At 57.6% G+C, this 69,848-nt stretch overlaps 1 protein-coding gene across 1 annotated transcript; it reads right to left on the minus strand.

The window, feature by feature from the left end:
- Positions 1-6,960: 6,960 nt before the first annotated feature.
- Positions 6,961-48,665, minus strand: LOC135877875 (kinesin-like protein KIF21B). The gene is made up of 35 exons (XM_065403402.1): positions 48,607-48,665; positions 46,407-46,629; positions 45,861-46,043; positions 40,496-40,645; positions 38,438-38,572; positions 38,059-38,214; positions 37,523-37,638; positions 36,585-36,780; positions 34,756-34,945; positions 34,528-34,591; positions 33,107-33,328; positions 32,584-32,659; positions 31,780-31,879; positions 31,115-31,306; positions 29,916-30,115; positions 29,666-29,773; positions 28,598-28,666; positions 27,647-27,876; positions 27,211-27,358; positions 26,886-27,080; positions 24,453-24,554; positions 23,921-24,086; positions 23,402-23,462; positions 22,852-22,909; positions 21,949-22,154; positions 21,326-21,400; positions 20,446-20,559; positions 18,557-18,595; positions 16,330-16,466; positions 15,651-15,831; positions 14,397-14,561; positions 13,472-13,589; positions 12,233-12,403; positions 8,384-8,583; positions 6,961-7,015 (listed from the first exon to the last, which is right to left on the minus strand). The coding sequence occupies exons 1-35, from the start codon at positions 48,663-48,665 to the stop codon at positions 6,961-6,963; spliced, it is 4,860 nt and encodes a 1,619-aa protein (XP_065259474.1).
- Positions 48,666-69,848: the final 21,183 nt, after the last annotated feature.

The raw sequence follows: 69,848 nt of genomic DNA on the forward strand, positions 1-69,848 counted from the left end.
CAGTGACCAGTGTTAGGTCTGCTCCATCTCTACTGTCTGAGGTTCCATACACAGCTGTTCACCCTCAAAATGCAGGGTGGGGGTAAGGTTGCTATCCCATCACCAAAAGAAAGAACCTCAATGTAAAGCAGTGCTCCTTTCTGTGCTTGGGGTGGGGGAGAAATCACGCAGATGACTACACCAAAGGCCAGGCATCATCCCAGGGTAAAGCAGGGCTGTAGTGGAAGGTGGAGGAGCCCCTGGACGAACAGGGTGAGGCCTGGGACAATGCAGCTAAGAGTTGCAGGGCTGGGCACCAGAAGAATCTCCTGGTGGAACTTTGGGGCATGGCAGGGAGGGGTGGAAGGATCCCTGCTCTGGGTCAGTCCCAGTGCCAATGGCCCACTGCCTTTGCAGAGGCACGAGGCCACCGATGAAGGCCGTTTGTCCTACTCCCCTGGGTCTCGCAACCCAGCTCCCCCAGGAGAGAAGCTTTGCCCAGGAATGTTAAAGGAAGCAACTTTGTTGTTAAGGGTGAGAAGGGAAGGGGAGACACTGACCATGTGATGGCACCAGTCAGCTCAGAGAGAAACCTGACCCTTGTGCTCTTTGGGGGAATCGTACCTGAAACGGGGGTCAGCGGGCGGCATGATGGGAATGCGGTCGGCAGTGCGAGGGGGTGGAAGGGCTGATTGTAAAGGACCAGGAAGGAAGCAGGGTCCTGGGAGAGGGTCAGTGCCAGGCCATCCCGTTGCTCATGAGACTCCACCTTCCAAATAGTATGGCCCCAGGTCTGTAACCCTTTCGCTGGGGAGCACTGACAAGTGAAGGCCCCTGCCCCAGGCACCCGTCCCTGCCCAACATAAGGGCTGCAGAATGGAGCCCCCAGCAGGGGGGTTACTACTGTGTCCTGAGGAGCATGAGGGATGGGACCTGTCGGAACCACAGGTTCCCCCCAGGCTTTGGGGGCTAAAGGAGTCGGCTTCTGAACTGGACACTGTGCCCTGTCACCAGTGATTAGTGGGAACGGGGCTAGCACTCTGGCTCTACGGTGCTAACAGCTAATTGGGGGCCTGAAAGGGGTGAGCCGTGGGGTGCTAGACCTTAGTCAGCCCTGCCCCTGCAGCGCACATGGTAGCAGATGGGACAGAGTGAGTCCCAGCTCCAGGAGGGTACCGCAGCCAGCGCTGTGAACGGAGCTGCATGGCCCGTACGGCTGGGAGAGGACAAGGGTGGAGCATTTTGGGGGGGGGGGGGGAGGTGGGGAGAGTCTGGCAGGAGTCTAGAGAGAAAGCAGAGGAAATAACTCGCGGTTGCTGCACTCAATTGTCTCCACTGTCAGTTAGGGCCTGGGCCTGGCCCCCCTGGAGAGCTCTGCATGAGCAGGGGCTGCACCGACAGCAAGTAAGGGAACAGGGCCCCTGGGTGCCACGCTAGGGGTACATGCAGTGCCCTGCAGTGTAAACAAAAAGGAAAGTCATTCCAGGCAGCTCAGACTTTAACTTGCATCATCTCCCCACTGGTCAATTTCACCAGCCGTCTGCAGGAGGCGCCATTGCTGCAGTGGCCTTGAGGGCTACCTGCGCTGACCTGTCCCTCCCATTGAAGGCCAGTGGAGCCACTCCCTGAATTCAAACCCCCTTCACGTGCAGTGCATAGGGGAAGGCAGCCAATGGCCTGTCAAGTCTTGGATGGTTTCAGGGCCAGACAGGGGGATGGAGAGAGAGGAGGTGGGAGCAGGGTGGGGAGAGGTTGGTGGTCAGATGCAGATGCCATTTGTAAGGGTGTAGGTTACGCATCCATAAATGAGTGTGTGTCTATGGGCCTGACTCTCGCGGCCCCACAGACACTGCAGTGACAGGTCAGGATCAGAATCAGGCATCCACGTTGGGCTCCTTTCAGCCTCTGAGTTACTGGGCTACAGCCCCCCTCCCTCCCCACCCCCGGGTGCTGGTGCCAACACCAAGGAGACTCGTGGGGGTGAATTTATCTCCTGAGCCCTGGCTGTCCTGCCCTGTTATCTGCTTCCCAGAATAGACACATCCAATTAAACTCTCCCAGCTCACACACGGTCACCGTTACTGTCACCCACTGCCCCTGCATGGAGGCATTTGTTCCCCATCTCCCCACCTTACATGGTAACATCAGGATGACTGTACCCAAAGGGACCTCTTGATTTGTACTGTCTTTTGCCTGTGCTGCTGCCTGAAAGCACAATCACGAGCAGGCAGATTTTGAAGACAAGGAACAAAATATGACTCTTTAGTTCTTCCAAGAGGCTAACACGCCCAGCTACCAAGGACAGCAGGGGTACATCAGGGGGTGTGCTTTGAGTTACTGGCCCCCAGAAGGGGTGCAGCATATATAGTTTAGGGGAATGTGCTTCCTCTTTGATTGTACATTACAAAGCTGCCCCTTATTCCCATGATTAAGTGGCATTGTGCTTTCAGCTGGGGCTGTTCCAGGATTTGCTCCCTGGTTAAGAGGAAGGATAGTTTTGTGGCTAAAAATCCAGGGAGCAGATCCTCAGCTGGTGTAAACCATCCTCGCTCCATCCATGAAGCTGTGACCATTTTCACCAGCTGAGAATCTGACCCGAGGGCCTTTGGATTCAGAAAGAAATGGACATTAATCCGGCGGCTGGGAAAGAGTCCCTGTTAGGGGCCATTTCAGCCAAACACAAGCTGTATACAACATGAGCTTAGGGGAAACGCCATACCCCTGCTCTCACATGGGTCCTGAATATGATGCCACAGGAGGCTCTTGTTAAATTAGGGTTAAGTGCAGCCAGATCATGGTAAAATCGGTCACTGCATGGTTCCAGACAAGGAGCCATTCCCAGGTGGCCACAGCCAGCGTCAGGACCAGGAGGGTCATGGGGGCGCATATCGATTTCACTTTAAATCTCAGAGGGCCCCACTTCCCAGGTCCTCAGCTTCAGCCGAATCAGCGTCAGGCTACGTCAGTGCTTTCAAGAACAGGCAGCCGGGGGGTTGGCCCGGGCCCTTCTGGGCTCGCGGCAGGGTTATTGTGGGTTCGAGAGGCATTCCGATGTCCGCCCAGCCCACGCTGGCTCAGGGTGGCATTCAGACTCCTCTTGACAACCTGCAGACAGGGTCCCCATGTAAGAGTCAGGGTCATGATTTTCAAGAGTGGCTAGTTGTTTCAGGGGCCCAGCCCATGACCCCTTAAAGAGAAAGCCCTGAGCACCCCCTGGCTGGAGGTCAGGCCCCTGTCAAGTGTCAAGTTGGGCCCTCCAACAATCAGAGGCCCTTTTTCAAAGGCTAAGGGGGGCATTTTTCAAGCAGAGCAAGGTGCGGTATGTCACACTGCAATGCTAAGGCAGGACAAGCCCCCAGGGCCCGAGCGGCTCAGCAACGCAGGTGTCAGCAGACTGTGCGTTTCCAGGACAAATTCAAGTTTCAAAATCATTAAAAAAAAAAAAAAAAAAGGCTCAGACCGTGAGGTAGCTTAACCAAAAGAACCCCCCATATGACACCCCCTCCAATGAAAAAAGACCGCACGTGCACACACAACTACAGTACAACACGGCCCCCGCCTGCTCTCCCTGCCACACAGGGAGAGGAGCCGGCAGGGGCACCTCAGGGGAAGGGCTTTGCCCAGCACATGGGAGCTGACAGTGGACACACGCCAGGTGCTCTGAACTGGATCATCTGATGCCGGCTGGCTGGGCGCCAGCCATGGCCTCGGGACAACTTAGGAGGAAATTTCCATCTTTCAACCTGCTTGTTCCTATTGACCTCCTGTAGGGTTTCGCTGGCCGGGAACGCCACGAGATGCAATCGCTTGGTGCGAGACAGAGGCCCAGCCCCCATGAGCGCTCGGTCTTGCGATGTGCTGCGGGTCACTGGAGTGGCGTTGCCTGGGATTAGCCCCGAGGGAAAGAACCGGGGAATCCCAAGAGGTGGCCACTGGGCTACATGCAGGTGAAATCTTCCCTTCTCATGCAGCGACCCCCACTGAGCGCGTGATCCAAACTCCATGGAGGTCAATGGAAGACTTTCGGCTGGCTTCGGATCAGGCTCTTAAAGAGCAGATGAAGCCCCATTAAAGCAGAGACACCCCTGCCCTGGCTGCCTCCTGCCCCCAGAGCCAGTCACACCTGCCAGGGCAGAGCGGATGTCAAGTGTTACCCCATGAGAGCAGTTGCATTCAACAGCCGCTGTGCCAAGCAGAGACTCAGACATCCTCCTCCAGGGTACAGGCCACCCACCCACACCCCAGTGATATGAGTGGCAACTCAGAGCCCCTAGCTCCCATCCTCTTCATTTCAGACAATTCACGTTTGCTTGTCCCTCTTGTTGCCAAATGGGGAAAAAGTCCATCTTTTCTCTCCCAGCCAGTTTAATCCTGTTCCATGGGCTGGGATCTTGGATATAACCCACTCTCTCGGTAGCTGGAACGCATCACTTTAACCTGCATTCCCCTCCCCCATGGCATCGGCAGAGCCTGGGGACGCTTCTCCTTTCGTTGGGGGCAGGAGTGGGAGAATGACGGGTGGTTGTCATGCGTAGCTGAGCAAACCAAGTCACTGTGTTTGGATCCCCCAGAGCCAGCACCCTGGCAGGACTTCCAAGCTCCCCATACTGGTCAGTAGCCCGATGCTCAGAGGCATGATGCAAATGAACACATTTTCCCACCTCAGAAACACTGCTTTGTTTCCACAGAGCAGCAGCGATTGGAGGCAATTTTTACTTTGTCCAGCAGGGGGCGATCAATCACAGTTTTTGTAGGGTTTGCTACTGCAAGACAGGGCAGCTGGATTATCAAAAGGCAAAACAAATAAATAAAGAGGCTGCTGATGTTTAGAAAGTGGAAACATTTCCCATTCCGTTTATAAGTTTGAAAGGAGGTCAAATCTGGGGTAAGAACCCCTTGGTGTTGTCCTTCGAGCTGCCGTGTAGAAGGACACCAGGGAAAATCACCTGTTAACCAAGGATACTGACGCTCTTGGATCCCAGAGAACACACAATCCACTGCTGATGGGGTTAGCTGAAAAGCCAACACTTCACCGCCCCCAGCACATCAACGGGAATCAATCCGTATAACCAGACTCCAACCGCCGCTTCCTACATGACGTGCAGAGCGACACAAGAAACGCACCCGGGGAAAACGGCCAGGCTGCTGCGGTTCCCTCAGGTCCGATTCGCGGCAAGTTCTGCACCCCCAGGGCGTTAAGCAGCAGCGAGAAGCTGGCTGACGAAGGGTGCGACTGCACTGGGCGTTGGCTGCGTGGGACTGGGACACCTTAGCCAGTCCTTAGGGGAGGGAGTGAAGGTAGCGAAAGACCCCAGTGAAAGTGAGTCCATGTGCTCTGGGGAATGCAGCGCTGTGGGGTGCCCACGTGGCTCTGGCAGCTGCAGGCACTTGGCTGCGGATGCCCCGGAGGAAGGGGGGCACCCAAGCATGGCAGGAGATGGTGGCGAGAGACCTTACGGAATTTTGACCTTTATAAAACCCAAATCTGGGGTGACCTTGGTGATTTAGTGTCTCGTGCCAGACTGGCAGTGCAGGTGGGTGGCAAGCAGAGCATGGGCAGGCCATGGGCAACCCCTCATTGCCCCCCCCAGCTCTGCTAATGCACCTCAAGTCTCATGTGGGCCCCTCCCGCTACCCCCGTCCTCCCCTTCATCCAGCTCCATTCTAGCCCTGCCCCGCTCCCTGCTGCAGATCCCATCCAGAGCGCCCCATGCCCTCTGCCTTTGCCAACGCACCTCTCTCCTGCCCATATAACCACCCCCTGCCCGCCCTTCCACTACTCTAATCCCAGACCTCTCCCGAGCCAGGCCCCACAGGCCGGCAGGCAGGGAACTGCCCCAAGCAAACCTAAACCCCTCCTGTGAGATGGTGTGGAGAGCTTAGCCCTTTTCCCAGAATTAAAGCCTTTCCCGGCTATTAAAAATCCCCAGGTCCCAATCCGTTCTCAAGGGTGCTTAAAACATTCTTTAAAACCCCACTATAAAAGCTTCGATCCCTTCCCGCAGCAGCTGGGAATGAGCTAGTCCCACGCACAGCAGAGATGGCACCAAGCCGGGTGTCCAAATGGGCAGTGAGGGGACCACAGGGAACAGCGAACAGACCAGTGCGGAATTAAGGCTCAGTCAGGTCAAGGGGTACCCAGAGTGAACAGATCCAGAAATTCCGCTTTTCCTTGGAGACACCCACAGGGATTATCCCCATGTGCCAGCTTCCTTCTCTCCACCCCCGGGGCAGAAGGGGGGGCATCCTGGCTCAGAACGAGGTGGGTCAGATGCAGAGGTCGACAATTGCCAGGCAGCATGGGGATTTGGTCAGGAGACCCAGCAATGGAGCTGCTGCCGGAGCCCCTTGCAAGGAGCCCCAGTGCAGTGCCGGGACTCGGAAGCCGTCTTTGGGAGCGGGTCATTCCCCAGCGGTGCTCCATGCACCCTGCTGGTGCTAGGCTGGGGTCGGCAGCACACAAGCCCTCTCCGTATTTCGGTACCGGCCGGCAGATCCCAGCTCTGCTGAACGACGAAGTGTGGAGAGGGGCCTGCAGCCGCTTGCAGAAGGAATGAGACCACAGGCACCCAGGAGGTGCAGAGGCCAGCAGCAGGATGCAGGTGGCAGGATCCCTCTCGCACATCCAGGCTCTGGGGCTGCTGAACGGGCTGCGGGACAGACTGGAATGATCCCGTTGAGTCTCTCAGCTTGGGGTCCTCCCTGTGTCTGGCAAGGCCATGTCCCAAAGCACTGCCCTGGTCAGCAGAAAGCCCTATGCATCATGGAAACCCAGCGTGGGGCTGGATGGGAACGACGCCCCCTAGCCGTGGGAGCTGGCAGTTCACAAAGCCCCAGCTGAGACACCGTCACCCCAGAGTCCTGGAAACTGGAGCACACACAGGCCAGGCCGCTCCCAGCTCTTCACAGCCAGGGAGAGGGGCTGGGGCCTGGGCCCGCCAGGGAGCCTGACAGTCGCCCTGGCTCCGGCCTTTCCAGTGCCTAGGTTGGGCCGTTCAGCAATCTTCTCCTGCTCCAGAGCTTCACTGTCAGGTCGCTGGGGAAGGAAGAGAGAGAGGAAGTGAGGCCGGGGGCTGCCCCCGCCCCAGCTGGGAGAGGCAGCACAGCGAGTACAATCAGCTACGGGCCACGCCCTGCCCCCAACTCCCCCACCCCCAAATGCATCACGCTGCAGCCCAGGAGAGCAAGGCCGCTGTGCCCCAGGCGGGCGGGCACCGGCGCAAGGAGGGAGCAGATGCGCCCAGCTGCCCGCCAGCGGGATAATCCCCCAGAGCGCCAGTAACGGGGCACTCTGCCAGAGCGCAGGCTCAGCCAGTGGCACCTCACTGGCAGTGGCCAGTGACGCAGTGGGGGGTGGGGATGGGGCAGGGATCCCCCCAGCAGTGGCCCAGGAGGAGCAGTAGTCAGATGGGCAAACCCCATGCAGCACCGAGCTGGCCGCTGGATCCAATCACCTGGGGGGGGGGGGGGGCAAGAGGCAGTCTCCTCTTGCAAAGAGCTCTACATGGGGGGAAAATCCAAAAGAATCTCATACCGTTAAGAAGCAGCTGAGACCAGAGCGGAGAGAGAAGAGACAGAGAGAGAAAAAAGGAGAGAGAGCCAGAGAGGGGGTGAGAGCCAGAGAGAGCAGGAGGAGGGTCAAGGCAGGCTAGTGGCACGCCCCTTTATGGCAAGGACGCGGCGAGGAAGGCAGGGGGTGAGCCCAGGCACGTAAGTCCATAGCTTTACCCGGCAGTCACTGCGGCACAGAGAGAAACAGAGGGGGGAAGAGAGGAAGAGAAAGGAAAGGAGAAAAGGGACATGGTCGGAAAAGAGGAGATCAGAGACCGTGCCAGAGACATTGTGAGCCCGGGGACCCTCTCTGGGGGCCAGGGCTGTGCACAGGAGCCGGGGAGCGGAAGGAGGGGGCGGTGGTGCTCTCATTGGAGATGCACAAGGTGCCCTCGAGGAGGAGCTGGTGCCCGGCTGGCAGGAAGCCCGTTCTCTGCACTGAGGGTGGCAGGGCCAGCAGCACCATGTCTGGCTAGTCCCGGCACATCGAAGGAGCTGGCAAGAGCATCCCAAAAGCATGGCGGGGCAGGACCAGCGCTTGGCATAACTGGATGGGGCAGAAGAGCCTCACTGTGGGGCGACCTAACAACGGCTGAGAGATGGAGGAGACGAGAGGCTAGATGGGGAGGGGTTGGGGGCCCTGCAGCCGACTGCTGCCCCACACCAAACCGCCTGCAGCCCGGCTCCGGCGCTGTTCCCATCCATCGCTCCCAGTGCCATTCCAGGCCCTGCCACATGGGGGGAGCAACAGTGGATTTGGAGAGCTCCTGAGGCTCTGCTGCACCGGGGTGAGTTGGGGGTCAGACCTCCCTGCCCCCCGCCGCAGGGGCCTAGCCCTGCCCACCGCCCTCACCTGGAAGCAGTGAATATGTGCTTGGAATTGGTGCAGATGGCATTGATGGGGCTGTCGTGGCCCTTGATCTCCCCAACAGGTGTGAAGTTCTCCACGTTCCAGACCTTCACCACGCCCCCGCGGCAGGCGCTCAGCAGCATGGGGCGGCCGGGGACGAAGGCCAGGGCGCAGACCCAGTCCTTGTGCGCGTTGGGGATTTGCTGGCAGGCACAGAGACGGGGCAGAGCCAGTGAGGGCCCTGGGGCCAACAGAACACGATCCACACTGCCAGCCGGGGCCATCAAGACTCAAACCGCCCCCTGAGCTCCAGGGCAGGGTCAGGCCAGCAGCCAGAGCCAGATGCTGGGTTTGCAGCTGGCTGCTGGCTCTGTAATGGGCTGATGCAAACCCCCCACATCTGTACCGTGGCTGAGAGCTGGAATTTTTAAGCTCCGCTCGATTTCTCATCAAGCAGCAGCCGAGGATTTGAATTCAAGACAACCGGACTCTGGTGAGCTACAGAAGCAGCTCAGCAGGAGAGAAGAGGGCTCCGCCCCAGGACATAAGAACATAAGAAAGGCCGTCCTGGGTCAGACCAAAGGTCCATCTAGCCCAGTATCTGTCTACCGACAGTGGCCAATGCCAGGTGCCCCAGAGGGAGTGAACCTAACAGGCAATGATCAAGTGATCTCTCTTCTGCCATCCATCTCCATCCTCTGACGAACAGAGGCTAGGGACACCATTCTTACCCATCCTGGCTAATAGCCATTTATGGACTTAGCCACCATGAATTTATCCAGTCCCCTTTTAAACATTGTTATAGTCCTAGCCTTCACAACCTCCTCAGGTAAGGAGTTCCACAAGTTGTCTGTGCGCTGCGTGAAGAAGAACTTCCTTTTATTTGTTTTAAACCTGCTGCCTATTAATTTCATTTGGTGACCCCTAGTTCTTGTATTATGGGAATAAGTAAATAACTTTTCCTTATCCACTTTCTCAACATCACTCATGATTTTATATACCTCTATCATGTCCCCCCTTAGTCTTCTCTTTTCCAAACTGAAAAGTCCTAGCCTCTTTAATCTTTCCTCATATGGGACCCTCTCTAAACCCTTAATCATTTTAGTTGCTCTTTTCTGAACCTTTTCTAGTGCTAGAATATCTTTTTTGAGGTGAGGAGACCACATCTGTACACAGTATTCGAGATGTGGGCGTACCATGGATTTATATAAGGGCAATAATATATTCTCAGTCTTATTCTCTATCCCCTTTTTAATGATTCCTAACATCCTGTTTGCTTTTTTGACCGCCTCTGCACACTGCGTGGACATCTTTAGAGAACTATCCACGATGACGCCAAGATCTTTTTCCTGACTCGTTGTAGCTAAATTAGCCCCCATCATGTTGTATGTATAGTTGGGGTTATTTTTTCCAATGTGCATTACTTTACATTTATCCACATTAAATTTCATTTGCCATTTTGCTGCCCAATCACTTAGTTTTGTGAGATCTTTTTGAAGTTCTTCACAATCTGCTTTGGTCTTAACTATCTTGAGTAGTTTAGTATCATCTGCAAACTTTGCCACCTCACTGTTTACCCCTTTCTCCAGATCATTTATGAATAAATTGAATAGGATTGGTCCTAGGACTGACCCTTGGGGAACACCACTAGTTACCCCTCTCCATTCTGAGAATTTACCATTAATTCCTACCCTTTGTTCCCTGTCCTTTAACCAGTTCTCAATCCATGAAAGGACCTTCCCTTTTATCCCATGACAGCTTAATTTACGTAAGAGCCTTTGGTGAGGGACCTTGTCAAAGGCTTTCTGGAAATCTAAGTACACTATGTCCACCGGATCCCCCTTGTCCACATGTTTGTTGACCCCTTCAAAGAACTCTAATAGATTAGTAAGACACGATTTCCTTTTACAGAAACCATGTTGACTATTGCTCAAGAGTTTATGTTTTTCTATGTGTCTGACAATTTTGTTCTTTACTATTGTTTCAACTAATTTGCCCGGTACCGACGTTAGACTTACCGGTCTGTAATTGCCGGGATCACCCCTAGAGCCCTTTTTAAATATTGGCGTTACATTAGCTAACTTCCAGTCATTGGGTACCGAAGCCGATTTAAAGGACAGGTTACAAACCTTAGTTAATAGTTCCGCAACTTCACATTTGAGTTCTTTCAGAACTCTTGGGTGAATGCCATCTGGTCCCGGTGACTTGTTAATGTTGAGTTTATCAATTCATTCCAAAACCTCCTCTAGTGATACTTCAATCTGTGACAGTTCCTCAGATTTGTCACCTACAAAAGCCAGCTCAGGTTTGGGAATCTCCCTAACATCCTCAGCCGTGAAGACTGAAGCAAAGAATCCATTTAGTTTCTCCGCAATGACTTTATCATCTTTAAGCGCTCCTTTTGTATTTTCATCGTCAAGGGGCCCCACTGGTTGTTTAGCAGGCTTCCTGCTTCTGATGTACTTAAAAAACATTTTGTTATTACCTTTGGAGTTTTTGGCTAGCCGTTCTTCAAACTCCTCTTTGGCTTTTCTTATTACACTCTTGCACTTAAGTTGGCAGTGTTTGTGCTCCTTTCTATTTGCCTCACTAGGATTTGACTTCCACTTTTTAAAGGAAGTCTTTTTATCTCTCACTGCTTCTTTTATGAGACAATGGCTCATTGGGATTGGCCAGGGGATCTCCAAGCTCCGATCAATCCAAGCTGTGCTGGCAACCCGGATACGAGACACACAAGATGGGGGAGAGAATCTCTTTGATTGGACCAATTTCTGTGTGTGTGTGTGGGGGGGGGAGGGACAAGTCTGCAAACTCAGCTCTTCTTCCAGGGTGGGGCTTGAAAGCTTGTCCCTTCCACGCACAGGAGCTGGTCCAATAAAAGAGATTCCCCCCCACCCCCATCTCTCTAATTATTTGTCTGCCATCAATCCTCAGCGCTCCAGTGGGAAGAAAAATGAGCATTAGCCTCATTTCATAGGGGAGAGACTGTGGGGGAGGGTCACACAGCCACAAATGGTGACTAGCTCTGGGCAGCTCCATTTTGGGGGACACCCCGACCACCCCATTTTCAGAGGGGTGGAGCCCCCACTGCTCCCCTCGACTCCCACAGTGCCCAGCTCCTCTGAACAACCCGGCCCTGGGCGGGCACACAGTAGGTTCTCCAAAACAGAGCCTCCCCGCCCCCCCACCAAAAAATAAAAATAAAAAAAAATCAATGGAGGTCTCTGAAATGTTAGCCAAGTCTCATGGCAGAGCCAGACCTCCTGCCTCCCAGCACCGGCCTGCACGCCCCCTTCAGCTGCTGCTCTATCCCAGACCCACCGGAGGCCGTCCCCGCACTGCTGCGCGCCACCACTGACCTGGAGAGCCAGGCACTGCGGCCTATGGGGCCCGGAGACCAGACAGCCACACTCACCGGGGTCAGAAATAGGGACAACGCCGAGCGCTATCTACCCCCAGACCAACCTGTCCCCCTTCCCCATAGGCCACTGAGCCCTTTAACCGCAGCAGGTGGGGCCCAGCCCTATAGAACTGGCTACCGTGCATTGCCCACGGCTGTAAACTGCCTTCGGGACCCACCCTGCCAGCCACTGTCGTTTGCAACCCCCGGGGCTCTTCCATTGCCTGGAGGCCCCATGTGCAACGTAGGGATGGGGTCCCTGTGTCTGCCCTCTGATCCTCTGCCCCCAGGACGGCGGGAGCACGCTCCAGACTGGACAGTGACTCTCCAGCAGGTTCTAAGTCCTCGCTCCAGACCCTGGCACTGGCCCTTGAAACGGCACGCTGCGGGTCTAGCCCATCTCTCTGCCCCCCGCCCAGCAGCAGGGCCTTCCTGCTCGTCCCCCTCCGTACCTGGAGGAGCTCCTGCTGCTCCAGGTCCCACTTCTTGATCCCGTTGTCCCTGGAGCCGCTGAAGAGCACGTCGCCCTGGATGGCCAGACACTCGATGCCATCGTAGTGTGGGGGCTCGAAGTTATGGGTGGGGCCGACGTTCCCCACCACGCTGTCCGCAATCTCAAACATCTGCAAGGCAACAGCCCGGAGGGCAGCTGCTGTGAACCCCGGTGGCAAAGGAGACCAGTCGCTCTCAGGTCATTAGGCCAGCAACAGCCCTTTCAGCAAGGCGGGGATGGCGAGAGCGTCCGACCACACAGCTACCACTGGGATGCTGAGCCACGGCCCAGTGAAATGAGACAGGGATGGATTGGCAGCGGCAGGGTTCTGCCTGCTTACGCCACGCTGGGATCCTTGGGCAGAGGCCATGTGGGGACACAATGGCTCAGCACTAGGGCTGAGATACAGGTCGCGGGTTCGAACCTCGCCCGGCTCAGCTGGGACTGGAAATCTCCGCCTCCTCCAATGGTTTGGTGGCCAACGTGCGGGCACAGCTCAGCGTCCGGCTGGCAGGGGGCCACGTTGCAAAGACAAAATAGCCTCCTTGGCAGCAGGTTCAGCAGAGGCCACGGAGGGCAGGAGGAGGTGGGTTCCACCTTCCACGCAGGAGGCGTCAGGAGGAAGCAGGGGGTGCGGAGGGGAGGCCTGGGCCGGGCACCTGGAATTCTGGTCTCCACGGCTGCCGAGCTGCCCAGCACTTTGAGACATGGCAGCTCCTCCATCATTTCCCGGATCTGGGTTCCAGGACGCTCTTAGGGGCAGTGCACAGACCCTGCTCCCCGTGACCCACAGACACACCTGGCAGGTGTGGGGACAGGAACGCTGGCCAGCTGCAAAGCCACCAGGTCCTTCAGGCCACGAGCGCTGGGGGGCTCATGGCATTTCTCAGACCCTGGTGGCATTTGCAAATGTGCTCAGTACTGGCCTCCCTCTGCGCCCGCTGCGATCAACAGAACGGCTCCTTCCCGCCCCCCATGGGAGCAGAGTTAGGCCGACGCTGGGCGCTCTGGACAACCCCACCCAGCGCGTCCCCTCCTCGCCAGGCCTTTGGTGGACAGCGAGCCCCTGTAGCTGGCACCTACAGGAGAGCGGCTATGCATGGGGGTGGGGAGGGCTGGCACAAGCAGCAGTTCCTGGGCTCAAAGGCCCCTTGTGCTGCCTGTGAGCGGGAGGGAGGGAGGGAGGGTCCCAGGGTACCTTGACGTAGTGATCCTTGGAGCCGGTGACGACCAGGTCAGGGTTGCTCACGGTCTGGTTCACAGTGAGACACATCACAGGCCCGATGTGGCCGGTCAGCTTCCCGATAGGCTGCAACCTACAAGCAGGAGCCCGGGGCCTCAGGGTGTGGGGTGCGCTCAGCAGGAGGCGCTCTTCGCTGGCCCAGTCTCCAAGGCTCCCAGCAGGGACCCTCCCAGCCCCAGGCCCCTCTCCACCATCCCAAGCAGAAGCGGGGACCTCGGGCTCCGGGGCGCAGAGCACGGAGCAATCTCGGGGATACCACATCCCTCAGCACCATGGGCCGTGATTGTGGCCTTGGGCTAGGGGCAGGGAGCTGGGCTCAGATGCGGTGTCAGGGGGTGACCGTCTTGTCCACCGATCTCCTAAGGCAGGGGCGGGGAAAGCTACGGCCCGCAGGCTGGATCCAGCCCGTTGGTTAATTTCATCTGACCCGTGGCGCCCTCTCCCACCACCCGCTGCAGGGGAAGCCCCAAGCCTCCGCGCCCCCCTGGCAGGCAAGTGGCCCGTGATTGATTTTTTCTGTGGGTCAATGGCCAGTGACAGAGAAAAGGTTCCCCACCCCTGCCCTAAGGGCTGCAGCTGGGAGAGGAGCACTGGGTCCTGCTTTCAGCCACCCTTGGGCGTGATCAGCAGCTGCTGGGGCTGATGTAGTGCAAAGCCCAGGAGCAAACAGGCTAAGCTGCTCCACGCTGGGGTTTGTGCCAGTGCAGCTTCCCCCGGTGCCAGTCCAAATCCGCCCCTGCCTCAATAACACAGCTTCCAGCCGGGAGGGAGCGGGCCCCCGCCCAGCCCAGAACGACTGCTCCCTCTGCCTACGCAGCACCCGTCTGCCTCCCCACAAGAGCTGCCCTTGCCTGGGGGCCCAAGTTAGCCCCGCCCGGACCTGTTGAGCTCCCAGATGCGGACAGAGTTCCCGGCGGCAGCGTAGAGCATGGTGCCGGCGGGGTTGAGTGCGATCTGGTTGATCTGGTGCTCGCCCTGCACGCTAGCGATGGTGCGGGTGGTGGTCCCGGCACAGGCGTCCCCAGAGATCACCTGACCTGAAGAGCTAAGCCAAAGAGACAGAAACAGGTGAGCCTCAAGGCAGAGACCCTCGCGGGAGGGAGGGGGCAATTTACACAGTGTGGAATGGAAGATCTAGCCTGTTGTGGACTGATTAGAAGGCTGGAGAGCGTCTGTCCCCAGCCATCTATAGGGTGAAGCAACGCCACTTCCTGGCCACATGCAGTGCCAGTGGTGCCAGGATGAGACCCCCCCGCTCAGCCCCACGTCCCCTCAAGCCAGGAGCAATGGCACAGCAAGGGTGACCCAGGCAGCAGCTTTCGGCACCCAAGGGAGGTGCCTTGCCGCGCAGCCAGCCAGACCCGTACCAGCAGGCGTGCCAGCTCCACGCCCAGGGCGGAGCGACACAAACCCCACCCCTGGCCTGGAGTTGATGTTGACAGGCAGCCCAGGCATATTCCCGCCCAGGGCCGGCGCTTCCTTTTAGGCGACCTAGGCGGTCGCCTAGGGCACCAGGATTTTGGGGGGGGGGGGCGGCAATTCGGCGGCGGGGGGTCCTTCCGCGCTCCGGGTGTTCAGCGGCAATTCTGCAGCGGGTCCTTCACTTGCTCCAGGACCCGCCGCCGAAGTGCCCCGAAGACCGGGAGCATGGAAGGACCCCCCCGCCGCTGAATTGCCGACGACGACCGGGAGCACGGAAGGACCCCCGCCTAGGGCGCCAAAAACCCTGGCGCCGCTCCTGTTCCCGCCAGTCAGATTGGGGAGGCCTAGAAGAGAAGTCTCAGTCTGTGGCTGGGCACCAGAGAGAGGGGCTGATACGCTGGGGTCTGGAAACGGTGCTGGCAGCTGCAGATGGGTCATTACCCATCCCTGATCAAAGCAACTGTAGGGTGCACGGTGCCCCCCGAAACAGACGAGAGGAGCAACTGCCCTGAGAGCAGAGCACCAAGCCACGGAGCCTCCACGAGCCAGGCCAGGCTAGAGCGACCAGCATTGCAGCATTCCTAGACTCAGCCCTGCAGACCAGCCCGGCTGCCTGGCCTTTGCAATGCTGCCCTGGGTGCAGAACGCTGGCAGGGTAGCGCGTCGAGCTTGGCCAGGCCCACAGGGCAGCCTCGGTGCGTCAGGTACTTACGTGAGGGTGCGGACGCACTTGGCCGAGTCCCGGATATCCCACACCTTGATGTAGGAGGTGGAGACAGTGAAGACCAACCCTGAGTGGCTGCAGTACTTGATGGACACCACATTATTGGGGTGGCCCTTTAGCGAGGCGATTTCCTGGCCCGTCACCAGGTTCCACATTTTGCAGCTCCGGTCTGCGGGAGGCGGCAGGAGCACATGACATTGCGGGACCCTTCCTGTCCTCAGCAAAGGATCCCCATGGCTTCCTCCCTCCCTCCCCCCCGGCCACCCCCTGCTCCCACGAGTGCCCCAGGGGAGCTCAGTCCCTGTGGCCCATCCAGCCCCTGGCACCTCCGCCAGACCTGCCAACGGGGGGAGGGTCTATTAGTGCCAGGTGCGAGGTGAACATCCAGCCACTAGGAACCGTGTAGAGGCCCCAACAACTCGCTTCAGGGATGTCACCACACAGCTGTTCAGCCTAAGGACTCGTGCAGCATTGCTGCCCTCTGCTGGGGGGACCCAGAACTGCACCGGCCCGTTGTGGCTTTCAGGCAGGCCGGTGCCATCCGAGCAAGAGGCTCCTGTCCTGCCCCCGCACTTTGGGGTGGCTCAGCCCCTCCCCTGGGTAACAGGCTCACTCCCCAGTGATCACACCCAGAGCTCAGCAGCCGGCCCACCCCCGAGGCGCGCACCTTTGGATCCGGAAAAGAGCAGCTCGTCGGTGGCGTCCACACAGAGAACGGGCTTGGAGTGTCCTTCCGCCACGGAGATGCACTGCAGCGGGGCCGTCCGGGTGCTCCTGGCACCGCCCACGGGGTTAATGAGGCCCCTTCCGTGGGAGAGAGAGAGAGCAAGGGCGTCAGCAGGGGGGCGCTGGCTGGGTGACCCAGGACGAAGCCAGATCCCGCCCCACGAGGCTGCCAGGGCCTGCTAGTGGGGCTCCGGAGCAAAGCAAACCACAGACAGAAGCTGCTGGGCAGCCTGCTCCCCAGACAGGCCCCCCGGGGGCAGGTCACACCCCGTTGGTGCTAAGGGCTCAGGGACTCGTGCAGACCCTGCCTTGGCTTGGGGCAGGGGCTTGGAAAGGAAACGGGCTTCACCCCCTGGCCATCTCACTGCTGGCACAGATGAGCTACCCCCTCCCCCCGTGAGAGCTGTGGGTGGCCCCTGTGCCCCATCCAGGCAAGATCCCAAAGCCAACAGAGTCCAGGCTGCTGCATGGCACACGCTGCCCCATCCCCTGTGGAGTCAGAGACTAGCAGGGACAGGCTGGCTCCGGACCCAACCCCCAGAACCTCTGGGCTTGAACAAACTGGGGCCCTGCTCCAGCCGTGCTATGTGGGGCATAAGGGCACCACCCCGTGGCCAGCGGGGGGGGGGGGGGGGGGAAGCGCCCTCTCTTCATCTGACCCACTCCGGTTTTGCAATGAGCTTCACCCTGCTTTGGCAGATGGGGAAGGGATTTTTAACAGGTCACGTGGCGGATCAATGGCAGAGCTGGGAACGGAGCCCAGGAGTTCTCAATCCCCCGAGAACAGGGAGAGAACCCAGGAATCCTGGCTCCCTGGCCAGGAGACAATCCTGTCTCAAACCAGTTCTAGGCTTTGCCCCAGCAACAGCCAATGGGGCTGTGAGCAGAGTTCAGAGGGAGGTTCTAGAGCGCTGAGCACATGAGAATCGACACCCCTGAGGAAAGAGCCCAGGGGGAAGAACCCATCATGGAGAGGGTTGATAGCCCCAAAGCAGCATCCCAGCCAGGATCTCTAAGCACCTCCCCTCCTCCCAGCAGGGTTGGATTACAGGTGGGGACACTGAGGCAACGGGAGGGGAAAGGGCTAGCCCAGGGTCACACGGCACATTTGTGGCATGGTTGGAATGGATTTTTTGAGGGGCGCTGAGCACCCACTACTCCAGCTGATGGTGCTCAGGGTGTCAGAGTCAGGCCCACGGTGTCTCAAATAGGCACCCAAAGGCCAGTGGGGAGATGCTCCTCTGCCAGCCTGGCCCTTTTGATGTGCAGGGAATGGGGGAAGGAGAGTTGTCCTGGCACAGACACTGCCTTGGGCTAGCGTAATTGGTTCTATGTGGCTTGTGTTGCAAACCCAGGCATGCTGGGGGCAGAGCCAGGGCCTTAGCACACCCCATTAGGGGAACTCTGGGTTGTGGCATAGCTGGCAAGCAGCCCTTTGGGAGGTTGCAGTGAGTTAGAGCAACCCCAAGGCTGCTCTAATATATCTGGGAGGCTGCACAGGCCTCAGCAGCAGCCACAGGATCCTCGGTGCCAAGAGGCTGCACCCCAGGTGTTTACTCTTTGCAGATGGGGAAACCAAGACACAAGACAGGGATAACAATCCTGACCAGCCTCGCCATGGGTGCTGGGAGGCTGAAGCCACATTTGTCAAGTGCATTGAGATGTCTGAACTGAAGGTGCGAGAGAAGACAAAAAAAAAAAAAAAAAGCATCATAGCCTGGACCCTCCAAGCATCCACCGGCTCCAACAGCTGGCCTGCCCTGCCTCTTGCAGCTAGGCCAGACACAGCGCAAGATATCATCACTACCCGCCCTGCCCTCGAGGCAGAATAGAGCATGCAGCTGCCCCCATTCAGTGAAAGCACCGTACGCTATCCGCTTAAACACCCAGCACTGCATTTCAAGACGATGGCTCAGACCTTAAGGCACTGGAGACCAGAGGCAGAAAGGGACTTCCACAGCCGGATACGGCATGCCAGGGCCATGCGGGGAAGCAGAGAGAAGGAAAGAGGGACACACAGCGAGCAAGAGCAGCACCAGGACAGAGTCCCAATAGATTTAGCAAAGAAGCAAGGCCCAGAGTTTGGCCAGCACGGATTCAGCATGCAGGGCAGGGGGAGGGAAATGCGAGAAGCAGGAGAGTTCTAATCAATAGAAAGTTGTATGTACCTCAGCACCTCCGAGACAGAGGAATCGCTGTCATCAGACCTAGGGACAGAAAATTAGCAGGATTACGGGAGAAAAAATCCCGGATGAGAGAGGCAGCAGCGGAGTCAGAGAGTGGAGTGTTGTTATTGCATCCAAGCTAGCGGGGTAGAGAGGGAGGAGCGGACACAGAAAACCAGAGAGGAAAGGGGCAGAGGAGCAGGAAGGGACATGTGGCTCGGACACAAGATCTTTCAGGCTGGACTGGAGTCATTCAGCCAGAAGGGACTGTTACAATCACCCAGTCTGACCAGTACAGTGCAGGCCTGAGGCCTCGCCCGGGGATTCCTGCATCCAGTCTTCATTTAATCTTCCCATGGTCCCCCCGTCTCATCACTGCCACCAGCCATCCAACCTAGCCCCTCAGGTTCCGCACTCCTGGTTTTGGGGTACGGCTGGGGCGTTCTGACACGGTCCGGCTCTGCGCTATCGTGCGGTCTGCTAGCAGGTGGGATGGGGACCAGGGGCTGTTCCCGAGTTGCAGGCAGCGCCATGGGCTCCCGCCGGTTAGAACATCGCTGCCAAACTGGGATTCTGCAGGGAGGCAGATGGGAGGTGGTTGCTACCAGCTCCCATAGGGCCAGGTCCTCAGGGGCTGTAATTCAAAGCCGCTCTGCTGCCCCCATGGCAGCTAGGCCAATTTGCACCCGTGCAGGGGCTGGCCCGTGACGGTCAAAGGCAGTCCTAAGGTGGGCTCGTTCCTCCGTAGAAACCACAGGCTGCCACTGGAGAGCACCCCCACCCCACCTCCGAAGGGTCACAGCCCCTGGCACCAGGAGCAATCGGAGCACCTACGGGCCCCTGGCGGAAAGCTCGCCCCACCCAGAGCAGCCATGTCACCTCCTGAGGGGGACCGGGACCTGTGAGCAGCCGGCATCTCCCCACAGAGCACAGCGGGAGAGGGAGCAGGGCCCAGAAGGGGCAGGTGCAATGGCACAGCCAGTGCCCCACAGAACCGGGGTAGGGCCGACTGGGAAATGGCTTCCCCACCGCCTGGGGACCCCTGCCAAGCCCAGCGCCGATGAGCCCCACGCTTCGCTGGGGACGGGATGGTGGCTTAGTGTCCTCAGCTAGCAGCCCCCTGGACCCACCTCACCCGCTTTATAACTGCAGCCAAACCCACCCAGCAGCGTCCCTGCGGGTGAAATTCTCCTCTGCTGGCAGCCAGTGTGACAGCTGCCATCTTGGCCAACACACTGGGGCCTGAACCAGGGCCCTCCAGAGCTACCAGCAGGAGCTAAAGAGCCCAGGGCCGCTAGTGGGGCCTGTGACAGCCCCAGCCCCCCAGGGGATCCCCACGGGCCCAGCGGGGGACCAGGCACTGCCACGTGTATGCACACAACGCTAAAGGCCAGAGCACCGCTTCGGGCCTGTTCTGAGGGCTCTAGCAGTGCAATGTAACGACGAGCCTCCAGCTGGATCATCTACAGGGAGGGCATCTGCCACCCCAGGCTCTCAACAGCAGCTGCTTCTGCCTGAGCTAAAGGCCCAGGCTTGGCAGCTCAGGGGCAGCCCCGAGACAAGGTCTAGCCAGTAGAGGGGGGCCAAAGACCCCCCCCCCCCTATCAATGGGGTTATAGACAGGTCTGGCATAGGGCCCCTGCCCAGGGAGATGCTGCCCCATGTGAAGTTCTACTGCACCGGTATTGCAGCTCTCTGCCTTCGCCCTGGTCGCTTCACGAGCCCGGCAGGAGCCTGGGGCTGACTCCAGCTGGGACTGCCAGGCCCGAGGCAGAGCGGGGACGGTACCTGGGGACAGCCATGGGAGTCACCGTCTGCCATTCACTGCTCTTGGGGCTGGGCTCCCTGGAGCTTCACCCCCCTACCCGCTCCTTGCCCCGCGAGGCTCTTACTTGTCCAGCGCGGAGCCCTGGCTCTGGTTGCTGGTGAGGCGGGAGAAGACGTTGCGGTCATTGCGTGGCCTGGTGGGAGGGGATGAGGGAGGCGTGAAGCCAACGTCCGAAGTCCTGAGCCGGGGTGTTCAGAAAGAGACCCATGATCACAAGCCTGGTTCGGGGATCTACCCCCTGCCCCGCACCTCCACTCAGCACAGGGAGGCCTGCAGTGCCAGCCCATGGTGAAGTGATTATTCCCCTCTATTCGGCACTGGTGAAGTCACACCTGGAGTATTGCATCCAGTTTTGGGCCCCCCGCTACAGAAAGAATGTGGACATATTGGAGAGAGTCCAGCGGAGGGAAACAAAAATGATTAGGGAGCTGGGGTACATGACTTATGAGGAGAGGCTGAGGGAACTGGGCTTGTTTAGTCTGCAGAAGAGAAGAGTGAGGGGGGATTTGATAGCAGCCTTCAACTACCTGAAGGAGGGGGTTCCAAAAAGGATGGAGCTTGGCAAATGACAGAATGAGGAGCAATAGTCTCAAGTTGCAATGGGGGAGGTCTAGGTTGGATATTAGGAAAAACGATTTCACTAAGAGGGCGGTGAAGCACTGGAATGGGTTCCCTAGGGAGGTGGTGGAATCTCCTTCCTTAGGGGTTTTTAAGGTCCGGCTTGACAAAGCCCTGGCTGGGATGCTTTAGTTGGGGATTGGTCCTGCTTTGAGCAGGGGGTTGGACTAGATGACCTCCTGAGGTCCTTTCCAACCCTGATATTCTAGGATTCTATGGCACAGCTGGATCCAGCACCCAGCGTCGTGCCTGGGCACAGCCGAGTGCACAGGCCGGTCCCCGATGGGGAGCTAGGCCCACGTGCTCTCCAGCCTCTCCCCACTCACCTGGCAGGCTGCCCCCGGTCATAGGATTTCCTGCGGGTCAGAGGCGAGGTGTCCGAGCCACGGGACTGCCTAGGGCTGGAACAGAGCAAGACCAGATCAGCAATCGCCCCTCCTTGGGGCCAGGGCCCTTCAGCACTGAACAGGCCTACCCCAGAGCAAGCGAGCCGAGAGCCCTGGGGCAGCGCACAGATCCACCTCCCGAGCCAGGGGTCCAGCGGGCTGGATCAGGCCCCGGCAGGGCCCAAGGCCAGGCCAGCGGCCCCGGCTAAGGGTTTGCGCTGTGAGCGCAGGTCCTGTTGGCTTCATCACCGAGACTGCTGCCGGAGAAGGCAGCTCCGTGCCTTCGATAAGAGGGCTGTGGAGACTGGACGCCCAACTCTGTCCGACAGCAGAACCCGGTTTGTGCCCGCCTTCCCCAGGCCCCATCCCCCCGACGGGCAGTTTGTGGACACTGGCAATCCAAGATGGCAGAGCAAGCTGGCCCCACCACTGCATGCTGGGACAGGCTGGGTCGACCGAGAGGAGTCCAGACTCAAGGCTCCAAGGGCAGAATACGATGGCCCAGCCCACCTCTTCCCCCAAGGGCCTGTAAGCACGTGGGGCCCACGCTTGCCAGGGCTTACAAGGTGCTGCCGCGGGTGGGCAGGCTGATGGTGCGGGAGACCTTATCCTTGTAGTAGGAATCCCGGATGGAAAAGCCAATCCCGTCTTCCTTGATCTCCATGAGGGACACCAAGGACTTGGTGATGTTCTTGGTGGAGATGTCCAGCGTGGGTCCCAGGCACTCGGCCGACACAGCCTTCATCTGGCCTGACAGCTTGGGTTCCCCCTATGGCGTGGCACAGGGAGGGGAGAGCTGAGAGGCGAGGAGTTCACTGCCCCGAGGGTAGCACGTGGAGCGAGTCTGAGACGCTGGCGCCCCTTGGCCATTCAGTTCCAAGAAGCCTCTGAGGCCAAGCACCCAGCAGTGGCAGATCTAGAGAAACCTTTCAGTTGGGCCCCGGTTGCCAGCATTAACGTTTCATGAGCTCATTAATGAGGGCAACAGGAAGTACCCCCTGTGCAAGGCTGAAACGTGTATGGCCCAGAGTTCCGGAGCAGCTCTCCCAGGAGGATTCGGCACATGGAGGGACTGGTCCAGTCAATTAGCTGCTGGGAAGGGCGCACAGCACCAGGGTGTCACATGGGTTTTATTTGCTCCCAGAGGAGGGCTAGACAGCACCAGGGCACCTTGCCTGGATTCAGGGAAGCCCAGTACAGCTCAATGATGTGGCATTTGGGGGTTTAAAGTGGGCTCTACGACTCAAGGAGCCATTTATAGGGCCAAAGTAACACGCCAGGCACGGCCGTCACCAGGAGACCAGACCCCGGGCTATTTCAGTTCCAGACCCAAGACATTCCGCCCATGGAGAAGACTCCCGCCAAGGGCCACCGCCCAGCCGTGAGCACAAAGGGAGAGGGGGTACAATGGACCAAAGACCCCACATCTGGACGTTAAATGGCCCTGTCTGTGGCTGTGAACTGACCTTGAACTTGAAGTCGGCCTGGCTGGCCGAGCCCTTCATGGTGAAAGACTGGGAGAAGCTGTAGGAAACAAAGGGTTAAATGGCCGATCCCCTTTAAGGCTTAACTTAAAGCTAAAGGAAGAAACCACTGCCCATCACCTCCACCCCATAACACCCTATCACCAGCCCGGCTACGGTTCCTCCTCCCATTCCCCGAGGTACAGCCCATCCCCCGGTCCCTTTCGGGGCCCTCTTCCCTCCCAGTTCCATCTTGCCCCTGGCCCTCAAGAGGAACGATTACTGGGACAGTTCTGTACAGCCCCTGCACGCCTGGGTTTGAGCATGGCCAGTCATCGCGTGTGGGTAGCCTGTGCACCGTCGGGTCACACGTAGGAGCTCTGAGGGGCTGGAGCATGCTCGGTGCAGACAGAACCTGGAGAATTTAGCTGCCAAGTTCTAACGGGTCTACCTTGCCAATGAGTGCCACAGAGATGCGCCCCCCTCCCTCCATAGATCCCGCCGCTCAGGGGCGCACGAGGCTGGGACACTGCATGCTCCCTGGTGCGCTTACCTCCCCTCCGAGGCCAGGCTGAACTCCGAGATCTCCTCGTCCGTGCTGGCGTAGCCGTTCTCTGCACAAGGAACAGCCGACAAGGGTGCGTCAACGCGACAGAGGGTGGGAGGGCACCGCACTGGGCCGGTCCGATCAGAGCCAGCCAGCAGGCGGTCGCCAATCAGCGTGTGGCCCTTTAGGTCCTTGGGACCCCCCCAGACCACTGCTATCGTATCATTAACTCTTTGCCACCAAAGCGCCATCAGTGCATCCTCACGGCTGGACAGGCTGTGACCATGTGGGCTGATACGTCTGGATGAAGTGGGCCTATCACTCCTGCCCACAGGGTCAGAGCAATGCCAAGAGCCCTGGGGTGGGCTCCATCTGTCCCAATGGGCAGACGTGCCATCTGTAGGGGCAGGGAAACACCCCAAGCCTTCCCAGCTGCTGCCAGCCCCAGGCCCCACTGCCGGCTGCTTTGCCAGCCAATGCCCAGTACTCACGGGGGTCCCCAGGAGGGAAGAGCCCAGCACCCACCTTGCTGCACGTTGTGGATGAGCGCCTGCAGCTCGGGGTGGGACTCCGCTTTCTCCCGCAGGGCATCCAGGATCACATGGTTCTGGGAGGAGCCGGTCACATCCGTTTGTCTCAGGCGCCCTTCCAGCAGGCGAATCTGGGCTTCTTTCTGAGCCACCTGCAGCCCCTGTTTGGCGGGAGCAGGAGGTTACCTTCCGTCCAGCACACAGGACGGGCCAGTGGGTGGGATGGGGAATCAGCTCCTGGCTTCAATCCCTGTCCCTGGGCACAGATGCAAGTTCCACACCAGCCTCACTCAGCTGCTGCTTGTAACCCATTCCCCGCCCTGGGTCCAGCAGCACACAGGCCAGGCCAGCCTCTCAGTCTCCCTCACCCACGCACAAAGGATGCCCCAGGCGCAGCCAAATAGCCCTGGCTCCAAACCTGACCTGCAGCAATTGTGATCCCACCCCAACAGGGGGCCTCCTGGGATCCCATGTTCTGCGACCCGCCCCCCAGAGCTGCACCCCCACTGGAAGGCCCTTTGCCTGACCTTATCGATGGAAGCCTTGAGGAAGTTGTCCAGCAGGAGGCGTGCCTCGGCCAAGGAGCAGGAGCTGATGACCACGGAGGTGTCGGTGGAGTCCAGCTCCTCCTACGGTGCAGGAGAGGCCCCGAGGGAGGGGAATTAGAACGGCGCTGAGGGCGGTGAAGGGCAGAAAGCAGAGGGCCAGCAGAGACACCAGCGCCACGGAACAGGGGGGGTTTCCTTGACTGGCTGACGCCGGCAGGGACACAGGTGCTCTGCGAGCAGGCGGCGGGGAAGACGACTTGCATGCCAATACTGTGCATGAGCACTCGCACTGGATGTGTGCCTGGAACCAGGCCCCTGATTGGGCCATCTATGGGGCCTGAACCACACACCTGCGGATCTAAAGAAGAGGAGCTTCTACCGCCTGGATGGCAGGAGCTGCTCGCTAGCCAGGTGACCAGAGCAGACCAAGGGCAGGTTTACACTGGGAACTTATACCAGCATAGCTATGTCTCTCCAGGGTGTGAAAATCCTGCCCCCTGCCCCCCGATCCCGGAGAGTGTAGCTCTGCCGACCGAACTAAACAGCCACCTCCTTGGGAGGTGGATTACCTACTCCGACGGGGAGCGTCTACACCTAAAGCCTTGCAGCTGTAGCAGATTAAGCGTAGACATATACTAAAAACTTGTTTACGACCTCCAGCTGCTAGGAGGGGAGCAGAGAGCTACACTGTGCTGAACCTGGGTCAGACCCCACATGTCATTAACGGTGCGTCCACACAGCAAAGAAAAACCCACAGCAGCGAGCCTCTGGCCAAAGGATTCGGGCTTGCACTACGGGGCTAAAAGTAGCAGTGTAGACATTCCCGCTCATGGGCTCCGAGACCCTCCAGAGCCCAGGCTCCAGCCCTTGTGCGAATGTCTACACTCTTCGTTTTAGCCCCGTAGCCCTGCGAGCCCAAGGCAATGGATCCAGGCTGTGAGACTTGTGCTGTGGGGTTTTCCTTGCAGCACAGACACCCGACAGGTGCCAGGGAGAAAGGCCTCATTATTAGGCTATTCTTTCTCTGTGGAAATATTTGATTAAACAAAAATTTCCTTTTTGGTCAAAATCCCACCCTCCCTTTACAAACATTTGACATCAGAAAAGAGACTCAATGTTTGACAATAGCTTTCAGCACAAGTTCGCGGTTTCAGAATAGGGAAACTCTTTCCCAAGACCCCCAATTTTTTTGCCTTAAACCATCAAAACTGATTTTCAAAAACCACAAAAATTCCAGTTTCTCAGGGGGTGGGGCGGGGGGGTGGGGGAAGAGGAGAAACTGATTTTTTCTTCCCCCTGGGAAATTTCAAAAGAAAAACTAAAAGGGTTTGAGATTTCCTACAAAAGCAAACAGCATCTTCAACCCTCTCTCGTGGCTACACCTGGAGTTGGCTCTGAATACCGGGCTGCCCCCCGTGCTTGGCTTCGGTCTAGGCTACAGGAACGCCACTGTGGAACTGGGCTGGGTCGAGGCAGTTTCTCACAGGAGGTTGTGTTGCCGTATACGCAGGGAATGGAGAAAGCCCAAGTTCTAAGCATGTTTGGCGGCGACCCAGGCTGGAGCCTGGTGCTGACATGGGTTTTTCTGTGCACACAGAGAGGATTGAGCATGGCTAGACCACGCCTTGCCCGCAGCACTGAGTACACCATGGGTACATTTGTCCCATGGTACGGACAGGGCTTCCACTGACTCCAGCATGTGCAGAACTCCCATCAGGGCTGTTGGGCCTAGCAGCTGGTGGTGGACATCATGCTCTCCGCAGGCGTCCCTTCCACAAACAAACCATCCAGCACCGATGGAGACCCTGGCGGACCAACATATTAGGGGCCTCCTAAATCCTGGCCCCGGCCTTGCAGACCGTGCAGCTGAAGAGGGCTGATTCTTGGCCTCTGCTGGTCCAAGCCAAGCCTGGCGCCCACGGGCCTACGGCAGCCTATCGCACCAGCCCCGTGAGTGCTCAGGCACCTGCTGAACTGGGCCTTATACAGCCGTCATCAGCAAACAAGCAGAGAAAGCAGCCAGACTGCAACAGCTGCTCTGTGACGTTTCTGTAGGGAGGGGGCGAGCTCTGGGGGCTAAGAGCAGGGAGCCAGCTCGGCCCTGACTCCCTGCGTGACCCACGACAGAACGTTTCAGCCCAGAAGTTGGAGCTTAGAAAGCAAGAGGACCCTGCAAACCTGCCTCCTGCACCCCTTATGCTTAAACTGCCTAGAGGAAGAGTCCAGCCAGCCAGCCTCCTGCTCACACCCAGCCCCCACCCCAACTATCAACCAGCCCCCAGAGCACCCCCTTTCCCTTACAGCACACAATGCCCTGGGGTGATCTCCCCCGCTCCCCCTCCCGTGAGACCAACTCCCCATATACAGACCCCCTGCACCTTGCCCCCGCCCGCAGGCCCCCTCCCCCGGCACCTTGGTCTCCTCCAGCTGCATGATGGTGGCCTGGCAGTCGGCGATACTGTCGTTGATGTAGTCGATGTTGGCTGTCAGCACCTCGATCTCCTCGTTCAGCTCCTGCAGGCCCTTCTGCTCCTCTGGGCTCTCCGCCTGCAGCTTTCCCCTCTTCCCCTGCAGTGCCTCCTGCAGCAGCGCCAGCTCCTCGCGTTTCTGGGGGGCGGGTGGGAAGGAAACGCCTCAGCCGGCGCCGTCCAGGTGCCAGCAGCCTCCCAGCACTCCTGGCCCTCGGTCATGCTCAGGCCATCCAATCCCCACCAGGGCACTGCCCCCCACACCTCACCTTGATCAGCCGCTCCATGTCTGCCTCCAGGTTGACGATGGTCATCCTCTGCATGACGACGTCAAAGATGCGCCGCTCCAGCGACTGCCACTTGAGCCGGGCCGCCTTGCTGAAGGTCTGGCTCATCCCCTTCTTTGGGAACTTCTTCCTGCAGTGGGATGGGACATGGTCAGGGGGCTTCCACCGGGCAGGCGCTCGGCCATCACGCCCGCTAGTGCTCAGGACAGAGGGGCATTTACACATCAGGTCTGCCTCCAGCCAATGTGGAGAGTCTCACGTGTCAAACCACATGGCAGAGTCGCCCACGATGATAGAGCGATCGTTTCCCGTGTTCCCACAGAACTCCGCTCCCATCTAACACCCAGGAGCCCGGGGCCTGAGGGCCAAGCACGGAAGGAGGCCGCGGGGGACACGGATTCGGAAGCACTGGTCTGACCTGACGGGCCGAGCCCCATTCACGGAGGGCGAAGGGTCTCCCAGGAAGTGGTCGATTTTCCGGTTCCACTGGCGCACGATGCTGGAGACCGAGCGAGAGCCGGACTCCGGTTCCGAGGAGGTGGTGCTGGCGGACACCTCCGCACCCGAGTCCAGCATGGCGGGCTTCTGACTCAGCCTCCCAGAGACCCGGTCCGACATGGGCTTGGCCAGGCGGCGCAGAGCAGAGACCTGGGTGAGAGCAGTGCCTGAGGGCTGGGCCTCCTGGGAACACCCGCAGGGGGCATCGCCCCCCAGCCACCCCAGTGGCAGAGCGACTCCAACGCTTCTCAGGTGGCAAAGTGAGCCCGGGAGCAGCTGAGCACCTTTCAAGAGAGCTGAGCCTATCTGGGCTGGGTGAAGGTCCGGTACCCTTGGATAGCAGTTTCCCAGAATGCATCAGGAGGGGCTGGGAAGGGGCTGGGATCGAAGCACCGTACCGTCCCGCGAGCTGTACGGGTGCTGGGGCAGGAGGCAGCCTGGACGAGTCACGTGACCAACTCGGCTGCCAGGACCCAGCTCCAGGAAGGAGGGAGGGGGACACAGCCTGTTGTGCACAGTCACACATGGCACGCAGAGAATTCCTCCTTCCTGACCCCAGAAGATCAGCTGCCCCCGGAGGCAGGCGTTTCCTCCCCCGCAATCACTGTCATCTCCTGCCTGGTTACTCCTAGCCATAAAACCACCAGGCTCTGTGGGAAATCCACCCCACCCAGGGCCAGCACCTTGGGAACAACCCAGCATTGGCGGAGCACGACCCACTGGGACAGCAGAGGGGACTATTCTGTCTGGAGAGGCCCCAGGGCCCTGCCCTGCCAACGGCCCGATCCAGGAGCCAGGCCTCAGCGCCCACCCAGTCACGGCCCCGCGAGCGGCTCTCCAGACCCCCGCAGGTGCAGGGGCTGGCACTCACCTCCTGGGTTTTCCTTCGCAGCACGATTTCCTGCTGCCGCTTCTGAGACTCCAGAGCCCGGATCTGAAACTGCGCGGGAGAGAAGCCAAGCCTCAGTCGAGTCCTGAGCGGGCGTGAGCCGCTAAAGAGGAACCCAGGGTCTGGGGTAGAACCCATGGCAGCAATGGGGGAAGGGGAGGGGACCCAGGGCTCCCCCACCCCCTTGCCTGAGGCCAGCACGTGGGATGTTCTCAGTGCAGGCCATGGGCCAGATTTTGATCTCACCCAGCAGCGGTGTAAAACCTGGATTTATTCTGCTGTAACCGATGGCAGCACTGTGGCATTTGTACCTGCCCTGAGCAGCAACCAGAGATGCAGGAGGAAGCAATCACCTCCTCTGACCTGGGGAAGGCCAAGCCGGGCACTGATTCCAGCGGCCGGGCACCCGGAAGAGCTCTAACACACTGTCGAGCAGAGGTAGGGCAGGACTGAACGTGGAATGTTCTTGATGCAGGCGACGGCTGGATTCACATCGCAGCAGCAGCAGTGTAAATCTGGAGCGACTCCGCTAATGTCAATGCAGTTACTCCAGATTTACAACGAGCGTAATAGAGAGAGGAATCTGGTCCTCTGTTGGTGCAGCGCTTGCTCCAGATTTCCCATCGCCTTGCTCAGCCATCCCTGCGGCTCAGCCCCAGCTTTGCAGGGCTCCCCTGCTGCCCCATATCCCGAATGGCCCCACTCCCTGTCTCAGCCCTGCCCCGTCACAGGGGCTCCCCTGCCCCTGCCCCACCCTGCGTCAGGGGCTCTGGGTGCAGGCTGCCTCACCCAGGTAACTGCTCACCTGTGCACAGGGGAGGGGACCTGACACATCATGCATCAGCGAGGGCTCTCCAGCACCCTCCCCATCTGGTCCCAAGGAGCCTGGCTTGGGGCATCTCCCCAGGAAAGGCCCAGACCCCTTGGAGAACCCGCACTCCCCGCTGCACCCTGGCCAGCTGGTGTGGGAGCTCAGAGCCGAGTGAGGGGCGCAGGCCCCAGCCAGAGCTGCCCTATCTGCAGAGCCCTGGTGAGGAGCTGGGTTCTCACCTCCTGCCTGCGCTGCTCCTTCTTCAGCTGGGCGATCTCCCGATTCCGCTTGGTCTCCACCAGCCGCCTCCGCTGCTGCTCCTCCCGCATCTGCTTCATCAGTGCCACCTGCGGGCCCCCCGACAGCCACACCCAGCATAAGGAGTGTGCACAAGGGGCTGTGCCCATCCACCGCCCCTCCCCAGTTTGAAGAGCTAGCACAAGCGGGCCATGCCCCTCCAGCCCCCTCCTCCTCTGCCCAGCCAGGTACCTTCGCCTTCTTCATCTCTGCCACCTCAGCCTGCAGCTTCTTGAGCTCCCGCTCATAGCGCGACTGGTTCTTGAGCAGGCGAGCGTGTTCCTTCTGGGCTGCCTGCAGCTTCTGCAGGTCCCGATTCATCTCCTTCAGCCGCTTCTCGTAGTCCGCCTTGATCTTGTTGGCCTTCTCCTCCGTGTAGCATTCCATGGTGCCTGAAGGGGGTGGCGCAGAGACGCTCAGAGTGCCAGGCTAGGCCGAGCCCATCACGCTGCATCCCACCCAGCTGCCCCCTGGACCCACCAGGCCCCCAGGGAAAGCACCCTCAGTGGGGGGCACTTTAGATTAACTCTTGGCCTCCAGGGACAAGTCTGCCTGGTCCAGCAGCTCAAGAGATGTTCAATGGCCGAGTAGCCCAGACCAGTCATTGCCTGCAAGCCAGAACCATGGGCCTATTTTAGACCAATAACCCCGGCAGCAGAGCAGTGCCAGGCGTGTGCCAGGGACCGCACCGCTCCAGGGACTGGGTGCACACTGTTCTCCTCCAGGCAGCCATTGCTGTTCAGCCCAGAGGGGGATGCTGCTGAAATGAGTTTGGTGGGACTCAGCTGGGGGCAGGTGTCTCAATCACTAAAGTCTCAGTTATAGCATCAGCTGCCCCACTCGGGGAAGATGCCCAGGACTGAAAAGCCCTGGAGATGGAGCTCTCTGCATGGGCAGGCTACGCTGCTGCTCCTGCATTGGAGAGCCACAGTTTCCTCGCTGGGAGGAAGTCGGGAGCAGCTGGGAGCTTGGCCACAGATGCCAGGTGGCTTTGCCTCTTTGCCTGGCCCTGTCTCCCTGACGCGTGTCAGAGCTTGGAGCTCCTCCGAGGGAAGGGACTTTCCCTGGGCCCTACACCCACTGTCTCCCCACAGCCAGCGGGCTGCACAGCTGGGAGGTCACGGGGTCACCAGGCCCAGCCCTGATCAAGAGGCGGGACAAGTGGCACACAGCTGAGGAGAAGGATCGATCCCAGGAGCTGGGAAGCCAGACACTGAGCAGCCAGCGGGAATCTCTGGGGACCGCAAGAGGGGCATGGAATGCAGGGGGCAGCGGCCCAGTTTGGGCCTCATTGGGCGCCGGGAGAACCCCAGGGTTTCTCCTGCCAGCGCTGGCTCAGAGGACCCGTGCGGTGGGATGAGCCGGGGGGGTGGAGGGGGCACTGCCCGTACTGAGGTTCTGCAGCACCCGGTCCCTCTCCAGCTGGGTGTCGCGGATCTTGTTCTGCAGCAGGATTAGCTTCTCCTCGTACTGGTGCTTGAGGGTCTGCAAGCGCCGCTGGCTGTTCTCCAGCTCGTCAATCAGCTTCTGCTTGATCTCGATCTCGCAGGTCAGGTCGGCCAGATCAGCCTGGAAATTCACCACTAGAGGTGGGGGGAGAGTCAGTCAGCCAGGCAGCCCCGGGGAGGTCAGGAGGAGAGAGCCAGGCAGCCCTGGGCCGGCCTGGAGAGGGGAGGGGCAGTGCCTGGCTCACGGGTCCCCTATGGACTCTGGCGTTGCAGAGGAAAGGAGGCAGATGAGGCAGGACTCAGAGGGGATGGCATCTCGCTCCTGCGGTCTTAGCCTTGCCTGGGTACCCGGAGGCGAATGCGGGGGGCTGAGGAGGAAGGGACAGAGCTTGGCAGCCAGGCCTGTGCCACTGAGCACCAGCTGAGCCGGACCACCTTACCACCCTGACTGGCACCTCGTGCACCTCCAGCCAAGACCTGCCCAGCTCACCCTACAGGCCCACTGCAGCCGCCTACCACCTCCCCAAAAGGGGCACAGCCCTGAGTCACTGCAGATATCCCCGGTCCCAGCCTGAGCACAGAGCTGGGCGCCGTGCCCTCCGAGTTACCCTTCTCCTCCACATCGGAGTCCGAGTCCACCAGGCTCTCCTCGCTGCCCGAATCCTCGTCCTCATCCTCACAGCCACTCTCCTCCCGCTCCTCCTCCTCCTGGGAAACAAGCGCAGGGTTAGGGCAGAGATCAGGAGCCTTCGGCCCCTCTCCTATCGTCGCAGGGGCTCAGGCCTCTCCCCATCCGCCACCCCCAGATGTGGGGGAATTAAAGCGATTGCCTCGGAAACCAGTGCCAGGCAGAGGCAGGAGAGAGGACGTTTGACCCGGGGCCAGGGGCAGGGCTGATCCCTGTGTGCAAAGGGAGTGGGCCATGTCTGGGGAGCTCCCCCCACCCTCCCCGCTGAGATGGCAGCTGAAAATGAAGGGCCTGATGAGAACCTCCGGGACGGCTGGGGCAGAGGGGACACGGTTCACGGGACAAAGCCCAGCTGCATGGAAAGGCCTGTGGCTAGTTGCCCTGCCCCACCTGTTGCCAGGGTGTCAGATGGCACAGGGCACTGCCAGGGGGCAGAGGGGACTGTCTTACCCGCCATCCTCAGCCATGCCCTGCCCCCATTCTCCACACCTAGGCGGGGCCAAACAGCAGCAGACTGGCTGCCCTATGGGGGGGTGGTCATGGACCCTGCCCCTGCCCCCCGGATCCCCTGCGACTCCCACAGACAGGCTGGGATTTGCCCCACCTCCCAGGGTGCGGCAGGACACAGCTGCCCCAAGCGCCGGCGAGGCACAGAGAAGGCCGCTGGCATTCTGGCTAGCAACCGGGCTCCCACCCCCCACTCCACGGGGGAAGCCTCCCTCACCTCCTCGTTCTCGTCCGTCTCCTCCCCGTTCTCCTGCTGCAGCTTTGGCCTCTTCTTAAAGGCCTCCTTCTCCGGGCTGCCAGGAAGAGACGGGATGAACCCCGGTGACAGGGGAGCCCTGGCACACGGTCCCCTTAGACCATACATCCCCAACACCCTCCATCTCAGAGCCCTTCAGGAACCCAGCTTCACTGCCCTCCAGAGAGACGGGCCAGGCAGTGTTACCAGATGGGGAGACTGAGGCACAAGGAGGGGAAGGGACTCACCCAAGGTCATGTGGCACGTCAGAGGCAGAGCTGAGAAAAGAACCCAGGAGTCCTGATTCTCTGCTGTATGGCTTTGGCTTCCCAGGGATGGGGCAGGACAATGTCTGGACCAGCAGGGCTGATGGGGGCTGGAGGGTGCCAGGGCTGGAAGCCAAGGGAGAAGTGGGCATCCCAATAGCCATAATAATGAAGAGCCAGGGGTGGGAGCACCCAGAACAGCCCCCCCCCTCTGTCCCCAGCAAGGAGTTGGCCATCACCTCTTCCTCCGCTGCCTGGTCTCCTTCTTCAGCCGCTCCAGGTCCTGCTTGGCCCGCCGGAGGACTTCGGTGGCCTCTGCCTCCATGGAGACCACGGGGCTGCTGAGCGCCCCCAGGCCTGGGCCTGGAGACGAGCCCAGGGAGTACGGGGGCCTGGAGGAGACCCGCGACAGACTCCGGCGGAGCGACTCGTTCATGGCTTCGCTCTCCAAGAGCTTTGTCCTGGGGATCGGAGGGGCTTTTGGTTACGGAGATCTGCTGCCCTGGGCAGATGTCCAGACACCCCAGGGGAAAAGACACCCCCTCCCCCCAACCTCTAAGGAGGGGTGACCGGGAGAGTGTGTGTCTGGAACCTAAACTGCCCTCGCTCAGCTTGGTCAAAGGGGCTCAGGGCTCTGCTCCCGGGGAGGGGGGCTGCAGAAGGACATCGCAGGGAAGGAAAGCTGGCATGGCCACCACTAACCATCTGCATGCCTCTTGTGGGAGCAAAGAGTCACAGCAGATGCCACTTCACGGATTTAGTGCCTTCCCTTAGATGGCAATGCAGCCCAGGCCTCGTCACAAAGGCCCCAGGGCTTCCCACCAGGCCTGAACGCTAACGGGAGAGAAGCAACCCTATGGCCGACAGCCAGTTCTCAACAGCCACGGTGATACGCTGACATGGCAGCCTAAGGGTTAATCTTCAGCAGCGGCTGCGCTAGACAGGGTGGGGCACCTCTGTTTTCTAGCATTACGGACAGGGGTCTGGATCCTCAGCGGGAGGGGGGTAAATCGGCATTGCTCCAGGGACCCCAGTGGGACAACGCTGATTTTACACCAGCTGAGAATCTGGCCCAGAATGAGTGAGGGGATTCCTGTCTCCGGGGTTGTCAGTTTCTCCAGCACGGAATCCACATTTATGAGCAGCACTAGCTATCAGACTGCATTTCAATGTACCCCTGGGAGGCATTTAAGTCTGGATCAGCCAAGGCTCCAGAGAAAGCTTGGGAGCACAAGGGCCGGACAGGACGCCCTACAGGATGGAGACATTTCCATCTCGAATGTGGGGCTTTTATTTATATTTCAGCAGCACCGAGAGAGACGGGATCAAGGCCCTGTTGTGCCAGGTGCTGCACACACCCGTGAGACGGGCGCTGCCCCAAAGTGCCGACAATCTAAATGGTCGCATCAGACCAAAGGCAAGAGAGAGGGGAAGTGACTTGCCCAAGGTCATTGGCAGAGCTGCGATGCCAGCCTACTATTTGAACCCAGTGCCCGCGGCACCGGGAGCGGCAGAGCCAGAGAGGGAATCTGGGCCTCCAGAGCCCCAGGTCAGCAGCCCCCCCGCTAGCCCGCACTGCCTCTTTGCAGGTCCTCTCAAGCTGCACGCGATACGTGGCCCCCCCAGACGGGCGGAAGGAGAGAACGTGGCCCACGCCCACCTGAGCTCCTCGATCTCCCGGATGTAGTTCTGGATCAGGGCGCCGATGGCCTCGTTGCCATCACCTGGAGGGACAGAATTAGGATCACGGACTAGATCAGAAACTCCTAGCAGCTGGGCTGCCACTCAGCTGCCCTTGGACCTGAGCTCCGGGGTGGCTGTAATTTTCGTGGGACCGATCCGCATGCCCCACCTCGCATACACATCCTCCGGAGGTGCCCATCCTCACCTGCCTTGGCCAGTATCAAATTGGCCTCCTGGCTCATCAGGTGGGTGACCCGGCTGTTGATGGCATCAATGGCCTCCTGCATGGCCTTCACCCTCATGCGCAAGGTGGCGTTCTCCTTCTGGAGCATGGCGTTCTCCTGGAACAAGTCACTGTAGCCCTCGGCGCCGTCCTCCCCGATCACACGTTTGCCCTGCGGGGAGAGGAGAAAGGGAGATGCAGAGAGGGCAAAGCCACAGCGTCCGTCAGCCCTGGCCGAACCCAGCCGGCCACGTGCTCAATGGCGCCGCACTGAGGAAGATGGGTAGGGTAACCCTACGTCCCGTTTCGGCTGGGACAAGTCCCTTTTTTAAGCCATGTCCCGGGCGTCCCGACTTTTTTTTTGGCAAAAGTGGGCATTTGTCTCCAAGGGCAAACGGGACAAACACCCAGTTTTGTCAAGAAAGTGGGGTGCAGAGGAACGTGGGGGGGAGGCCGGGATCCAGCAGGGGGCAGGCAGGGCTCGGGTGAGCAGCGACGCCAGCCCCAGCCTTTGGGAAATAGTCGACCTATCCCATATGTGCTTTGCTGCTCGCCCCAGCCCTGCCTACCCTCTGCACAGGGAGGGGGGCTCGCGTGAGTGGCTCAGGCCAGCCCCACATGGGGGGAGGGACTCAGGCGAGTGGCTCGAGGCAGCCCCGTGGGGGGCGGGGGAGGAGGAGGAGGGGCTCAGGCCAGCCCCACGGGGTGTTCTGGTTTCCCTGTGGGAAATATGGTCACCTTAAAGATGGGTCACAGCAAGAGGAGCAGGGAAAAGGTAGAGACTCAAAAAATGGCAGGCGTGCCCGTGGGAAGGCCGTGCTTGGGGGACGGCAGAAACAGGGAGCAGCTGACATGCTGTAAGTGCCTTTTACTCAGGTAAGGTTCTGATCTGAGCCCCATGATGGCAGGAGCTGAGCACCTCCCAGTTTAATGCATTTACCCTCATGCACCCCCAGTGGGCAGGGCAGTGCTCTGACCCCGGCTGGGCAGATGGGGATTGAGGCCCTGAGGCTAAGGGAGTTGCCCAAGGTCACACGGGGAGTCTGTGGCAGAGCAAGGAATTGAACGCAGGGCTCCCAAGTCCCAGGCCAGTGCCATGACCACTGGGCCATCCTTCCTCTCGGGCTGGGGAGATACATGACTCAGCTCAATAGCAACCTCTGGCTGCTTAAGGGCTGGTGCTCATGGGAAACCAGTCCAGACAAGCTCAGCATGAAGCAGGATGTCTGATATGCCGCACAGGACAGGGATATAAAGCAGGAGGTGCCTTCCCAGCTCCGAAAGATACCCTGAAGCCTTCTCCCTGTTCAGACATGACATACAGCCCTTTAACAGCCTACCTCGCCATAGTCCCTTGCATCCTACCCACAAACTACAGCACCATTGAAACACAGCCATCTGAGGAGCCCAGTGGGGTGGAGCCCAGTGCCACAGCATACACCGCACCCAGGAGGGCATGGTGCTGGCCAAGGCCAGCAGAGGAGTAGCTGTACACACAGCATGGGGCCAGATCTGTGCAGGGGAGGCAGGAATACTTTCCCCATGCCATTCGAGGCTGAGTTGCTACAGCTGGGATTTGAACCTGTGACAGCGAGGAGTCCAGGTCATACCCAGGCTTTGTACATGCAAGTAGGTCTCCCTCTAGCAGCCAGCCCCAGCAACCACAACAGCCTGCCACAAACTCAGTTAGTGGAGTTACTCCATTAGCCCAAGCGGCAGGGGCCAGCGTGGAAGGTCCTGGGTTCGATCCTCGCTGGTGACCCGAGTGGGCCGTACACACACGAGGCTTCGCCTGCTCAGCCGCCCCTTACCGCCTTGTACTCCATGAGCTCCATCTGGAGGCGGGCGATCTCGGCCCGCAGGGCGCTGATCTGCTGGCTGGTTTTGTCCTGGTTCACCACCACCTTGTTCTTGATGTTGCGAGCCCGGTTGGCGTACTTGAGCGTGTTTAAGGTCTCCATGAAGTCCCGGTCAGAGGGGCTGATGCAGGCGATCATGATGGTTTGGCTAGGGAGGACGGAGAGCCAACGGGGTCAGCTGGAGCTGCCATCAAACAATGCAGCACCTGGGCCACGTCAGATCAGCCAATTCCAACGCTGGCACATGGGTGCCTATTGGCAGCTCCAGCCACAACCCCCTTTGGCCTTTATTTACTTTATAAACGGGGTGTGGGCCCCTTCCACCCTGGGCCGGCACAGGCTGGGAGTGTGGCTCAGGCAGCAGCCTGCTTTGCGCTGGCAAAGAGAACCCTGGGTGGCCTCCCCTGCTCATTACAAAGTGGTGTTCAGGGAGTCGCCACCCCGGGCAGCCCACGGCAGGGCATTCGGGGCATCACTGAGACAGGAAGGGGGAGGGATTAGAGCAATCCCGTGCTGGGAAACTCAGCTGCCAAGTCCCAGATCACGAAGGGCTCAGACGCATTTTGCAAGAGCTAATTCCACGAAAGCTGCCTAATTGCGTCTGGGGCCCGGGACCAAGAGAGCCGAGATAATTACCTTCGAAAAGTCACTATGGAGACTCCACCGGACCCTCAGCAACACGCCACCCCAGGAAACCCACACGGCACTTCAGGTCCATCCCTGAGCCCGACCGGCCCTCCTGTTACTCAGAAATCCCCCACCCGCCTCAGGCAACACTCCCAGGGTGCAGACCCAGCGAGGGCACAGCTCTTCCATTCTGGGTCACACACACCCAGCTGAAGCGGACACCCGCTGGGTGACCCCACGCCCTGGCTCAGGGTGCCTGTTACCTGTTCCCCCCAAGCGAGTCCTGGAGGAGCCGGGTCAGTTTGGAGTCTCGGTAGGGTACGTGCACCGCTTTCTTGCTCTGGTCTCCAAGGGCGCTTATGACGTTTCCCAACGCCAGCTGCCAACAAAAAACGGAAGGGACTGAGTTTTCCCCCCGTGCTGGGGAGGGCCCCTCCCTGTAGAAAACAAAGTTCAGGGTGATCAGAGCCACCTCTTTCCAGGGAGCGGGGGGCTCTGGACCAATGCACTAGCAGCCAGTCAGTGCAGCTATACCAGCCAGCCAGTGTGCAGCCCCTCTCCTGCCTCCACGTTATTCCTGAGCCCCCAGATCCAGGAATCTACCCCTACTGGGGACAGTGCTGGGTAGCGCAGCTAGTTGCCCCATCCCTCACCACCGAGTCCACCGCGCGACCCCTAGTGGTGACCCGTGGTGGCTCAGTCTGGGAGCTAGTGAGCCAGGCAGGGTCTGTCTGTGTCCAGCAGCCCCTTTATATCCACTGCAGCCTGTCCCAGTCTCCTCCACCCGCTAAGAGCCTACCAGGCCGCAGTTGATGGAGATGCCCTCCTTGGCTCTCTCGCCCGTAGCTCCCGTCCGCTTCAGCCTCTCCGAGCCAGCCAGGTCGACGAAGTGGAACTTGGCGGTGAGGGTCTCGTACTCGCTGGTGGCCTGGGATCCCTCTGGAAGGCCGGTCACCTGGCAAGCAGACAGGCTGCAGCGTCAGCGCCTCCCGCAGGGGAACGGGGCTTTATCCCTCTGCTATGATAGATCCCAACCCGCCCCCTCGCAGAGCAGCCCGCTGCGGCTCCGCTGTCAACCAGCACGTGGCAGGGAGACGTAGGAACTAGCCTGACAGCGGCTCACGCCTGCCGTGCTGTGGGGCGAAGGGCGCTCCCCTGTCCCTCTCGCGCAGTCTCACCAGGTCGGGCTGGGCACAGACTCGCATTTGGCACAGGTGGATGGTGAAGATGGCGTGGGAGCGGGAGCTCTGGACATTCATCTGGGTGCTGGCGGTTGTGCGGGACAGAGCTCCCTGCTTCAGGCACTGGATCAGCTGCAACAACAAGGAAAGGGTTCAAAGAAATGTCCACCCCAGCCTGCTGGGAGGTGGGGAGATGCCAGAGTGGGGAGGGCACCCTAGGTCAATGTGCCATAGTCACCCTGGGATGGGGGCAGCCGAGCCCCTGCATGGCATGCAGGCTCTCCTGCCGAGCCATCCAGGCCCGGGTGCCAGGGCCCCGCGCTGGGAGATCCCTGCCCAGTGGCCACAGGGAACAAGGGAGCAGGCACTGTAGGGAGACCCCGGAACAGCCCCGCTCACGAGTCACCAGGAAAGCCAAACCCCAGGCAAGAGGCCAGGGCGGAGGCTAACTCAGGGTCTGTGTGCTCGGAGACGGGATTGGGAACCCGCCCATGCACAGCCATGGCGAGTAACGTGACACTCTACAGACCGAGGCCCTGGTGTGCTAGGTGCTGTACAAATGCTGAGAGACCACCCCAGCCCCAGCCCCACGCAACTGACAGAGAAGGGACTTGCAAAGGTTACGCCGCAGCAAGTGGCCCGGTGGGTAACAACCCAGCTCTCCCAGGGCCCAGCCCAGAGTCCTAAGCACTGATCTACGCTGCCCCCTGTGCTCTCTGCTGCACACGAAGTGTCCAGGGGCAGCAGAGGAGGCATTTGACCTCCAGGTCCTGAGGGTCGTTTCTGCTATCCCCAGTGGCTGGGAGACGTTCCCGCTCACAGACAACGCACAGGGCAAGGGCTTCTCCAGGACCAACCCCCTCCATGCGCTTGTGCCAGGAGCTACCCACTTGAGGCAGCAGTAGAGACGCGTCCCGGCTTCACGTGCTCACAGTCCTGTCTTTGGGCCTGACTCATCTCCCCTGGGACCAGAGCCTCCTGCAGCGATGCCTGGTTAACAAACGGCTCGTACTGCGTGCTAGGTGAGCGATTCCCTCGCCCCGGCGCTACAGGATGGGGGCTGCATTCCCACCCCCCCTTCGCCCCAGGACGCTGCTCCCATGGGAGACAGGTACCACGTGCCAACGACACAAGGGGGCATGGGAGGGCTGGGCATGGAGCCCAGACGCCTGCCCTCGGGTAACAGGGGACGAGCACGTGGGCACTGAGGATGCCAGCGGGATGGCTCTCGCTAGGCCCTGCACCACATGGCACAGAGGGCAGGAGCGGGGGCCTGGAGAGAAGGAAGGATCCAAGCACACAGATTGAAGGGGTAGGGAGTGAATCATAGAATATCAGGGTTGGAAGGGACCTCAGGAGGTCATCTAGTCCAACCCCCTGCTCAAAGCAGGACCAATCCCCAGAAAGATTTTTACCCCAGTTCCCTAAATGGCTCCCTCAAGGATTGAGCTCACAACCCTGGGTTTAGCAGGCCAATGCTCAAACCACTGAGCTATCCCTCCCCTCTGGGGACTGGCAAGGAGAGAGTTAACTCTGTCCAAGCTGGGCTCCCTTCTTGCTGCAAGGGGGGCTGCTGAGTGTGGGCAACAGGAGAGGGCTGGGATCAGCAGGGGGACAATTCTCCTTCGAGGGGGGGCTAGTAGAGCAGTTTTTTGGGGGGGGGGGAGGGAAAATCCATTCACAGTCCATCCCCCTCCGCCCCTCCAGACCAGCTTTGGGAGCAGGGGCACAGTTGTACCGCGAAGCCACCACAGGAAAATCCAAAGCGTTCGGCATCCTGGTGCAGTGCCCTGATGCCACCCAGGGGCGCATCAGCCGGGCACATGTCAATGCCACACCCTGAGTGTGTCTGTCCCAGGGCGGCGGCAGCCAGAGCCTCGGACAGCTGGCTAGGAGAGCTTCTGCCCTGGGGCACGCTAGCTCCTGACTCCCCTTGTCGTCACTGGGGGCTCTGCCCCTCACAGCACCCGGCCCCTCCATTCTGCCCCTGCCCGCTCTCCGGCGATCCAGAGCAGCCGACCCCCCCGCAGCAGCCAGGTCCCGGGCGTCACCCACCTCATCCTGGGAGCTGATGAGGCGGGAGGTGACACCCGTGGTGTAGATGCTGCCGCTGGCATCCTCATGGATTTTGATGTTGGACTTGCGGTGGCGGGAGTCAGGGTCCCGGGCACTGTCGAACAGGTCCAGGATCTCCTCGTTGTAGAGCTGTGGGGGAGGGAGACAGGGCAGCGGGTTACTGGGCGGCACGAGGCTTGCTGCAGAGCCTGGCATGGGGCTTCACAACTTACCTCCCGCCACTGCGGGGTGCACAGGGGCCGTGCTCAGACCCCTGGGGCCTCCTGGCTCCCTCCAGGTAACCCGACCTCCCCCATATGCCTCCTGGGTCGTCCCCCCCACCTCTCCTCCAGGTACTCCCAACCTCCCCCCCAATGCCTCTTGGGTCCCCCCCCTCCTCAAGGCCTCCCCTACCCAGCACACGCAGAGCAGCACAGTGCCAGCGTGCTGTCCCGATGATCCCTAGCTAAGGGCACAGACTGGAGCAGTGAGTTCCCCAAGGCCATGCGCCAAACCAGTGGCAGAACCAGGAATAGAAAGAACCCAGGCATCCTAGCTCCAGGCCATGCCCACTAGGCCTTGCTCTCTCCTTAAAAGCTCTCAGAGAGCAGACAGGAGGCCGAGGAGCCAGCTCACCGCACCTGGCATTCCCCCCATCGCCATGGCCGTCAGTCACCCAGCACTGTCCGTACGTCTGGGGACCCTGCTGTCCCCCTAGTTATCTGGGACTAGAGTCCGAGCAGGGTAATTATCCAGAGCCCAGCAAGTCAGGCCTGGCCCGCCGGGGGTGGGGTGGGGTGGGGTGGGGGGTGTCATCACTGACAGATTGACCTGCCCCGGTGGAGAAAGGGGCTAATTAGGGCTCCAAGCCGGGAGGTCCCCAAAGGCAGGGAAGCCAGAGCCAATTCTGCACCTTGCCCTGGATTAGCTTTGCAAGCAAGCGGTGTATCACCAGCCCAGCTACTGCTCCCCTGCTGGGAGCAGGAGCAACATGGAAGGGGCGAGCACTGAGCAGAAGGCGGCGGCGGAGGAGAAATGGATTTAGTGCCTGTGGCTAATCGGGGGAAGGGGCAAGAACAGCAGGGCAGGTGCATTGAGCCCATCCCAGTCACTACAGGGCAGGAGAACGGGTGGGCTCAGAGGAAGCCCCCTGAAGGCCAGGTCCAGAGGGGCTATGTAGTGGCTCCTCCTTGGCAGAGCAGCGTAGAACAGACAGGCTTCACCCCATCTACGATATTAACAGGCCCCTCTTTACCCTAATATGCAAGCACCTAACAATCTACCGTATTTATCCTCACGCCTCATTGTACAGATGGGGAACGGAGGCCAGAGAGACCAAGGGACGTGCCCAGAGAGTTACCTTGGGCATGCATGGCAGAGCAGGGAGGAAAACCCCAGGTCTCCGAAATCCTGCCGTAGGGCTGATCCAGGCTGTGACCCTACACGAGGGATAGGTAAAGTGACCCGGCCGTCCCCCTTCCCCAGCCACCACCTGCAGATGGGATCCTGCCCTGGAGTGGTGGGCGTGCCTGGCCTCCCATTCCTTCGCCCGGCTGGCTGACAGTTCTATGGGTGGCACAGGCTGGGACCTGCCCATTTGCGTAAGTGACGAGAATCCAGCGAATCATTAACAGGGTGGGTGGTGCGCTGAAGTCCCAGAAGGAAGCTGGGCTGGGGCCTCACTGCTTGTGGTGCTAGACAGGCTGCAGATCTCAACCTGGGCCTCTCGCCCACCCGGCCTTCGCCAGAGATGCTGGGAGGCCATGTTCCGATCACAGGGTCTGGGCCCTGGCCCAGGACACAGAGTGGAGCAGTGAGTTCACCAAGGCCACATGCCAAGTCAGGGGCAGAACCAGGGGTAGAAGCCAGGAGTCCTGGCACCTGGCTGGCATTAGGCCCGTACGCAGTTCATTGCAAGGATCCCAGCTCAGGGGCTAGCGGGAAAGCACCGCAGAGCGGCTCTGAAGATAAGGCTAATCCGTTCCACTGTCCCTGGAAGTTAGCTCCAGAGCAGTAAAGCCTCCCCTCTAATGAACCTGCCCGGAGAGGTCACAGGACACGGGTAAGAGCACAGCAGTAACAACAGCACAGGTAATTACCTTGCATGCTGGCAGCCTCGGGAGCTTTAACGGACCCCCACTATCACCCCAACGAGAGCACCTTTTATTCCAGCTGTGCATACCACGGCACCGAGATGCAGCCACCTCTGGGGTGGAGGGCAGCTATCAGCACACCCCACTGCGGGAGAGGGGACATTGGGGCAAACCAGTCCCCACAGGACTGCGCTACCCTGCTGGGTTTGCAGGGAGCGTGGGTGTTCAGCGTGGAGACGACAGGCGCTATAGGCCAGCTGAGCCGGTCCCTGCATGCGTAGTGATGTTCTGGCAAAGCAGCCAAGCAGGCAGCTAAAGAAGGCCTTATCTACCCTGGCCATCTCGTGCAGCTGCAGCCAGCCAGCCAGCCGAGGAGCCGGTAGTGTGGCCTAGTGGCTAGAGCACTGGCCTAGGACTACAGAGACCTGGGTTCTGGTCTGTTCCCAGCTCTGCCACTGGCCTGCTGGGTGAGTGACTCCCCCTCTCAGTGCCTCAGTTTGCCCATCTGTAAAATGGGATCATGATACTGATCTTCCTTTGTAAAGCACCTTGAGCTCTCCTGAGGCAAAGCGCTAGATACCAGCTGGGTCTCGATGATGCGACGGTAAAGCCTGAGCTCTGCCTACACTAGGGCCTTCGCGGTCACTGTGATTCTGTGGATCGCCTGGAGCGAGCAAGGCTGGGCACAGCCTGCCGGGGGAATACGAACGGGTGACTCTGAAATAGACCAGAGGGGTTTGTCTGGCGGAAACTCCTGCCTCATGCTGGGACTGGAGGCTCCAGAAGCCCAGACATCTAAGTTTCTGAAACTATTTAACAGGCAAAAATATCCTGACCAGAAAACAGACAGGACACAATAAACTCAGCAGGCAGCCCCCAGCTCCAGCACTGCCAGTGTCATTAACCCTTGCAGCGCTGGAGTCTCTGCTGTCGCCCCAGCAGCCTCTGGGCTTTGTCAAAGCTTCTCTATAGCCGAGAAGCTAGCATCTGCCAGCCCGGCCTTCAGACTGGACGGCTTCTGGTGCTGAACCTACAGAGCTGCAGCAAGGCCAAGGAGAAGGGTTTTCAGATGTAGCTCCTCTTAGCCTAGGTGGGATGGTTCAGTCCACGTAAAGGGTCCACCAGCCACCCCGTGGCAGCCACGGCGTTGGCCAAGTTTGCACAAACTCTCCACATGCCAGTGCAGTGGGGCCAGATCCTCAGACATAGCTTCATTGAAGTCACTGGAGTTACCCAAGCCCATAAACTCTAACAGGGCGTTCCCAAAGTGGGTGTCGCTGGGAGGAAAGGGATCGAGCAAAGGGAAATGTAGGCTGAATAGCAGGAGGTTTCGACAACAGCGAGATCTCCTTTGGCGACTTACGCGGTGGGAGTCCCAGCACCCTGTGGCATTCACAAGCAGGACTGGCTGGCTCTGGGGAAGATGCTATAGGAGGGGGAGACGGGATCTCACAGGGTTCACTGCAGCACTTGTGTCGGATCCTATAGCTCATGCCCAGGGCTGGGCAGTCACACAACGCTGCTGGCGGAGGGGCACTCCCCGCCGTACTGAATGAGAAGCAGGGTTAACCACCACTCAGAATAGCCTCGCCCCGACAAAGGGATTTCAAAGGAGGTGCCAATGAGCAGGAAGTCTTCCCGCGTCCTGCTTCCGTGCCAGCTCACAGGCACTCAGGGAAGAGCCAAAGCCCTGCCAAGGCAAGAGATCCTTGGGAACACGGTCGCACTTCCGGCTGCTTCAGATCTGGGGCAGAAGAGATGAGGAGGGTGTCATGGAAGCCGGGAAGGCTTCCTATTGGGGTAACTTACCCAGCCAGGTACAGGGGTCTGAAGTCATACGGGTCTCAACTCTTTGCCCAGATGGAGAAAATGGAGCTCAGAGACTTTCCAGGGGGAACTCTGTGCTCTAGTGGTTTGGGCCTGATCATCTGGAGATGTGCAATCCACTTCTGGTTCGGACCCAGGCTTGCCTGATCTTTGGCCAGTCACTATCTGTACCTCCATTGTAAAATGGACCATTGGTATTTATCTAATTCATCAAGGTGTTGTGAAGCCCAAGAAAATACTCCTCTGAAGGGATAGATATACAAGGATCATTGAGGGCACTGTGTCAGCAGTGGGATTAGACTCAGGACCTCCCTGCTCCCAATCTTTCAGTCCTTTCTAGGCTATATAGCCTTACAGCAGATGCTTTCTCCTCTACACTTTTCCAACAGGGGAGGCATTTCTATGTTGAAGTGGGACTAGTTTTCAGATCACTTGAGATTTTACACATTCTAAAAAAAAAGCTCAAGTTTCAGGATTCCATGAAATTACGCAAAAGTGATTTGGCAAAATAGTGTCACAGTGGTTTTCCGTGATTTCACAAAATCCCTCTCACCCAGCTCTAGTCACTAAACACAAGGATGGCATAGTCTGGATCGATTATACCACAGCACACATTTCTCTATCAACATGATCCGAAAGTAAAATGCAAAGCCAATCCTTTGAAAAGCTCCTGGCTTTTCCACATGCGTTTGGGGCATTACCAAAATAGAAACTTTGTCAGAACAGTGGGGCTAGCTATATACAGCCTTCCTGCATTCGCCCAGATAAGTCATTCTAAACCCATTCCTGTCCTGAACTGCTGATGGATGCTGCATTTGGTTTTTTCATATTCCACCCCAGAACTAGCTGCGTGTGGGTAAGAGCTGAAGCAATCACAAAGTACACAGTCTGCAAGGCATGATGGGATCGTTCTAGGTGAAAGGTGCAATAAGAAAGGTTTGGATAATGATAGGAACATGCTAAAATTAGGCTCTGGAGACTGAGAAACAGGGCAAAGAGGTGGGAAGGGCCAGTACGTTACTTTCAAGGTGATGAGAAAGCCTGAAGCAATAGATGGGGTGGAAGGCGCTTGAGAATTCCTGCTCAGCTGGGGAAGGCTGGGAAAACCTGCATCCTTTGTACAGAAACTGGACTTTGGCCCAAATCTGGATGCAGACAAGTGGATGCAGAGTACACGGACTGCAGTGGAGCCAGCCCTCCAGCTCCCAGACACAGAGGGGGCACAGATAACCAGCACCACTGCCTCCCAGAGAAGCCAGAACATAAACAGTCAGCACCATTTTATGTAGGGCCCACAGCACGTGCCCCCCTGAAGCAGTGCATGAGCAGCTGTGGTTTGCGGTCGCTGGGACAGACACCCCCACCCATACCCTGTTCCGGGGTGTGGGAATGGCAGCTCCTCATGTTCTGGGGCCCCAGCTTGCTCCCCCCTCGCTCACACCCACCTCCAGGAACTGGGCGCTGACTTTGAACTCTGGCACGGCTGTGCCACGCTCCTGCGCTGCCCGCTTGCGCCGCTCGATGCCGCTGAAGAGATGGGAGATGGCCCGCGGGATGATCCCGTGCTCCTCCTCCGAGATGTTTGTGTCAAAGCCGGTGCCCATGGTGTACGTCTTCCCAGCGCCGGTCTGAAAGGGCACAGGACGGGCACTTAAGACAGCCCCAGGGCGCATCAACCTAAGAGCAGCCCCCTGCAGCTCCAGCCCTGGGCTGCCAAACCCAACCTGCACCCGCCCCTCCCTGACTATTCCCCAACAGCTCTGTTGATGCCCCAAAATCCCAACCCACGGCCCCCCCAATATTCCAGCCCTGGGCCTCTGCCCCTGCACCCCACCAACGAGCCTCAACTCCGACCTGCAGGCCCAGCCAAGCACCTTCCCGCATGGCTTTGCTGGCGCAGCCAGATAGCCCACAACTGCTAACAGCCGAGCCTGGCTTCAGTGCAACAGCCCAGGTTTACCGCCGAGACACAGGACGGGGACAGCCGGTACCTGGCCATACGCCAGCACAGTGGCATTGTAGCCTTCGAAGCAGCCCTCGATGAGTTTGCTGACGCAGGTGGTGTAGATCCGCTCCTGCCACGTGTCCAGGTCGAACACAAAGTCATAGGTGAACGCCTTGTCCTTTCCCAGCAGCACCTGGGGCTCCCCAGGCGTCACTGAAGTGCAGATGTGGCATCCCTCAATCTTCTCCTTTGACAGCTGGGGACGGATCCTGCCAGCGGGAGAAGACAGACAACTGAGGACACAACAATCTTACTTCTCCCAGAGCACCCTGCATCCCTGCAGCAAGGGGGACCACCTTGCCCACCAGTGAAATGCAGCCACCTCTGGGCTGCAACCTGACAGCAGCTGCTTAACCACACAAAGTAACAGTCTGGAACAGGAATACCACACCCAGGTGAACCTGCGGGATGCAGGCTTTAGAAAGGCAGCTGGAATTTGGTCAGGGTGGCCCCCCGACTCTTGAGACTAATGCAGTAAGATACTTAGAGACCACACAAAGGGTAGGGACCGAGGTGTTACTGTCACCTCAATGTTGCTGGTTCAAATCCCCCCAGTCAGTAGCTACTGACAGCAATTCCCATGTGATGGTTGCTTGGCCCGTAGCAAGTGATATTGGTGGGCCCCAATATACACACACTGGTATATGAGGGACAGTAAATTGTGGGGGAAGGTTTATGGAAAATATCCTTCTGCTATTACAAAAACAGTTCCTTATGATTATTGGTCTTGCAGTAGCTCATAGGAGCCCAAGTTATGGATCATGACCCCCTGGGGCCAGGCGCTGTACAAACACAGAACAAGAAGAGGGTCCCTGCCCCAAAGAGCTGATGATCAATTGTGAGACAAGAGACCACAGGCGGCTGCTGACAGACGACGAGCACAAGGAAACACGGCCCTGCCCAAGGCTAACAGAAGTCTTAGGGCTGGTCCACACTGAGGCGGGGGATCGATATAGGAAACGCAACTTCAGCTACGAGAATAGCGTAGCTGAAGTCGACGTTTCCTATATCGAACTAAAAGTACTTACTTCGGGTCCACGCGGTGCAGGCAGGCTCCCCCGTCGACAGCGCTTCCTCCTCTCGGCGAGCAGGAGTTCCGCAGTCGACGGGGGAGCGCTTCTGGGATCGATCTATCGCGTCCAGATGAGACGCGATAAATCGATCCCAGAAGATCGATCTCTACCCGCCGAATTAGGCGGATAGTGTGGACCAGCCCTTAGAAGCACCTTTCCTATTTATTAATGGCTCCCTGGCCTAGTCAGACGCCTATCTCCCTCCTCCTCACATTCTGCTAGAAAGAGCAAGACCCATGTTTTCAGCACTGGCCTCTGATTCTGGAGGCTTCTCTTTCTGGGGAGCCCATTTTGAGACAATTGGGGCCCAATTCCCAGAGGTACTGACTGTCCCGCAGCTCCCACTGACGTCAGCTGGATTTCCTTGTGCTCAAACCCTCTGGAAAAAAAAAATATCAAGGCCCACTGTGTCTCAGGCTGGGCCCCCCAGAAGCAGAGGCACCCCAAATCCGTGGCTGCTATTGAAAGTTTGTGTTGACCAGCTCCCATTTTCATTTGCACAATAAGTGGGTCAGGTCAGAAGATGCTGGATGCTCCCTAAAGACTGTTCCCAGGGGCAACTTGGGCCCTCGGGTGGATTATTTCTCCTTCCAGACCTCTCTCCCACTCCTTTACTGCTTGCAACCCCTCACCCCATTAGATACGTAGGGGTCCCAGCTGCTAATTTATGGCAGTGGGTGCATCAGAGTGTCCTAACTGGAATACGGGTTTGGATGACCTGGGCACGTACAAACTACTAGGACAGGTAACACCTGGTTTAGATATGCAGATCCTCAATCTGCAAGGCATAGGTACGTAGCCCCCCACATCTGCGCACAGCCCCAAACTGCACACCCAATTCAGGGATCTAGAAGAATGCATGCTCACTCATTTAAAATGTTATTTATAAATTCCTAGAGGGACCATTCTGATCACACAGTCTCATCTCCGGCATAACACAGGCTTTCCCCAGTAACTTCGGAATCAATCCCATGATATGTGGGTGAGCTAAAGCAGATGTATTAGAGATGCACATTCTTGATTTCAAAGCTTCAAGGGATGGAGTATCCACCACAGCCCTGGGTAAGTGGTTCTGGTGTCTACTTACCCTCACTGTTCAAATAAAACACAAACCTGTGCTTTATGTCCAGCCTGAATTCATCTGATGTCAGCTCCCAGCCGGTAGAACTCATCGTTCCTTTGTCAGATAGACTACTGCAGTGCACATGTTCAATCCACATCATTAAAAGCTCCCTTGACGCAGTTTCCCATCGTACAAATTCGAGGCTTAAACATTTTTGCCCAAAATCAGTCATTAAAAATAAACCCTGGGGTAATCCGAATATTGCTAATCAAAACAGACAAGGGAAAGAGACAATACAAACCCCACATGAGCGAGACCGGGGAAGCCAGAGATGAAAATCAACCCAATCTGAGCCAGGAAGGGAAGAGCTCGGCTAAGGGTCTTTTCAGTACTCGCTCTCAAGTTCTTCATTACCTTCTAAATCACAGCGCTGAAGGCCAGAAGAGACCATGAGCCAGTCTGACCTCTGTAGCTCACAGGCCATCAGCGCCACCCCAGCATCCGCACAACCCAAATCAGATCAAGTAATCGTAATTTCACACACACACCTAAAATACTGCTGTTACACGGGAATCAACAAAGAGAAATGTACTGCTAACAAAATGACCTGCAGCTTTGCTTGTGTAAGCGGGGGAATGGTCCCGCTATTGTGGGGAACTTTCCTGGCTTCTGCACTACCCCGGTGAAGTGGGCTAGCGAAAGGATCCGAGTCCTCGCTCCCACTTCCTTTACCCAGAGGCCTCCCTGCCCTTGAGGACTCCCCTTCCACTCTCCTGTCTGGCAGAGTCCTCGTAAACCCCGACAAGGCTGGGCCCAGGATTCCTGGGGGGCTTGACCCCCAACCCTGCTGTGGTCACCTAGGACAGGGGCTAGGGTGTCCCCACTCCGGGGTACTCTCTTTGCACTGGGCACCTCCCTGACCCACTGATCATTTTATACAATCTAAAGCAAATACAAATTGTTTAATTAACAATTATTTTTAAAAAAAAAAGAATAAGGAAAAACGGGAAAGGTTAAAGGAAACACATCACCCTGCTCTGAGGCAGGGAATATCACAAGCAGTGTCTCTGGAACGTCAGGGCAGTTCACAGTCTGTTCCTTGTAGGTCCCGGGCCTCCTTCTCAGGCCCTGGCTGTGCTGCAGGGACGCTGTGGGTTGGACACTTGCTCTGGCGGTGGCCACACGCTCTCAGGCTCTAGGTGGCAGGACCCTTCTTCCCAGCGTCGCCCCCGCCCTGTCAGGGTTACGATCCCCCTCCAAGTCTGGCCTGCAAGGCCTCTTGGCTGAGGTATCTCCCTGCGCTGGGCCCACTGCCAGGGTCCCCCTCACTCTCCCCAGCTGCTCACCGCACCCAGCTCCGGACTGCTCCAGCCCCAGCTCCAGCTCCACTCTGCCTCAGCACGGCTGCTGCTGCTGCTCTGCCTCCAGCTCCCTGAGCTGCTTCTCTGGCCTCTCTGGCTCTGGTTGCTACAGCTCTGCCCCCAGGACAGGTCTGCTCTGCAGGCTGCTTCTGTAACTCTGCCTTGGGGCTGCAGCTCTGCTCCCAGCAACTTAGCTCAGGCCCCTCTCTGTCCTGGCTGTGCTCTGGCTTTGGGGCTGCGCCTCTGGCCCCTCTGGATCTGGCACGGTTCTGCTCTCCAGCTCAGCTTGGGCCCCTGCTTTCTCCTTAGCTCGGCCCCACTCAGTCTGACCCAGGCAATTCCAGCTCACACGGAGGACGGGACCTCCCTGGCCTCCTGACCCTCTGATTAGCCTGTCAATCAGGCTGATCTGGAGCATTGGCCTCTCCCCATTGTTCCTGGGGACTGTCAGTCTCAGACTCCTGATTTGCCATCGACCCTTCCCCTTTTAGTGCTGGGAGCTAGCCAACCAAAACACCCCCACTGAATGTTAGTAAGGGGGCAACAGTCCCCTTACACTTGGTAAAACAGCTGCTTTTGCTGAGATTTTAAAGTCTCCTATTTTCTGGGGATCGGCCTGGCAGCTCTGAAGCTGGCTTGCCTGGGAAGAATCAGGGAGAAAAAACATGACACCAAATACCCTGATAAAAACTCTTTTTGGAGACTTATTGACAAAACTTCCCTCATTGGCTGTTTTATAAATACTTATATTAATTCCTTTAAAGCCATGGAAGCCAATAGAATGGACCACATGATTAATACCACCACCCTCTCACTAAGTGGGGCTTATCAAATAGTGTCCGATATTATCCTCAGCTACTGTTTAATGTACTTTAGCCATGGGTGAAGCAAATCCTGCATGGCCACTCTGTGCCTCAGTTTCCCCATCTGTAAAGCAGGGATAATGATATCAAATACCTTTGTAAAGCTCTTTGAAATCTCTGGATGAAAGATACTGTGTAAGCGCTAGGTGTGATAGACTCAGACTTTAAGGCCAGAAGGGGCCATCTTGATCATCTCACCTGGCCTCCCGCACATCGCAGGCCGCAAAACCCCACCCAATCCTGTAATAGACCCCTAACTACTGGCTGAGTTACTGAAGTCCTCAAATCATGGTTTAAAGACTTCAAGTTAGAGAATCCACTGTTTACACTAGTTTAAACCTGCAAGTGCCCCATGCTCCAGAGGAAAGCAAAAACCTCCCAGGGTCTCTGCCAATCTGACCCGGGGAAAATTCCCTCTAGACCCCAAATCTGGCGACCAGGTAGACCCTGAGCATGTGGGCAAGACCCACGAGCCAGACACCTGGGAAAGAATCCTCTGTGGATAGTTTGTGTATCACTGAAGGATGGAAAAGGGTATCAGATTATGCCAGCACAAAAGTCTCACTAAGTGGGGGCTTTTCTCCAGGGTTCCCAGGCTGGCACTTTGTTTAAAGCCTACAAACAGCAGAAGGCTCAACTGGGCCCTTTGGGCCAGAATTTCCAGACAGAGCTCAGCGACCACAGCAAGGTTCAGATTTTCAGAAGGGCTCAGCACTGGGGCCGCTCAGGTTTCTTCTCCCCAAAGACGTTTCCTTCCCTGTCCCCTTGGACCAAAAAAAAAAAAAAAAAAAAAAAAAAGGCTTTTTGACAAAAACGATGCGGGTGGAGGGGCTGTGTGTGTGTGTGTGTGTGTGTGTGTGTGTGTGTGTGTGTGTGTGTGTGTGTGTGTGTGTGTGTGTGAGAGAAACATTTTTGGTCAACATTTTCATTGTTTCTTGGGGGGGGAGGGGAGTAAAAGGTTTTAAAATATTTCTTGCAAAAAGAATGGGGAGCTTTCAACCAGCACCCGACATGCACAACTTGCGTGAAAGCCGGGTTGTAAGGGTCACAATGGGAGCAGCAGGAATAGCTAGCCCCAGCTGTGGCTGCCGAGCTCTTCTGAATATTCTGGCCGACTGCAACTTTGCATGGCCAGCTGCACCCTCCCTGAGATCTCTCCCGAGTCACAAGAAGCTACTGTTAAATGCTTTGGCTTTCACCCTAATGCCCAGTAGCACCCTGCTCTTCCCCTCCCCTGCCCTGCTTCCCTATGCCACCCCGTACAGCTGGGAGAGCTGGCACCAGGCCTGCTGTTCGCTGCTCTGCTTCTGTGCTAAGGGAGGCAGACAGGACCCACAGTGTTGCAGGGCTCAAGCTTAGACCAATAAGCTGAGCCAGAGGGTCTGAGCTAGGCAAGGTATTCCTGGCTGAGTCCTCAGACCTGATCCCACCAGATACCCCGCCCAACCACTCAGAATCCTGCCTCAGGCCAATGCCTGGTGTCAGCTAACACTGAAGTTCTGGGAGTGCCTAGAGGTACAAGTCAGGATAGAGGCCCTATAGTGACTGCAGAGTTGCCACCTTTCTAATGGCTGGTAATCGGACCCCTGAGGCCCCGCCCCCTGCGCTGCCTCTTCCCCGAGGCCCCGCCCCCTTCCCCGCCTCTTCCCCAGATTAAAAAACAAAAAACCACCAGGGCTTGTCAAATGGCACCCAGACACAGAAGCCAAAAACCGGATGGGTGACAACCTTACAGTGGCAGGTGCTGTATAACTTCACCAGGCAAATGCACTTAGCACATCACCCCATACCAGAGATCTTTTAAACCAAGGGGACCTGAAGGGTGGTGTAAAATGAAGAGGCAGGGGATGTGTTCAGTGTGACAGGGAAGGATGGGGCAAGGGCATGAGAGCTAGGAGCACTGGGATAAAACTGAGCAAAGGAAATCAAGACTGAACATCAGGAAATGCAGAACAAAAGTCATGAAGAATATAAGAAGAGAATAATCCTTTATTACCCAGCACAGAGTTAGCAATGAGTTCCACAGGCTATCACATAGCCCAGATGCCAAGAGCTTAGTTGGACTCAAAAGAGGGCTGGATATTTACAAAGATAGTGATAATTTGAGAAGGTTCTTTTAAAAAAAAAAAATTATAAAACCTCATGCTTCAGGGCATGAGCCAACTTCTAAGTGATGAGGGTCAGGAAGAAACTTTCTGTGGGCAGGTTATTCCTTAATTTTCAACTTGGTGGGTTTCTTCTACCTTCCTCTGAAGCAGCTGGAGCTGCCCCCTATTGGAAATGGGAAACTGGACTATGCCAGTTCCTAAACCTGTGCTGGCCGGGGAGCAGGCAGATGGACGGGACCGGACCTACTGACATTAGAGATGGAAGAAACCTCCAGTAGGATTAGCAGAGCACACGGATTTGTTCACCTTGCACAGCCCCTGTAATGCTCGCTCCATGCCTTGTCTCAGCTGCATTCTTGAGAGCTCCCAATAACAAATTAGAGACGGAAATAGCCACACGATTACCCTGTATAACTAACGAACTTGCCTGATCATGTGTCTAACGGTTACAGTATTACAGCACTAATGAGGCCAGACAGATGGTGCCATTCTAGTCACTGTCATGCCTCAGGTGGGTAGGATAAGGCCCAGCAGATCTATGTTCACAGAAGATTAAAATAAAGCCAGGGACAAGACTAGACCCTTACAAATCAACACTCAGGGTTGTAATCCCAGATCTGCCACTGACCCATCATGTGACCTTGCCTCAACCTCGCTATGCCTCAGTTTCCCCACCCGCTCAATGGGGCTAATCACACTGACCAGCCTCACACAGAGCCAGGAAATTGGATCCAGCAGTGTTTGCAAAGCACACTGAGACCCCAGGCCAGGAAAGTGTTCGTAATGAAAGCAGTGAAGTTGCACCAGAGGTGAATTTGGCCCATTGAGGTCAGAGTGGCATGAGGCCTCCGTGCGGCTCCCTCTTGGTTATTAAAGCCGTGCTGAGGAGTGGCGGGATGCTACGGACGTTGGAAGGTCCCGTCAGAATCCATGCAGCCCAAACAGCAAAGCGGGGCGGGGACTTCGCTCCCAACCTGATCCCAAACCCACGGGAGTCAGAGCCAAGACTTCCAGTAACTGCAGGGGCTGCTCCAAAATGCATCAAGCATCGCACTTGTCCGCCCAGATGCCTAAGCCCCTTTGGCAGTTAGGGAGTTACCCACTGGTCCCAAAGCGGCACCTAAAACAGACCAGGGCTTCACAGGCAGGGAAATCATCCATCGGGCCAGAGGGGAGGCAGCCTCCTGCAGGCACTGCCCAGAAAGGATCAGACCCGAGCCCCATCTGCACTGGTGCTGAGAACAGTTTTACTGCCAGTTGCGCCTTCTACACCGGAGCACAGGACGGGGCTTGTTCCAGCCACATGAGCCGCTTCCAGTCTCCATTTCAGGGGCACAACAGCTGTCAGCCACTTTTCTAGGGTAGAAGGGGCTTGAAAGTTCCCAGAGCCCTATTAGGAGTGGGGTGTGAGCACCAGCCCTGGCTCAGCACCCGCTCCCTCCTGCTGATGGCCCCACAGCAGACATGACACCAACAGCATCCAGGGGGCACTGGCAATGCATTCTGGGAGTACAGCAACCCTTGGGGCTGGATGCAGTCAAACTGGCCGACAAGCCCATAGACAAACCTATTCACCATGGGATCACCGGCGCCGGGGGTTCAGGGAGGGGGAGAGGGAAAGGAGATGGACACAAAGGACCGCACAGCGTTCACTGTTAGCAAACAGCCCTGCACGACACTCCGGCTGGAGCCTTCCTGACCCTCCGGAGGGAAGAGGTGGGGGTGTGACGGATGCCACAGCTGGGTGCAAGAGGGGTTGGGGGAAGAGGAGAGGACAAGAGTCCCCCGCCCCACTAAGGCACATCCAGCTGGCTGAACTGTTTGGAGGCGCGGGTGGTGGGAAGGCAGCAAATAGATCTGGTCCGAGCAAGGACCATTGGAGCACCAGGGCTGACTGACACGACCGGACGGAGCTGCAGATCCTTCCTGCAGGGCTGGTCTATTTGCAAACCTAGGCTTGGGCCAGCTGAGAGAGCCAGGAACACACAAGGCAGAGAGCTGCAGGCTGACAGACACAGTGGTAGAGACAGAGACATGGGCAGGGGGAGAGAGCTTGCCCTTTCCAACTGGGAGCTCTCGCTGGGCCGATGAATGACAGTGCTGGGCCCCCAGAGCCAGGAGGCTGCTGTCTCGCAAAGTGGCACTGTGTGCCAGGGAGCCCCTATCCTGCATCCGGGCTGCGCCGGAGCCAGACTAGACAAGGAAAGAGAGACACACAGAGCAGTTTATAAAGCAAGAGAGGCGGCACAGGGGGCGCCCCGACTGGGAGCCTCTGTCTTTTCTTTCTTTGCTGGCAGGATGTGAAAGCAGCTGTCACCATGGCAAGATTGTCATGGCAACCAAGCATCTGCCGGGAGAGGAGGAGGGAGCGGGACACTAAACCCGAAAGGGTGAAAAGCTTTGACTGACACTGACGCACACACACTTATAAAAATCCCCGGTCAATTTCTTCAGTGGCCCGGAGACGCACAATGGCCAGCTTGTTCAGCTCCGTCACCATAAGCCAACATTTACAGAGGGGGAACCAATTGGGCTGGCGTCCAAAGTCTTGAATGGGCACTGGCCTAAGAGCGAGTGCGCAGTCCCCACGCCAGCAGCGAGCGATTCAGGGAGCCTTCCCCCACCTCACTTCCTCCTAGTAAGAGGCCTCAGCGACCCACTGCAGAGAAATAGCTGGTCCAGAAAGATACTACGATTCCACAGAACCGCGTCAGACGGGTCCCAGGCTCCATGGGATAGTCTGGAAGACCAGGGGTTCATTCCCCAAATGTTCTGTATGGCACCCAGCACTCCAGGTGTCAATCAATAACCCAACCGCACCATGGACCAGACAGGGAGGGAAACCAGTGTTTTAAAAAGGGGATGTCCCCTTGTCCCGCCGTACACAGCTCATCAGGGGCCACTAAGAAGCGTTTGATTTGATAAGAGTCTTTTGAAGCCCTGTTTGCGCACAGCATCATTGCGGATGAAGTCTGCGCAACTCAGACCCTAGGACTTGGGTCCCCTGAAGCTCAGGGCACAAACCCAGATGATCTGCCGAAGTTCTAGAGAGGGTGCTGTCCAGTCACCTCTCCAGTCACCTTTCCCCTTCCATTGCTAAATTCTCTCTATGGGAATATTTTTACATCTATCAAACTCCGTTCTGCCCACAGCACTTTGCCAATTAACACTTGAACAGCCCAGCACAGACCTGGCCTAGGCTTTCAAGAGATCTCAGCTCCCAACAGCCCCCACCACCCACTGGGAGCTGAGCAGTTTTGAAAATCTGGCACTAAATTAAATCTCCACTGCCTCCTCCTCCTCCCTCCCCCCCACTCCCAGCATGGTAAGTGTACAGCAACATGGAAATGCAGCCACTTCTGGGGCAGAGGCACCATTAGACTGCATGCAGCATGAACAGGGGAAGAGAAAAAACACAACCTTGGACACTTGGGCAAACCCTCTGCTCTTATGAGAAGTGTCCCACCAGGCAGGTGAAATGGGGGGTGTGTGTGTGTCAAGGCTGTTTCCCCACTCTGGCATGTCAAGTGCAGAAGGTGGGGGCCCGCAAGGATTCTAAAAAGGAATACTGGCCACTCCAGGCTTGTATTAAACTCCCAAGGTTACAGCTTCTCTCTGACCTTGGATGGGTAGATTCTGCCACCACCCAAGTGCAACCCCCCCCTTTTGGAACCCAGGAAGGCGCACTTGGAAATTCCTTCCTGTGGGGTACCCTCAAGCCCTGTCACCCCCCTCCAGGGAAGAGCTGAGAAAGAAAACAAAGGAAATCAGCTGTTTCCACCAGCTAATTAAACAACATGTGCACAAACCTCTTAGGACACAATAATCCAATTCTATTCTTAAAAAAGGTAAATTTTATTAAAAACAAACAAGAAAGAAAATGCATTTGGAACTTTGTTGTTTAATCTAGCAAAAAGCCTATTACAAGGATTAAGCAACAAGATAGCTCTCCTGAGGTCCAGCTTAAAGGTTACAAGCAAAACAAAAGCACCTGGGGTTAGCACAGAGCTGTCCACAAGCCATAAAGAAATAAAAAGTGATAAACCTGATTGCATCTTCCTAGACATTTCCTGATCCACTTACATATCTGGGGTTTCAAATAAGTAAGTTTCTAGGTATGATCTGGTGATTTCCATACCTGGCCCACAGCTTTTTACAGATTAGCTCCAGCCCTGTCTCTGCTCTGTCCCCTCTCTCCGGAGAGCAGAGAGAGACAAAGGGAAAGTTTTCCCCAATTTTAAAAAGTTCTAGCCCTCCCATTGGCTCTTTTGGTCAGGTGCCCACTCCCTTCCTTTTACCTATGCAGGGAGACTTTTTCACCCTTTACAGGTAAAGCAAGTAGAGAACAACTACTATGAGGGATTTTATAACTAAGTGGCTGGGTGTTCATAAAAGGGAGCTACCCCCCCACCCCCATTTATCACAGGGGGAAAGAATTATTTATCACCCACGCAAAGCAGACAGTTTTTAAGATCTCACCCCAAAACCCACCGAGACACCCACCGAGCTGTGCCCACTAGTAGCATTAGAGTTTGCCATGCTGTCTGGTCACACGTCCACACGAGGGCTTGGTAACCTGTAGCTCAAGCTAGGGCCTGCTAATGCTGTTTGCACAGTTGCCCAGAGCAGCTGCTGTATGGATGTGGCTGTAGAGGTCCAAGGGTCACCCTGCACTGGACAGCAGGGCAGGCAGAGTGACAGAATCATTAAATAAAAACAATGCAAGGTCTCGGGGCTGCAATGCACCTGACCAGGGAACTCTCCCCTTAGCGGCTCAAGACACACACACACACACACACACACACACACACACACACACACACACACACGAGTTTTCACACAAAAACACCCGATTGATGAACAATCAATGGTCTGGAGGCAAGAAAACCTCTGTTCAACGCAAGTCAGTATCCAGGCCAAAGATTACCTCGAAAGACAGAAGATTCTGACGTAAGATGGGGGGGGGGGGAGAGATCCCCTACATGGTGGAGCAGGAAGCCATACATTTAGGGAGGATAGAAATGTCTCTTTGGTGCACTCAGCCAGCAGCTGGCTCAGACAGAGGGTTTTCTTGTTTAGTCCAGCTAGCTCCACTTTTCAAAGGGATTAGACTAGCCGAGTGGACAGGCTGCTCAGAGTCCTTGGGGGTTTCTACCCTGTACCACTCAAACATGGCTAACGTTGGCCCCGCTGGAATTTGGATGGGGTGTTGCTGCTATGTTAGCACCATCTGCCCCTGGCAGAGACCTCGGAGGTCAGGTATGGAGCAGCAACAGGGCAAACAAAAACAATGCGGAGTCCTTGTGGCACCTTAGAGACTAACAAATTTATTTGGGCAAAAGCTTTTGTGGGCTATAACCCACTTCATCAGATGCATGGAGGACAAACACAGTTGTAGCTTGGCTGTGGGCGGGGTGAGGATCGCAAGCGTGAACACTTCCATCTTGGCCAATGCACCAGGGACGCCCACAGCTAGAAGTATGAGCTACAGACAGCGAACAGTCCCAGACTCGTGTCCTCTCTGGATCAGCCCAGAGGGTCAAAGCAACTTGGAGGAATCCAGTCCTGGTTCTAGCCACATGCCCTGGCCTGTTTTTCTAGCTTGGAAGGGCAGAGCAGACCCTGCCTGAGCAGAGCGCTGCCTAACGTGTAACCTACATCTGCTCCGCTGCAGCTCTGGCTCCTGGCACCTCGTCGACAGCAGAGGCTGTGCTGGTCTATTTCTGCAGCAGCCGTGCGTGGATGACTCACACTGAATCCGCCACCCGCTCCAATCCCCCTGAGCTTTCGATGTGGTGCGACTGCCTGCCTAGCCAGTCCCCTCCATTCTCATTGGGCATCTGAACCACGCTACGGGGGCCTCTGTTCCAGCCGGCATCTCAGTGCTGCTGCTCAGCCCCATGCATCCTCCCCAGCTTAGGGGTCGCTCCTGATTTTAGAAGGCACCCGGATACTGTTTGAGGGCAGCATAAGCGCCTAGGTCAAACTTATTGGCCACCAGTGTGATTAATATTCTCCAGGTCGCTAATTAAAAATATTGACTAGGACTGGACCCAGTATCGCCTCCCGAACGCTTTGGTCCATATGCTGTTACTATTGTAAGTGCACCGTACTGCAGCAACAGGATAGCCATGACCCATTTTTCACCACCGCTTTGCCATTCTCCTGTCCCAGTCTCTGTTTCACACGTTGGTCCCTCATCCATTGCAGAAAGGACGCAAGAGATTCCAAGGAGAATGGAATCGCCTCTCAAGTGGCAAGAGAACAAGGCCTCTTGTTCTGGCACTGGTAAGATCGACCCAGAGCGACCCCCCCCCCCACAGCACAAGGCACAAGGTCTGCTGCCAAGGTCCAGATCCACAGTGTTGAGCAGGTGCAAGTGCCCAGACAGACCGGCTACCTTGGGACACACCCAGGAGAGCTGCTGCTACCCAGAGACCACAGTGAAAGGCCTTGATCCCCACCTCCCTCCCTCATGTCACCATGTGCCCTTGATCACTCGGCCCGGTGGTAGCATTTCACCTTAGCGTACATGGTGGCACAAGGTGTGAGATGGGGAGAATCAGGCTGATGTGCATGCTGTAGCTCTGACCACGGCAACATCTTGCCAGCAGAGGACTAAGCCTCTGACTACAGCAAGAGAGGGCTGCCAGCCTCCCTTGGGCAGGGGGGGAGGGAGGGGAGAAAGAGGATCGGTAGACATGTTCAGATGGGTTCTCTCCAAGGTACTTACGCAACCCCCCTTACTGGGGTGCACTGACCATCAAACCCACTGCCAGGGCGTTGCTATTACCCCATTGTACTGAGGTGAAGTGAGGCCCAGAGCAGCTATGCAAGGCTGAGAGACTTGCCCAAGGGCATACGGAGTGTCTGTGGCAGAGGGGGGACTGGAACCCAGGTCTCCAGAGTCCCAGGCTAGCCCCCTATCCACTGGCCATTCTTCCTCTGCTGCAGCAAGCAGCTCAGCCGAACCTCCGCTCCAGATCTGGGGCTTTCCCTGTGGGGCTGGGGAGAGATGCTGGGACCACTTTGTCCTCTGGAGGGAAGGGGCCAAGTTCCCACATGGGGGAAGGAGAAGGAGGAGTCACTGGCTTAGGTGTGGGTTGGGTTGGGCCCTGTACATGGGGTGGGAGGGGAAGAAGAGTTTGCTGTCTGCACATGGGACTCTCTGGTTGGTTTGGACCAAATTCAAGCCAAAGTGAAGCATTTAATTACAGCAGCCAGAAGGCAGCTCAGGCAACTGGAGAAAATCAAATGAGGCTCCCACAGGACTGTCGGGCCTGATCAGCCAGCGCTCTGCCCTATGACTCAGATTAAAAGACACCATTAGTCACCTCCCAGCAGGGCATTAACTTGGTCCTCAGCGCGCCTGCCTGAAGCGGGGATTGGACGTTTGAGCTTTGTGCGGAGGTTCTAGGAAGACCTCCAGCAGCAGGCAGAGCCTACGACCGGACAGAATGGCCTAGCGTCTAGGGCACTCAACCGGGACTCAGCAGATCTGGGTTCAATTCCTGGCTCTGCCGCAGAGTTCTTGTGGGACTTTGGGCACACCCTGTCATCAATTTTGTGCCTCAGTTTCCCAATCTGTGCTCTGGGGTAACAGCACTGCCCTGCCGGGGGTGGGGGGAGATAGAGAGTAAATACATGAATGGCTTGAGGGGCTCAGATACCCCAGAGGTGGGGGCCAGATAAGGGAGAGCTCAACGTGTTTAATTTAACCAAAGGGTTAAAGGGCAACTTGATCCCAGTCTACAACCATCTACCCAGGGAACCCGAGGCTGATGATAACGGGCTCGTCCGCCTAGCAGAGGATGGTCTAATGAGATCCAGCTGCTGGAACTTGATGCTAGACAAACGCAAACAGGGAGGGTCATTAACCCTTGGAACCACCTCCCAAGGGCTGGATTCTCCAGCACTGGCAAGTGTTAAATCAGGACGGGGTGGTTTGCTCAAAGCCCTGCTCTAGTTCCACCAGGAATTAATGCAGGGGAGCCCTGTGGCCTGGGTTACACAGGTCAGACTGGGGGATCCCTCACCCCAGAGCAGGTCCTCTCTTGTTCCTGTGCAGGGGGCTGCACTAAGGGGCACCCCCCACGTTACCAGGGTTGTCTCCAACATGGTACTCCCTACAAGTTCAGTTTGGCCACAGATCCCTGTAAGGACCCAGCTCAATGCAGCCTTTGCCCAGCAGGAGCAATCCTTCCAGGGGGCACTCCCTGCCCTGCCCTCCACAAGGCCCAGGTTCAATTCCTTCCCTCATCCCTGGGGAGTAGACCAGGAAACACCCTAACTTCCCCCAGAGGCTGGGGACTGCTCCTCTCCCTCCCCCCCAACCCCTCCAGCCATTCAGGAGCCGCAGGGCCTGCCCCCTCTGCCTCTCTTGAGCCCCATTTCCCAGAATGCATAGCTGCCTGGCCCCTATAATCCCTGTCTCTGGGCTTCCCCAGGCTTAGGGAAGCCCTTTAAATCAGGCATTGGGCAGCCCACACGTGCAGCTCGTTAGCTCTGGCATGGTACACCTGTGCTGAGCCACGCCGCCTGCCCTCCGTGTTTCATTGCAGCAGGCTCTGGGCGGGCAGGAGACTGGTTTTCAGAGAGGAACAAACATACAGGCTTTAAACCAGAGAAGACCCCGCAGAAGGGAAACTCCACCCTCAGGGGCCCAACCAAAACCCCAGCAGAGGAATACAAGGGGCAAACATTAGCAGCCAGTGCTCCATGCGTAAGCTAGCCTCACGCAGGGCTGAGGGGCTGGCAGGCCAGCTATAGGCTTCTGCCGTCCGGATCCTCAGTGGAGTCTCGAACAGCAGCACCCAAGGCCGTCCGTATTTGTACTGGAGTCTAGAGCCACACACTAAAGGAGCTTAACAAAAACAAAAAAATTTTATATATATATTACACACACACACACACACACACACACACACCAACCCATCCCTGCAGAAAGAATCGCGCTGACGTGCCCTTTGCAGCTCCTCTCCGATGGCTTGGCTTGTCTGTTTCAGCCCTCTCCTGCAGCCAAGTGGCAGCTTGTCTCTTACTGTGTGTTTGTACAGCCCCTAGCACAATGGGGCCCTGGTCCCTAGGCACTGCTGAACACAAATTCTGGACTCTACTGGGTATTTCTACCCTCCCAGAGACGGGTGGAGTTCTGATCCGGAGCCGCCCTCCACGCCCTTTGGGGAGATTCTGGGCCCCCATCCCTACCAGCCCCTGAAATATTTGTGCGAAAGCAGAGGCTGGTCCATGCTCTGTTATACCAGTGACACTGCAGAGGAACTCCACTGCCACCTGCAGAACTGGCAGCAGCTCCTATTTCCTTGCAGCCCCACACCTGTCCCGCAGGCCCAAGGCTTTCTCCTCCCTGACCCCTGCCTTCAAATGGGCCGTGTGCACGTGGCCGGCTGACTTATCCCATGCACAAGCCAGAGGGGCTTGGAGTATCTCAAGTCCTTGCCAAAATTGGAGCGGCTTATTACATGAAGTGTCAGTTCCTTGGGGGGCCTTTTGGTCAGTGTTTATCCAGGACCTACACAATGGGGACCCGGTCCATGACTGGGGTGGTAGGCAGGCACTATTACTACTACTACTGACTGATGGGGGACGGGTGCCAGGCAGATCCAGAGGGAAAAGCACCTCCTACTGGATCGCCAGCACCCTCTCCTGCAGCGCCTCGGCATTCCGCTCAGGGTCCCATCCGGGGGGGGGGAGGGCAGGAAGGGTGGGAGCAGGGGAGGGCAGAGGCAGTGCAGCAGCCAGGGGGGGCAGGGAAGGGTGGGAGCAGGGGAGGGCAGAGGCAGTGCAGCAGCCAGGGGGGGCAGGGAAGGGTGGGAGCAGGGGAGGGCAAGGCAGTGCAGCACCCAGGGGGGGCAGGGAAGGGAGGGAGAAGGGGTTGCTGGATTTTTTGCTTTTCCACAGCGGGAAGCTTTGAAGGCTTTCCATGTTCTCAGAGTGCCTGGCTCTTGGAGAGCTAGTTCCCATCTCCAGGCTCCACGCAGGGACACCAGAGCAGAGCAGGAGGGCAGGGCTGGGCGGAGATGAATACACACAGGATGCTTTATTGAGGCTACCGGACACAGACCGACCTGGCGGTCTCCCAGAATCCTGGCCTGGAACCCGAACCCATGGACGGGGTCAACCCCACTGCACCCATGGGTCGAAACAAGACCCTGCCCCAGCACTGGGAACGGGTCCTTTGTGCAGTGGGTCAGAATCTCAAGGCACCGTAACCCACACACCTCCGGGGTGCAGTGCTCTGTCCCATGTAGTGGCACCGAGACCACTTAGAGATTAATGAGTCCGCTTCAGCCTTAGTGAGGGGCCATGTAGCTTTTAGCTCATGCAGCAGAGGCTCATGCATTAAGCTCCAGAGGTCCCAGGTTCGATCCCACTCGCTGACAACAGGAGTCTGTCGGTGTTACAACAGCTCCTGGCTACTGGCTGTCCCGGAATAAATCAATGCAGGATGGAGCAAGGAAGCCATCGAGGGATATTACCATGAAATATAGATGTGCAGAGACTCCAGCAACCTGGTCCAGAGGGGCCCATTTGTCATAACAAACCAGCTCTGCTCAACCGCAGGCACAGGGGGGAGCTGGGGCCATCGGAGCCCGAGCGTCTCACCGAGTAGAAGGTGGGGGTGCCCTCTGCTCCCCTATTTTCTGGACTGACCTCCCCCATCCACTCTTCCCCCAAGGGGATGGGAAGAGCTCTCACTCTGTTGTGAACAGGATAAGAGATTAAAAACTCCACTCACGGCCCCGCCCTCTACATCGGCATTTCCAGCCATGCAATACAAGTGCAAATGGCATTCTCCTCTCGTGCCCGTGCAAGCCAAGTCGCACTATTAGAATGTGTTACTATTTATATCACAGTAGCACCTCTGAGCCCCAGTCTCGGACCAGGACCCCACTGTGCTAGGCGCTGGACAAACAACACAGACATGGTCCAGGCCCCAAAGAGCTTCCCGTCTAAGCAGCATTTCACGCCACGTGTGGCGGTGATACAGGAGACAATGCAAGGAGCGACCCTAACGAGCTTGTAAGTTACACACTCCCATTCCAGCCAAGCAAGGCAAGAGACAGGCGATCGGGGCAGGGAACATTTACCCTGCTGCCGGGAGGGAGTGACTCTCCCAGCCCAGGTGGGCGGACAAGACTCGTGCTATCACGCTAAAAGTAGCGGCGTGGCCATTTCGGCACAAACTCTCCAGTCAGGGAGGCTTCGGAGCCCGAGTCGCAACAGCAGCATTGCTGTTTTTAGTGCGCTGGCACACAGCTGTCTGCCTAGGCCGGAGCCTGGCTCCCAGCCGCAGCAGAGACTACCCTCAGTCCAAGTGCCTGCCACTCCCAGCAGAGAGGGAAGAGCAGAGAGCGCTGATCTGCACTGAGAGCATTAACATTCCCCCCCCCTCCCAGTGCAGACCCACGGGGGGACATCAACAACCCACATACACTTTGAGCAAGCCCCCCACCACCACCGGAGCTGCAGGTCAGTAGTTCTGTGAAAACCAGACAGACAGCCCCCAGCACTGGAGGTTCATACACACAGCTCACGGCCAAGGTATTTCATTAGCAAGAAGCAGAGTGCACTGCTAGGGGCTGGTATTTGGCTGGTCGCAGCCTGGTCCAATTTGCACTGCTGAGCCCCTGATGTTATCCCAGATTAGGCCCTCCTGGATTCTGAGCCTGTTCCACACATCTTACTACAGCTGATGTGCAGGAACCCCCAGCCGTAGGGCAAGTATCCGCCAGCTTTTTAACACCCCCCTCCCCTCAATCTGATTCATGCAGAAATCTGCCAGGACAATGAAGCGCATTATCCCCATTGCCTTTGCTACATGCCATGCTGCCGTTCTCAGCTGCCATGCTAACCTGCCCATCCCATTCGGAGTGCTGTGGTGAGGGACGGCAGCTGGGCATCATCCCAATCCCTCTCCACTTCTTTGAGCCCATGCTAAGAACTCCAGCTGCTGCAGTTCTAGCCCCGGCTCCCGTCCCGGTGCCCTGGCTGACCTGACCCTTTCTGGACTGTTTCTCCTCGCTGGTCAATAGAAGGTAGAAGGCGCTGGGCCGGCCAGAGGAGAAACAAGGTCGAACCAAAAGTCCTGTAGTCAGCTGCCTTCTCAGCCACACACGAGGCCAAGGCTACGTGCTCCGGGGTCTCACTCCCTTAGTGACTACAGCACCCTGCACACATGCTTTGCTTGATGGGGCAGCAGGTTTGCAAGAGCCCTTTGGCTGCCCCCAGAGGGAGGAAGGAAGCATGTCATATTAAACCACAGCCACAGGGGCACTGCAGGGCACGAGGCTCTGAGGCCAGCCTGCCCAGCGGCCAGGGAAGGGAATTCCAACGGAGTAGGGCATTGGGTAGGGAAATAGCAGCTCATTTGACTGTAAATATATTGCAGAAAAGGGATTTAAACACTCCCGCAAGGGCCATAGGAGCAGGGGCAGGAATACAGCCAGTTCAGCGCTTCAGTGGGACCCCTCATTCCCTCCTTGTCACCCAGCATCATGTCCCTGTGCACTGTCAAACAGCTGCTACCTCCCACCCCAGAGGTAGCTGCACTTCACCGTTTGGGCGAGGCGACTGCCATGTGTACGACACGCTGTCTTGGCTTTCACAAATGCCTGCTTCACTTCCGGGTGAATCCCGCTGAGCGCCGCCGCTGTCCTGTTTCACCGAAAGCACTCCCTGGTCGCGGGCTTTGGGCTGGAAAGGCTTCTATCAGTCAGTGACTTCGACAGCAAGCTCGTTGGAGCAGGGCCCTGCTTTTTGTTATGCAAGCGTGCAGTGCCCAGCACAAAGGGGCCACGTCTGTCCATCTAAGGCCCCCCTCAGCAGAATCTGAGCACCTCCCAGTCTTCATTGTATTTATCCTCACCTCCCCCAGAGATAGGGCAGTGCTGCCATCTCCATTGGACAGATGGAGCCCCAGAGACACTAAGGGGTTTGCTTGCTCAAGGTCAGGCAGGACATCAGGGTATCAAACCCGGGTCTCTGGCGAGTGCCCTAACCAGAGCCATCCTTCCACCCTGGAGCTGTGGTGGCTTCTCCATCCCTAGCAATTTTTAAATCCAGAGGGGAGGTTTTTTCTGAGCAATCTGCTGTTGGGTTTATGGTGGGGGGTGCGCTATGCAGGGAGTCAGACTGGATGGTCACTGCTCCCTTCCGGCCATGGACTCTGTGAAAAACCGTAATACACACAAGCGCCACCTGGCAAAAGGTTCAGCTCGATTCAGACTAAGGAACGGCTCTGGAGATGGATTGGCACCTTCCCATTTGAATGACAGGTCTATGGAGGTAGCACCTAATAGCCTGGCCTCCCTGTGGTAGGCGCTGTACAGACACGGAATAGTTCACTGACCCTGCCCTGGAGGGCTCACACCCTACGCACAGACTTACACGGCCGTGATCACCACCAGGGTGATGCCTGCACAAGCCAAGGAGGAATGGGGGAGTTAGAGCTTTGGCAGGGGCCCTTTAAAAACGGTCACTCACGGTTCTGTTGGACAGGACACACGTGCCTAAGGGATATGAACCTTCATGTTTCAGGGCATGCACCAGCCATTGACTGACAGGGGTCAGGAGGAAGCTTCCCCCGTGGGCAGGTTATTCCATAATTGTCCACTAGGGGGCATTTCTTGTTCCTCACTCTGAAGTACCTAAATACCTTTGAGGGCCAGAGCACTAGGATGGCTAATACAGACACAAGCCCCGAGCGCGGGGGATCACGCCCCCGGGGGCGAGAGTTAAGAGCTCTCTCTCATCACCCAGGCTCCCCTCCAGCCAGCCTTTCCTGCTGCCACCACCAGCATCGCACAGCTGGCTCAGGGAGGGGGCTGGCCCGGGCGCTCTGTGCTCAGACACACACAGGGGCGGATTCATTCTGTGCCCACCAGACCCAGACGCGGGCAGCAGACCTGAGGCTGCTCCAGCTGAGACAGCAGAAGGGGCCCAGTGGGAGCCATAACGGGAGGCTTTGTCCCTCGGTGGTAAAGGTCAGGCCATTGAGGGATAACGCTCCCTCGGGAACCTCTCCCAAGGGAGGGGCCCACGGCTCCCTTCCTCCGTCCCGCCACTTGCTGCGGCAAAGCCCCGGCTGCAAGAGAGGCCGGGGGTCCTTCACTCATCGAGCAGCTGGGGGCTCGGGGCTGGAGTTTGCAGTCACTGTCCCAGGTCTACACATGACCCACGCTGTTTGGAGCGGCTTTGAAAGCGACGCCACCCCAGGCTTGTGGCCGGGGCCTTTCCCGAGAGGAAGATCAGTTAATTTCATGGGCTCTTCCCTCCATTCATAGGGAGAGAGGTCAGGGTGGGGCAGGGGATGCCGCTGGCAAGCCCTGGCAAGGGGACACGGAGCACCATGCTGCCCTACAATGGCCTTGGGAGAGCAGCACTTAGGGTGACCAGACAGCAAGTGTGAAAAATCAGGACCGGGGTGTGTGTAATAGGAGCCTATATAAGAAAAAGACCCAAAAATCGGGACTGTTCCTATAAAATCGGGACATCTGGTCACCCTATCAGCACTGCAAGCCAGTGAAAAACCCCTGTGGCCCATGCGGACCTACCCGATGGCCCCTAGGTTTCCTTCAGGGAGACTCTCCTGGACTAGGCCAGCCCCATGGCAGGGACCCGCTGGATGGCCAGGCAGGCAGCAGTGCCACACTGAAGAGAGCCAGGCCACCGGCAGGCGAGTGGGAGGCGCCAGTGCAGGGTTAGCCAGAGCACGCGGGTCAGAGCGAGCCGAGCAGGGAGAGAACCACAGGGCCTGATCCCAGCCAAGGCGCCTGTGACGTCCGTGGGCGCTTTGCCCCTTGAGGACCACAGCAGAGCTGGGGGAAGAACTGAACGTTTGGTTTGGCAGCAGCTTTCCTCCTTACCCCCATCCAAAAAAATAATGAATAAATAAATATTCCGTTCATGTTGAACAGACTCTGAAGCTTTTTGGACTTTTCAGTGAGTTGAAAACGTCCATTTGGGGTCTGTTCCAGAGCAGGGATTTGAACCTGGGTCTCCCACACCCCAGCTGAGTGCCCCGATCACCTGGCTAAAGGTTAGTAAGGGCAGGGTGGTGGGGAGGAGAAGGGGCGTGGGGGTGGCCCCTTCTCCTTTGGCCATCTTGTGAAGGGCCAAAATTATTCATTCAAATACGCGCATCGTCTTGGGTTGGCCGAAACCGCGTTGGTCAGCAAACTGTCTGTTTCAAAACATTTCACCGCGCTCTGGCCCACAAGGCAAGGCTTGGAAACGGACCACGGCCCCGGAAAAGTCTGATCCAGAAGAGGCTCCTGCCAACATGTTCTTGTGTCATAGGGCGAGGGGCAGACGGGAAGCGCGGCGTGACAGACTCAGTGCTGTATCAGAGGTGGGCAAAGCTGGGTACTGCCATTGCACAAAGACCAGCCGACCCAGCCCAAATGACCTTCCCTTGGGTCAAGAGGGAACAAAATGAGAAAAAGGGAGGAAGGATGGCCCAGGGTCAGGGCACTGGCCTGGAACTCCTGAGACGCAGGTTCAGCTTCCTGCTCCACCTCCGACTCCCTGTGCGACTTTGGGCAAGTCACTCAGGGTTGTCTACACAGGGAACTTAATCCAGATTAAATTCACACCCTGCCTTAAACCAGAAAAAGGCACTCTTATTCCAGAACCAGAGTGTCCACATGGGGAGCTGTTCTGGCCAATTTCCCTATGTGGACAAACCCTTTAGTCGTTCTGTGCCTCAGTTTCCCCCGCTGTAAAATGGGAACAATGAAACTTGACCTCCTTTGTCAAGTGCTTCGAGATCTATGGACGACAAGTGCTAGAGAAGAGCTAGGTGTTGTTATCTGCGCAATGGGGATAACAGCACCGCCCTACCGTGCAGGGCTGTCTGAGGATAAAGACAGTAAAAGCCCTGCTGTGCTCAGATACTACACAACTGAGGGCCAGAGACGTGCAAGAAACAGAACACAGCCTGCACTCGCAAGGACTATCCGTAGAGATAAACAGCCGAGTCCTTGCAGGTTTAAAGGGACAGCCCGCAGAAAACAAAAGCATCATGGTTACAAAGGGGACGGCGTCCCCTGGGTCAGCACCCCAATTCATGCACAGCCTGGCCGATAAGCGGCTGGGTCTGAGCCCCACCTTCTCAGGCAGCAGAGAGAAACAGCAGGGCTTGATTTTTTTCTCCCAACATATTAACTCTGGTTAAAGCAGGATGCTGGGAATAAACCCACTGTGTGCAGAAGGGAAGCCCGACAGACAGCGGCCGATCTGCTTAATGGGCCGAGCGCCCACATAGCCAACCCATTTGAGTCGTGGAAAATGAGCTGTCCCGGGAAAGCGACCCCCAGCACCTGCAGAGTGCGAGCCACGCGCCTGCTAAGAGAATCACCGGGGTACGGCAGGGTCACATGCTTAACCTCCAACCGAAACTGTGGCTAGGGGGAAACCTGCTAGCACTTAACATAGGCGGAAACAGCCCAGCTGCACACAGTTCTCCCCCCACTGCGCACCTCCCAACAGGGAGACCTCTGTGGCCGAGTCCCGCGTGACCTCCCATTGCAATCAGGCAGGTCCCAAGCCTCTCGGCTGTTTAATCTAACAACATGGTCGTATTTTGACAGCCTCTGGTAGGGGATATCCCCTCCGGGACCAAAAGGGCCTGCCTGACAAGTGCGGGGAAGGGCTGGGCAAAACAAGGAGCTTGCCTGCTTTTCAATTAGCACCAGGGTCCACTGGGAAAAGTGCCCTCCCCCCCACAACAGATGTGTCAGATTCTTATTTTGAGCAGGGTGGTATTTTCTTAGAGTTTTGCCTTCTGTCATTTTCTCCCACAACCTCCACCACAATTATGCTGCTTGACCATAATTAACATTCCTAACCGCCAGGACGACACTGTCAGAACTGCCACAACCCAGTCCTGTAGCCTTAAAATCTCCCCTGATCCCTGTTTTCCACCTTGCAGGGTGCAGCC

The sequence above is a fragment of the Emys orbicularis genome, chromosome 4, assembly GCF_028017835.1.
Source record: "Emys orbicularis isolate rEmyOrb1 chromosome 4, rEmyOrb1.hap1, whole genome shotgun sequence".
Classification (NCBI taxonomy): domain Eukaryota; kingdom Metazoa; phylum Chordata; order Testudines; family Emydidae; genus Emys; species Emys orbicularis.

What these genes read in the sequence shown, in the direction of transcription:
- LOC135877875 (XM_065403402.1), bottom strand. Translation starts at nt 48,665, where the DNA reads ATGAGTTCTACCGGCTGGGAGCTGACATCAGATGAATTCAGGCTGGAC. An exon ending in CTGTGCTGGCGTATGGCCAG is followed by an intron (nt 46,044 to 46,406) that starts GTACCGGCTGTC and finishes GTGCCCTTTCAG; the next exon opens with ACCGGCGCTGGGAAGACGTA. An exon ending in TCAGCGCCCAGTTCCTGGAG is followed by an intron (nt 40,646 to 45,860) that starts GTGGGTGTGAGC and finishes CCTCCCCCACAG; the next exon opens with CTCTACAACGAGGAGATCCT.